We start from the raw sequence: 57,467 nt of genomic DNA on the forward strand, positions 1-57,467 counted from the left end.
AGCCCTAGCCCTAGCTGAGATCTGCTTCTGCTGCTCATACTGTGATCAGCCGCCCTTCCCCCACAACACTCTCTGATCGCGCGCGCGCCCTTCCCCCACAGCACTCTCTGATCGCGCGCGCGCCCTTCCCCCACAGCACTGTCTCTGACTGACTCGCTGCAGATGAGATGAATGAATGAACTAACAAAAGTCTTGTGAGCTCTAGTTTACAGCAGACCTGCACGTTTTGAATATTCTTATTTGTAATTCTCTTAAAAACTTTATGATGTGGTGTTATTTTATAAAAATAAGTGCACACCGGGTACTTTTTGCTCTTTTAAACCAGTGCTTGTACGGACATGCGCACTGGTTCGTAGTTTGAGGTGGGTGCTCGGTTAAAAAGTGATCATGTGCTCTGTCCACTAGAAAGACTAACTTCATCACATTTTTTTTTAAGTTTGAAGAAACAGTACTGTGGTTAAAACAAATATCATTGCCACCAGATAATTTTCTATTAGGCCAAATAAATGTAGTCACAATTTCAACGTGAAATCCAAATACGTAACTACGTAATTTACGCAAGTCAGCGACGGTGGTGTTTTCCCGGGAAATGCAGACACGTGACGATGGAACGCGCGAAACAGACGACAAACAACCCACCAGGAGGAAAGGTGAGATCAAGACTTGTCCTGAAAATGCATGATAACTAAATACATTGTGTAATATGAAATATAGTACGATGTATGTTTATTTTAGTGGTTTAATTATTTTTTTTGTAATAGGGTTTTATTTACTTCTCGATTGTATTTGAGTTTGCTTCTAAGCCTGTGTCATTTGATGATTTGTTGCAATAATGAAAACAAATTGTATATATAAAATTGACTATTAAATATAATTTTGTTATTTTTCATATAATAGTACTTTAGGTTCTACAAAGTAATCAAGACAACCGAGTCAGTGGTAGTTTACTAAATCATTGTTTTTCTCAAAAGTGTTGTAAAATATCAACAGTAATTTGAAATAATTCATTCTCATTTTTTAATATCATTATTTTATATATTATATTTTATGTAATACATTATTACATTATTTGCGCCCGAATTGGTTTTTTAGTGGAATGTTTTATTTTAATAATTTATCTTCACTGAGATTTTTTTGCACAATGACCATGAATTGATACTTTATAATATTTGTATTTTGTTTCAAGCTCCAAAGCAGACAAAAAGCACATTAAAAATAGTCCATATAAATCTAGCTGGTTATTGACTGAAAATCTCCCATATACTTTAGCTCTTAAATCAAATATAGATTGACATCAATTGTGGTTACAAGACACACAAGAACCAATGGTTTTTGGCATTAATGACATTTCCATTTAAAAAAAAAATATATATAATATAAAGATTTGTTCCACAGAAAAACACAACACCGGTTTGGATATGAGGGTTAGTATGTTAATTATGTGTGTTTTTGGTGAACAATTCCAGTAAGATCAACAGGATTTTTTGAAATATGCTTGTTTATTTCATTCACCTTATATTTATTTGTATTTATTTTTTCCAGTCATTTCAAGAAAGAAAGTCGCCATGCTGGGAAATAAAAGACGTAGGAAACCTCTGCAGGACGCTGAGCATCATCACATTACCTGTAAAACTGACAAGCCTGGGCTTCGAGAGCAGTTCATCAGCAAATATAAAGGCAAGTATAAATGACTAAGCAGTTTAGTAACTAATAACTAGGGCTGGGGGATATGGCAAAAAAGTTAGCACGATAATTGTTTTATATTAGTCGATATCGATAATTATCACAATAAATGTCAAATCTTTATTTCTTTCAAGTTTAAAGGCAGATATTTGCTCCTAAGTGAAAGTTGTAGAAACCAGAGCATTAATTGTGGTTTTAAACTACTCTTTATTGTCAGAACATATCATGACAAACACTTGCCAAACAGGTGAACATTTCACAAATCTGAGGTAGAACATTCAAACATTTGTTATTTTTCCTTAACAAAATAAATATATTTATTGGAAAATGTATTTCTTAGTTCCTGGATGTGCTAATGGGGGATATTGTTTCAAGTCTTGAAACAGGTTTGTGTTGCCTGACTTTGATGGCACGGATCTTCAGCACAGTTTACAGTGCAGGCAGCAATATTAATATTAGATATATTTTGTCTCAAAATGCATATTTGACAATGATTTGCAGCAGTATTAGATTCAGTTAGGAGCAGATTTACTATCTAAAATTTATGTTCATTAACAAAAACAGTAACATCTTTTAAAACGACCTCAATTTTATTTGGTAAAATGTAATATTCTGACTGTTTGAGTTTTATTAAAATTAACCATTGGTCATCCAGTATCATGCATTTAGATCATGATAACCACAAAACCAAATACTGTAACTATTTTATTAATCCTTTAATACATTGTCTACATTACAGTTTTTTTCAATCGCTAACAAGGGCTTAACCATACTTCAGATACTTTTTCTAAACTCTTATCACAGACTAACACCTACAAAACACAATTAGCCAAATGGATAATTTTTTTCTCAAAAACACATTTTGTTAAATTTATACTAAATCTTCATTTCAAAATAGAACACATCTTTCTCTGCACACACCAACTTTACCAAAACACTGGAAATCTGACTCAAAATTAAATTATTCTGTCAAAGAATAACACTTGTTTTCACCTCAAAAGGTACATGCAGTCAATCAAAGTACACCAGGTTTCAGAATATTGGCTATTGTTGACATTACAAAAACTGCATAGACTTTTCAGTCTCAGTTTTACAGGTATTTGCATGCAAAACATGCAATTCACTGTTTTACACTAAATTTCTTGGTTAGGAACTGTATGTCCAAATGTACAGTAATGTTCACATTCAAAAGCATTCCAGTAAAAAGCTATTTTTCCTTTACAGTTTACTGCAGGAGGTACAGTAGAAACACGGTATGATAGAACAGAAAAGGTTTGACAGTATTGCTTACAGTGAACAAAATATCCATGAAACACATAAGAGCATTCTGAACAAAAAAACAACAACAGAAAAAAGCCCAGAATAAAAAAAGGGGGGGGGGGGTTTAAAATAAAAACAATCTCTCAATGCATCTCTCACTGCATCTCTCACTGCATCTCTCACTGCATCTCTCACTGCTCCTCTCACTGCATCTCTCACTGCATCTCTCACTGCTCCTCTCACTGCTCCTCTCACTGTTCACTGCTCCCGCTCCTCTCACTGCTCCTCTCACTGCATCTCTCACTGCTCCTCTCACTGCATCTATGACTGCTCCTGCTCCTCTCACTGCATCTCTCACTGCTCCTCTCACTGCTCCTCTCACTGTTCACTGCTCCCGCTCCTCTCACTGCTCCTCTCACTGCATCTCTCACTGCTCCTCTCACTGCATCTCTCACTGCTCCTCTCACTGCATCTCTGACTGCTCCTGCTCCTCTCACTGCATCTCTCACTGCTCCTCTCACTGCATCTCTCACTGCTCCTGCTTCTCTCACTGCTCCTCTCACTGCATCTCTCACTGCATCTCTCACTGCTCCTGCTCCCCTCACTGCATCTCTCACTGCTCCTGCTTCTCTCACTGCATCTCTCACTGCTCCTGCTTCTCTCACTGCTCCTCTCACTGCATCTCTCACTGCATCTCTCACTGCTCCTGCTCCCCTCACTGCATCTCTCACTGCTCCTGCTTCTCTCACTGCTCCTCTCACTGCATCTCTCACTGCATCTCTCACTGCTCCTCTCACTGCTCCTCTCACTGCTCCTGCTCCCGCTCCTCTCACTGCTCCTGCTCCCCTCACTGCATCTCTCACTGCTCCTGCTTCTCTCACTGCTTCTCTCACTGCTTCTCTCACTGCTTCTCTCACTGCTCCTCTCACTGCATCTCTCACTGCTCCTGCTCTTCTCACTGTTCACTGCTCCTGCTCCTCTCACTGGGCCCTTGCTCTTACTCTTCCTCGTCCATACATTAGTGTTTGTCTTTTTCTGTTTCTGTTTCCAAAAATATTACTCTTCAAAGTCCTCCTTTTACTGTATTGTATAAGTGTCAGTGTAATAAAAAAAATAACCCCTGCAATTGAGTCTAAGCCAGATTGGAATCAGCTGTGGTTGGCCCAATTTACACAACATAAATCAGCTAAGATAAATTGTTTTTGAACTGATATCATTGCAGAAGCAGATTTTTTTGTACTGTATCTAAGGTTTGGAACATTGTTTTTGCTATTGTGGGATGTTGTGTGTTAACATTTGTAAATACTACAAAAACGATCCATAATTTTGTTGGGAGGTATAGCTTGTCTGTTCAGAAAATGTAAGCATTGTGGAAATGTGTTCAATGACTCCATATTGTGTAAAAACGACATGAAATGTGTGAATGGTATGGCCACAATAGACAGATGCTGTGCTAATTGTGTTTAGAGTTTTGAAAATATGACAACTGCTTGGACAAATGCTTGTTTGCGACTGAAAACAACTGTAATAAAATAAAACAATCCAATATGTACAGTATTGTTCAAAATAATAGCAGTACAATGTGACTAACCAGAATAATCAAGGTTTTTAGTATATTTTTTATTGCTACGTGGCAAACAAGTTACCAGTAGGTTCAGTAGATTGTCAGAAAACAAACAAGACCCAGCATTCATGATATGCACGCTCTTAAGGCTGTGCAATTGGGCAATTAGTTGAAAGGGGTGTGTTCAAAAAAATAGCAGTGTCTACCTTTGACTGTACAAACTCAAAACTATTTTGTACAAACATTTTTTTTTTCTGGGATTTAGCAATCCTGTGAATCACTAAACTAATATTTAGTTGTATGACCACAGTTTTTTAAAACTGCTTGACATCTGTGTGGCAAGGAGTCAACCAACTTGTGGCACCTCTCAGCTGTTATTCCACTCCATGATTCTTTAACAACATTCCACAATTCATTCACATTTCTTGGTTTTGCTTCAGAAACAGCATTTTTGATATCACCCCACAAGTTCTCAATTGGATTAAGGTCTGGAGATTGGGCTGGCCACTCCATAACATTAATTTTGTTGGTTTGGAACCAAGACTTTGCCCGTTTACTAGTGTGTTTTGGGTCATTGTCTTGTTGAAACAACCATTTCAAGGGCATGTCCTCTTCAGCATAGGGCAACATGACCTCTTCAAGTATTTTAACATATGCAAACTGATCCATGATCCCTGGTATGCGATAAATAGGCCCAACACCATAGTAGGAGAAACATGCCCATATCATGATGCTGGCACCTCCATGCTTCACTGTCTTCACTGTGTACTGTGGCTTGAATTCAGAGTTTGGGGGTCGTCTCACAAACTGCCTGTGGCCCTTGGACCCAAAAAGAACAATTTTACTCTCATCAGTCCACAAAATGTTCCTCCATTTCTCTTTAGGCCAGTTGATGTGTTCTTTGGCAAATTGTAACCTCTTCTGCACATGCCTTTTTTTTAACAGAGGGACTTTGCGGGGGATTCTTGAAAATAGATTAGCTTCACACAGACGTCTTCTAACTGTCACAGTACTTACAGGTAACTCCAGACTGTCTTTGATCTTCCTGGAGGTGATCATTGGCTGAGCCTTTGCCATTCTGGTTATTCTTCTATCCATTTTGATGGTTGTCTTCCGTTTTCTTCCACGTCTCTCTGGTTTTGCTCTCCATTTTAAGGCATTGGAGATCATTTTAGCTGAACAGCCTATCATTTTTTGCACTTCTTTATAGGTTTTCCCCTCTCTAATCAACTTTTTAATCAAAGTACGCTGTTCTTCTGAACAATGTCTTGAACGACCCATTTTCCTCAGCTTTCAAATGCATGTTCAACAAGTGTTGGCTTCATCCTTAAATAGGGGCCACCTGATTCACACCTGTTTCTTCACAAAATTGATGACCTCAGTGATTGAATGCCACACTGCTATTTTTTTGAACACACCCCTTTCAACTAATTCAACTAATTGCCCAATTGCACAGCCTTAAGAGCGTGCATATCATGAATGCTGGGTCTCATTTGTTTTCTGAGAATCTACTGAACCTACTGGTAACTTGTTTGCCACGTAGCAATAAAAAAATATACAAAAAACCTTGATTATTCTGGTTAGTCACATTGTACTGCTATTATTTTGAACAATACTGTATATCCCACATTTCATGGTGCAGTTAATATTATTAGGCTAACGTTACAGTAAATCCGTAGTAAATGGTGGGAATTTGTAGACAAAGAAGCCTTCTGACTGACCACAGTGTTTCTCCTGTTTGTCAGCGCGGTTTAATCGGCCTTTAAACTGGTTTAAATCACTGAAACGTGTGTTCTTGGCTGAAGTCAAGCGCTTCTCACTGGATCTGATGACAGAGACCGATCAGAGTAAACTCATCTGCTCTAGTGAGCTCGCGAGTCATGCTGCGCTGCCGTTTGGACTTTGAGCCGAGCGGATAAACGGTCCGTGTGGCGCGCGGGTCAAATGAGTTCGGTTCCGCTTTTGGCGCATAAACATTATCGAACATTTATTGAACTCTGGATATCGTTTTATCGAGAAATTATATCGTGATAATTATCATTATCATTTTATCGCCCAGCCCTAGTAATAATGTTAATCTACAAAACTGAGAATTTAATGTAAGGCAAGTCATATGGTTGTTAGGCCACAAGTTAAACAGTACTTTATAAATATATATATTTTTTATTGTGCAGTCCAGATACCTGAATAGAGTTATGCTGGCATGAGCCCTTACTGTACGTACACACCGCCGCCGACTTGAACTGCAAAGAAGCTCTGGCCGCCCTGTCAAGGACGCTTGTCAAAAAGTACGGGGAAGCTTGTTGACGCTTTGGCCGCTCTGACATAGCATGGAGAAGAGAAGTGTCACAACATAAAATGTAATAAACAGAAAAAACAAGCAATACACTGAAGAAACCATTTATAATGACAGAATTATTATAACCGTTTTGGTCACATTTGTTTGGGAAGAAAAGAATAGCTATTATTGTTATATTAATATTATATTTACTTTAATGTAATTGGTCAAATTGGTGTTACCGTGAGCAAATTAATTGCATTCCCGCTTAAAACAAGCGCTCGTAAATATTTCAAATAAGTTGAGCTCATTCTCAAATGTGTATCACTGTCGGATAATCGTGAAGTTGTTGTGTTTGGTGCTGCTTGAGAAAACATCGGACTCGGAGATTTTGGGTTCATGAAACCCTCCAGGGCCGTTATCAATTCAGAGAGTATCACCGGCTGGTGCAGCAGCTGCAGCTCGATGACGAGAGGTACGTCCAGCGGAACTTCAGGCTGGACACAGTTTGATAGCGTGTTGATAGAACTAATGTTTTGGTAGGAACGAAAGTTTACATCGTATGTTTCTCCGGAATCAGCCAGCGCGAAGGACGTCTATATTCCGATTGGTTGCTGGTGTTTTGCTGCTGCTTGCCGCTGAACATAGCTCATTACCATAAAGTTGAGCTACTTCAACTTTCAGATTGATGCTCTAGTCGCTCAAAACGCCATGCCAAGGAATTTGATGCTCCTTGCAGCTGAGAGAAGCCAGCTTCCATTGAAAATGAATGACTTCCGGTAACTTTGGAAGCTCAAGTCGGCGGAGGTGTGTACGTCGTACAGTAAAACAAAGCAGTTGCATTTTTGCACTTCTGGTTCCATCAACCCAAAGTCAATGTTTATTTGCACATACATAACCCAATTATGCATAATAAGCCAACAGTTCTGGTGGTCATGTAAACGCAGACTAAGGTAATCATAAATGGCATAAGCATAAACCAATCGACACAGCTAGATTTTGTCTATGTTGTTCCAAACCCGTAAGACCTTCGTTCATCTTCGGAACACAAATTAAGATATTTTTGATGAAATCTGAGAGCTGGATCACTCCTCCATAGGCTTCCAAGGGCCTGAAACTTGTTGGCCCAGAAAAGTTATAAAAGAGATCGTTAATATAGTTCAAGTGACTACAGTGGCTCAGTCTTAAGTTTATCAAGCGACGAGAATACTTTTTGTGTGCAAAAAACAACAAAAATAATGACTTTATTCCACTATTCATTTCCTTCTATCTGGGCCACGAGTGAGTTCACGTAGTAAAACTGCGCAGTGGGTCTGTGTTGCACGTCACCACGTAGGCTCACTATTGGTCGACGCTGGTCATGTGTGTGATGCATGTGACGTGCAACACAGACGCACTGCACAGTTTTACTACGTGAAAAAACTCGTGGCCCAAAGAGAAGGAAATGAATAGTGGAATAAAGTCATTATTTTTATTTATTTTTTGCGCACAAAAAGTATTCTCGTCGCTTGATAAACTTAAGACTGAGCCACTGTAGTCACTTGGACTATATTAATGATCTCTTTAATAACTTTTCTGGGCCAACAAGTTTCAGTCCCTTGGAAGTCTATGGAGGAGTGATCCAGCTCTCAGATTTCATCAAAAATATCTTAATTTGTGTTCCGAAGATGAACGAAGGTTTTACGGGTTTGGAACAACATGAGGGTGAGTAATTACTGACAGAAATTTCATTTTTGGGTAAACTATCCCTTTAACCTGTGTTCTGTGGCTTATTGAAGTGAGCATGTGTGATGTGTGACAGGAAAGTGTCCTTATTGTGGATTTAAGCACATCCAGAGAGAGCAAGCGTTTTCTCTACCCAAGAAACTCTTAAAATGTGTTCTCATCTCATGCAGAGGTGGTACAGTCAAAATCCTGCATCCGATACTGGATGAGAGGAGAATATGAGTCTGTAAGATTCCCACTGGTATTCTGGAATACTCTTGGGCTTTATTTAACATCACAAGTGACATGACATATGAAATACACAAAGTCAGATACACATATGGTTTGCTTTTGACGTCATTAACCTGATTTACTTATAAAGGCACACAATCAGTCAAACATACATTACAAGAATGTAGAAACATTATATATATTACACAAGGATATGGATTTTCTATAGGGTTCTAAAATCCTATAAGGTTTTTGTGGAGGGAACTAGGTGAGGTGAACTACCGGGTTGGCCTGTAAAAATACATCATCACTGCGGCACTCTGTTCTAAACAATATATAGCCATGATCATATTGTTTGTGTAAGAAAATGTATGTAATTTTAAAAGCAAAGCATGCTTTGAGATTAGCCTGGCTGACTATTTTCCTTCAGTAATTTCCCTTCTACATCATATAATGTACATCATATGGTAGAGAACTTTTAGTAAGAATCAAAATAATATTTGACATTAAAGAAACTGAAGCTAATGTATTTCTCCTCTTCAGGGCGTGGAGTTTTCACCACTGGAGCTTTTTTCAGAGGTGATTTTGTTCTTTAATACAGAGGTGAACTTCTGAGTTCACAGGAGAGTCTGGACCGAACTGGACACTACACTGAAGCTGAGAACACGTTCCTGTTTGATTTTCAGTGGCATGGCAAAAATTGGTGGCGAGTACAGAACTGTTGGATTGATGTAGTAGGTATGCTAAAATATCTGGAACTGTAAGATACTTAGTTCATGCCTGTAGTTCTGTTCACACGTTTCTTTTGGTCCGGATACGCTTAGTGTTCAGATTGGCATTTCTATCGTTGAACCTAAGTTATGATTGACCAGTCTGTCCTTTTTAGGGTCACATATTCCTGTTTTTGTTTTATTTACATGTCTCTGGTCCATGTTATGTTCATATTTCATTTGAACTGCACCAGAGTTCATTTGGAAGCCAACTGAGACCCTTCTCTTCAGCGTCTCGGTCCGCTTGTTTGGTCGCACCAGGTTTCAAATAGCAGCTTTCACATTTATTCAGATGAACCACATTAACAGTCTAAAAAAACATGCCAGATGTGAACACACCCTAATACTTCAAATTCACCATGAACTGACATAGAGTACGGAGTGTAGTTTCTTTGAGTCATCAAAAAAAATTCCCCCTGTATTCCCTAAAGAGAACAACATGGTAACTTTTAGATGCTTTTATCTGAGAGCTGTACATTACCATACATTGCAGTACACTATCATATAGATCAGTGGTTCTGGTCCCTCCTCTGCAGATTCTGTAGGTCTCCTTCACCTGATGCACTCAGATGAGTTCATAGAGCCATGTTCTGATGATGAACTCCTCATCTCAATCAGGTGGATTAAAACACCAGACATACAGCATATGCAGAGCGGTGGGTTCCCAGGACTGGGGTTCAGAACCACTTGTAAAAATAACTGTACATGTCTAGCATATATACTAAGATTATAAGTATTGAGTGTTCATTTTATGTTTTTATAGCATGGATGCATCTAAAGAAGACTCGTCTTTGGGAAGACTTGCAAACGATGAGACCAGAAATCCTACTTGCAAAATGAGAACCGTTGAAGTGAGCAGAAAACCTCACCTGTGTCTGTTTGCTGTACGAGACATTCTACCAGGAGAGGAAATCACTTACAATTATGGAGACTCAGATTGGCCATGGCGAGTCAAGGTACTATCAATAAAATGCTAAAGAGATTGATCAGTAATTCATGATAATTTTTTACTCTAATTCTGATTAGTTACCATGTGATTGTGGTCTCATATTTCTCAAGCCTTTGAATAAAGCATCAGCAGAATCCACTGATAAAAAGCCAGCCAGCAGTTTGCGCCTGCATAAATCCGTAAGTCCACTTTAAAACATCTGTATCATTATTCTATATTATTGACTCTCTCAGCATAGAGTTGTGTGTGGAATGATATATAAAGTATAGGACAGCTAGAGGAATGAACATTAACAAGTTTTTTTGTCCTTTACAAATATTCTGATATTTTGATATTCACTGGTTTCTTTTCTGACATCTAGCCCCATTGTGCAGCTTCTGTTTCCTCTCCTGAACTGGACAAGGTAAACAGCAATGGTCCTCATAAGCAGTCAGGCAAATCAAGAACATCAAGGAATAAAACGGTAACCTTCTTAAACATGCAACAACTATCTACTGATGTTTACTGCCAGCTAGTTAAAAATGCAATAAGTGATTTCTGAGAAACACTTAATATTTGAAATCGACACCCAAACAAACAGACCCCTCCCTTCATTGCTCCGCCCCCAAAATAATGAACACGCAGCACAGTCAACCACTATTAGCTGGTGCTCAGGTGTTCAAATAGAAAATATCTTTATTGCTGGCAAACCATAGAATGGTTTGGTTTAAGTTGATTTGTAGGTGCATATCGACTTCATCAAGCACCCGTGTCATTTGAAATGTATTTATGTACTCACAATTAAAAAAAAACAAACAAGAAATTATTTAACGCTGCAGTCCTAGTTTTTCGTCTTTGTCGCCATTTCTGTTCGAAATCTGCAATTGCAGTCATTCGTGGAACTATCAACTTTACATGGGTTGTGCTTTGACACGGCACAGCGCGAATGAATCCAATGTTTTGAGGAGAACGTGCTGCTGTCAATCACATCGCGTCGGTGTGGATACTGTCATTTGCAATGACCGATTATACTTTTTGGAAGTATGAGTCATGACCAACAGAAGAATGTTCACTGGAAAATGACACCTGAACAAGTAACATCCACTTTTGTTCTGACCAACTAAGGGGAAAAAAAGCATTGCAGTGAATCGCGCTGATGAAAGGTGGGGGTATGTGATTTGCAAAACGGCCGGCAGATTTTGAAAATACACAACTCCTATGGTCTTACCTTCTTTCCTTTGACTCCACCCATTCGAAGAACATGGACATGATGGGGGAGGGGGTATGGTACGACCGTTTGATTGATGCAGTTACTGTCTAATGATTCTAGGTAGTTTTGGAAATGATTGGCTGGAGTTTTTTCGAGTCCTGCCTGTTCCACAGATGATTAAATTGCTTACTTTTCATTTCAGTGCTTCTAACTCAGTGGCTGTAAGTGGGTTAGGAATAGGATTTCAAGTGATTTTGAAAAAATGGACAAAAAAGAGAATTACATACCCCACCTTTAAATTTAACAATCGCTTATCAATTATCATATCACATCAAACCGTGCAAACTATACTTTGTTCTCAAATTGTTAATGTTAACAACATCAGCATTGTGTGACTACATTTAAGGCCCTTCAGATATTTATCCTTGTTTTCGTGTGGGCCAGGCGGCCAGTCTCTTTTTTTCTGTAGCCACTCCAAAGTCCAAGTCACCCACATCACCTTCAACCTCGCCTGTGCAGCCCTCATCATCCTCACCTGCCTACAGAGGAGGAGAGTGCATCAACAAAGCTGCTTGCGAATGTGGCATAAAGAACCCTGAAGCACTGTCATCAACTAGGCTTAGGAAACACATAGCAACCATGTCTAAAATTCTTAACCTTAATGAGAATGAAGCAGACCAACTGGCTGATTTCCTTGGTCACGATATCAGAATCCACAGACAGTATTATCGGTTACCAGAGGGAACACTGCAGCTGGCAAAAATGAGTAAAGTCCTAATGGCCATGGAGAAAGGAACACTGTCTGACTACAAAGGAAAGAAACTTGATGACATTGAAATCGACCCAAATGGTATGAGTATACATGCTCTGTGTGTATCTGTGCTGTACATATTTGCAAAACAATGTATATATTCATGTCACAGATACTAGGTATAAGCAATAAAGTGTTCATTTTTCGTTAATTAATTATTAAGAGCAACTTGAGGCCCAAGGTGATTCCATGTCAAGTGATGAGGAGGATTCCAGTGACCTCTCTCAGACATCAGCACCAGCACCAGTACAGACTGATCAACCTGTTCAATCTGAACAAGCTGTTTCACAGGAGGATCAAGGTAAGAAAAATCTCTACATTGCACAAACAACAATAATCAAATAAACATGAATTGGCTCCATGCAGCAATATCCAGACAAATTAAAAAAAAAAATGATGCATTGGGAACACAGTCTTGATTTGCTCTTTACTCACCGATTTAGTTGTAATGAGAATGTGTAATGAGAATTTACTTTTTAATTATTTCATAGGTTCTTCAAATGCTCCAAAAAAGAAATGGGAGGACAGTGAGGTAAAAGCAGTAGAGAGACACATGATGAGTTTCATCAAGACATGCAAAGTTCCTGGTAAGCAAGACTGTGAAAGATGCATTCACGCAGAGCCAGAAGCTTTACGCAGCGAACATGGACTGGTGTGAAAAATTATGTGCGGAACAGGATCACGACTCTTAAAAGAAAGGGTGGTTTGTAGGGAGGGACAAACACTTCAACACTTTGCACATTATGCTCTTTTTGTAGGAAATGGAGCTAAATTAAAAGAAATGAGGATAAAGGTGTAGAAATATTTTGTGGATGGAATAAAACAGAATATATAGTGAAAAGTTAGAGTATAAGAAGGTTAATGAAGAAGTAGAGGATAAGTAAGGGTCAATTTTCTTTGTTCAGTTACAATATAGTTGGATGAAATGTCATGTTAAACTTTTTGATATTTCTGTCATAGAGGGAGGGGAGAATGTAAAGATGATAAAAAAGGGAAGAGTGAATAGCTGTGCTGGACATGGGCTATGGCTGGATGTAACCGATTGGTGAGAGTTGCTGTGTGCAGACTAGAGAAGCTGAAAACTGAGATGTGATGTCAGACACTTTCTGCTTCCCGTAGTGATGCAGAGCCAGAAGCTTTGAAGCAGCGAACATGGACTGGTGTGAAAAATTATGTGCGGAACAGGATCATGACTCCTAAAAGAAAGGGTGGTTTGTAGGGAGGCACAAACACTTCAACACTTTGCACATTATGCTCTTTTCGTAAGAAATGGAGCTAAATTAAAAGAAATTAAGATAAAGGTGTAGACATTAAAATTAAGAGACGCTCGCGCTGTTTGCATACTTTACCACAGCTGAAGTAGAAAAAATGCATTATTTTCCAAATACACAGATATTTCGGAGACATTTTCATTCAATACATGCACTGCTTGATACAGTGTCTGTTTGTACAAGAATAAAGTTCAACATAAGCCTAAATACAAACGTAAAGCGGGAAGAGAGAATGTAAAGGGGGACGTTAAAGGACGTAAAGTAGAAGAGCATGTAAAGGGGACGTAAAGAGGGAGGAGAGAATGTAAAGGGGACGTAAAGAGGGAGGAGAGAATGTAAAGGGGATGTAAAGAGGGAGGAGAGAATGTAACTGGGACGTAAAGAGGGAGGAGAGAATGTAAAGGGGACGTAAAGAGGGAGGAGAGCATGTAAAGGGGACGTAAAGAGGGAGGAGAGAATGTAAAGGGGACGTAAAGAGGGAGGAGAGAATGTAAAGGGGACGTAAAGAGGGAGGAGAGAATGTAACTGGGACGTAAAGAGGGAGGAGAGAATGTAAAGGGGACGTAAAGAGGGAGGAGAGAATGTAAAGAGGGCGTAAAGAGGGAGGAGATAATGTAAAGAGGGAGGAGAGAATGTAACGGGGACGTAAAGAGGGAGGAGAGAATGTAAAGGGGACGTAAAGAGGGAGGAGAGAATGTAACTGGGACGTAAAGAGGGAGGAGAGAATGTAAAGGGGACGTAAAGAGGGAGGAGAGAATGTAAAGAGGGACAGAATGTAAAGGGGACGTAAAGAGGGAGGAGAGAATGTAAAGGGGACGTAAAGAGGGAGGAGAGAATGTAAAGAGGGAGGAGAGAATGTTAAGGGGACGTAAAGAGGGAGGAGAGAATGTAACTGGGACGTAAAGAGGGAGGAGAGAATGTAACGGGGATGTAAAGAGGGAGGAGAGAATGTAAAGAGGACGTTAAGAGGGAGGAGAGAATGTAAAGAGGGAGGAGAGAATGTAAAGGGGACGTAAAGAGGGAGGAGAGAATGTAAAGAGGGAGGAGAGATTGTAACGGACATAAAGAGGGAGGAGATAATGTAAAGGGGACGTAAAGAGGGAGGAGAGTATGTAAAGAGGGAGGAGAGATTGTAACGGACATAAAGAGGGAGGAGATAATGTAAAGGGGACGTAAAGATGGAGGAGAGAATGTAACGGGTATGTAAAGAGGGAGGAGAGAATGTAACAGGGACGTAAAGAGGGAGGAGAGAATGTAAAGGGGACGTTAAGAGGGAGGAGAGAATGTAAAGAGGGAGGAGAGAATGTAAAGGGGACGTAAAGAGGGAGGAGATAATGTAAAGAGGGAGGAGAGAATGTAACGGGGACGTAAAGAGGGAGGAGAGAATGTAAAGGGGACGTAAAGAGGGAGGAGAGAATGTAAAGAGGGAGGAGAGAATGTAACGGGGACGTAAAGAGGGAGGAGAGAATGTAAAGAGGGAGGAGAGAATGTAAAGGGGACGTAAAGAGGGAGGAGAGAATGTAAAGAGGGAGGAGAGAATGTAAAGGGGACGTAAAGAGGGAGGAGAGAATGTAAAGGGAGGAGAGAATGTAAAGAGGGAGGAGAGAATGTAAAGAGGGAGGAGAGAATGTAAAGGGGACGTAAAGAGGGAGGAGAGAATGTAAAGAGGGAGGAGAGAATGTAACATGGACGTAAAGAGGGAGGAGAGACTGTAAAGAGGGAGGAGAGAATGTAAAGGGGACGTAAAGAGGGAGGAGAGAATGTAACGGGGACGTAAAGAGGGAGGAGAGAATGTAAAGAGGGAGGAGAGAATGTAAAGGGGACGTAAAGAGGGAGGGGAGGAGAGCATTAGGCTTGTTGGACTTCATGCAGTGCTGCACAGAACGATCAGCTGCTAACTTGAGCAGTTCTTGACGGTTAGTACTTGTGTCTGACTTCAGACAGCGACGCCCGTGACTGTGCCATAAGGCAACAGAGTACAACTAGAGTGATTGGAGAGCAGGAGGACTCAGCCAGAGCAGATTCTCTAGAGCGACTCACGAGCTCTGATGATGACACAGCTAATCCACGATTGGCAGAGTACACTGCTTGACAATTATCAAGTGTGTTTCATGTTTCTTCTCACACCTTCAGTTCCACTAAGGATCACATCTGTTCTTTATAACAGTAAAAGCTCTTTTCATGTAGTTGCGATAGACCCCACTTCACTGGTATTTAGGCTTATTTTGAACTTTATTCTTGTACAAACATTAGTGCATGTATTGAATGAAAATGTCTCTGAATTATCTGTATTTGAGAGAGAGAGAGAGCAGTTATAGTCATACAAAAGAACAAAAGTGTTTAAAAGAATCATGAATTAAGCTGGCACGTTTAAATGTTTGTTTACAGATTTATTAGTTCTTACTTTGATTTTCAACTATAGCCCTAGCCCTAGCCCTAGCTGAGATCTGCTTCTGCTGCTCATACTGTGATCAGCCGCCCTTCCCCCACAACACTCTCTGATCGCGCGCGCGCCCTTCCCCCACAGCACTCTCTGATCGCGCGCGCGCCCTTCCCCCACAGCACTGTCTCTGACTGACTCGCTGCAGATGAGATGAATGAATGAACTAACAAAAGTCTTGTGAGCTCTAGTTTACAGCAGACCTGCACGTTTTGAATATTCTTATTTGTAATTCTCTTAAAAACTTTATGATGTGGTGTTATTTTATAAAAATAAGTGCACACCGGGTACTTTTTGCTCTTTTAAACCAGTGCTTGTACGGACATGCGCACTGGTTCGTAGTTTGAGGTGGGTGCTCGGTTAAAAAGTGATCATGTGCTCTGTCCACTAGAAAGACTAACTTCATCACATTTTTTTTTAAGTTTGAAGAAACAGTACTGTGGTTAAAACAAATATCATTGCCACCAGATAATTTTCTATTAGGCCAAATAAATGTAGTCACAATTTCAACGTGAAATCCAAATACGTAACTACGTAATTTACGCAAGTCAGCGACGGTGGTGTTTTCCCGGGAAATGCAGACACGTGACGATGGAACGCGCGAAACAGACGACAAACAACCCACCAGGAGGAAAGGTGAGATCAAGACTTGTCCTGAAAATGCATGATAACTAAATACATTGTGTAATATGAAATATAGTACGATGTATGTTTATTTTAGTGGTTTAATTATTTTTTTTGTAATAGGGTTTTATTTACTTCTCGATTGTATTTGAGTTTGCTTCTAAGCCTGTGTCATTTGATGATTTGTTGCAATAATGAAAACAAATTGTATATATAAAATTGACTATTAAATATAATTTTGTTATTTTTCATATAATAGTACTTTAGGTTCTACAAAGTAATCAAGACAACCGAGTCAGTGGTAGTTTACTAAATCATTGTTTTTCTCAAAAGTGTTGTAAAATATCAACAGTAATTTGAAATAATTCATTCTCATTTTTTAATATCATTATTTTATATATTATATTTTATGTAATACATTATTACATTATTTGCGCCCGAATTGGTTTTTTAGTGGAATGTTTTATTTTAATAATTTATCTTCACTGAGATTTTTTTGCACAATGACCATGAATTGATACTTTATAATATTTGTATTTTGTTTCAAGCTCCAAAGCAGACAAAAAGCACATTAAAAATAGTCCATATAAATCTAGCTGGTTATTGACTGAAAATCTCCCATATACTTTAGCTCTTAAATCAAATATAGATTGACATCAATTGTGGTTACAAGACACACAAGAACCAATGGTTTTTGGCATTAATGACATTTCCATTTAAAAAAAAAATATATATAATATAAAGATTTGTTCCACAGAAAAACACAACACCGGTTTGGATATGAGGGTTAGTATGTTAATTATGTGTGTTTTTGGTGAACAATTCCAGTAAGATCAACAGGATTTTTTGAAATATGCTTGTTTATTTCATTCACCTTATATTTATTTGTATTTATTTTTTCCAGTCATTTCAAGAAAGAAAGTCGCCATGCTGGGAAATAAAAGACGTAGGAAACCTCTGCAGGACGCTGAGCATCATCACATTACCTGTAAAACTGACAAGCCTGGGCTTCGAGAGCAGTTCATCAGCAAATATAAAGGCAAGTATAAATGACTAAGCAGTTTAGTAACTAATAACTAGGGCTGGGGGATATGGCAAAAAAGTTAGCACGATAATTGTTTTATATTAGTCGATATCGATAATTATCACAATAAATGTCAAATCTTTATTTCTTTCAAGTTTAAAGGCAGATATTTGCTCCTAAGTGAAAGTTGTAGAAACCAGAGCATTAATTGTGGTTTTAAACTACTCTTTATTGTCAGAACATATCATGACAAACACTTGCCAAACAGGTGAACATTTCACAAATCTGAGGTAGAACATTCAAACATTTGTTATTTTTCCTTAACAAAATAAATATATTTATTGGAAAATGTATTTCTTAGTTCCTGGATGTGCTAATGGGGGATATTGTTTCAAGTCTTGAAACAGGTTTGTGTTGCCTGACTTTGATGGCACGGATCTTCAGCACAGTTTACAGTGCAGGCAGCAATATTAATATTAGATATATTTTGTCTCAAAATGCATATTTGACAATGATTTGCAGCAGTATTAGATTCAGTTAGGAGCAGATTTACTATCTAAAATTTATGTTCATTAACAAAAACAGTAACATCTTTTAAAACGACCTCAATTTTATTTGGTAAAATGTAATATTCTGACTGTTTGAGTTTTATTAAAATTAACCATTGGTCATCCAGTATCATGCATTTAGATCATGATAACCACAAAACCAAATACTGTAACTATTTTATTAATCCTTTAATACATTGTCTACATTACAGTTTTTTTCAATCGCTAACAAGGGCTTAACCATACTTCAGATACTTTTTCTAAACTCTTATCACAGACTAACACCTACAAAACACAATTAGCCAAATGGATAATTTTTTTCTCAAAAACACATTTTGTTAAATTTATACTAAATCTTCATTTCAAAATAGAACACATCTTTCTCTGCACACACCAACTTTACCAAAACACTGGAAATCTGACTCAAAATTAAATTATTCTGTCAAAGAATAACACTTGTTTTCACCTCAAAAGGTACATGCAGTCAATCAAAGTACACCAGGTTTCAGAATATTGGCTATTGTTGACATTACAAAAACTGCATAGACTTTTCAGTCTCAGTTTTACAGGTATTTGCATGCAAAACATGCAATTCACTGTTTTACACTAAATTTCTTGGTTAGGAACTGTATGTCCAAATGTACAGTAATGTTCACATTCAAAAGCATTCCAGTAAAAAGCTATTTTTCCTTTACAGTTTACTGCAGGAGGTACAGTAGAAACACGGTATGATAGAACAGAAAAGGTTTGACAGTATTGCTTACAGTGAACAAAATATCCATGAAACACATAAGAGCATTCTGAACAAAAAAACAACAACAGAAAAAAGCCCAGAATAAAAAAAGGGGGGGGGGGGTTTAAAATAAAAACAATCTCTCAATGCATCTCTCACTGCATCTCTCACTGCATCTCTCACTGCATCTCTCACTGCTCCTCTCACTGCATCTCTCACTGCATCTCTCACTGCTCCTCTCACTGCTCCTCTCACTGTTCACTGCTCCCGCTCCTCTCACTGCTCCTCTCACTGCATCTCTCACTGCTCCTCTCACTGCATCTATGACTGCTCCTGCTCCTCTCACTGCATCTCTCACTGCTCCTCTCACTGCTCCTCTCACTGTTCACTGCTCCCGCTCCTCTCACTGCTCCTCTCACTGCATCTCTCACTGCTCCTCTCACTGCATCTCTCACTGCTCCTCTCACTGCATCTCTGACTGCTCCTGCTCCTCTCACTGCATCTCTCACTGCTCCTCTCACTGCATCTCTCACTGCTCCTGCTTCTCTCACTGCTCCTCTCACTGCATCTCTCACTGCATCTCTCACTGCTCCTGCTCCCCTCACTGCATCTCTCACTGCTCCTGCTTCTCTCACTGCATCTCTCACTGCTCCTGCTTCTCTCACTGCTCCTCTCACTGCATCTCTCACTGCATCTCTCACTGCTCCTGCTCCCCTCACTGCATCTCTCACTGCTCCTGCTTCTCTCACTGCTCCTCTCACTGCATCTCTCACTGCATCTCTCACTGCTCCTCTCACTGCTCCTCTCACTGCTCCTGCTCCCGCTCCTCTCACTGCTCCTGCTCCCCTCACTGCATCTCTCACTGCTCCTGCTTCTCTCACTGCTTCTCTCACTGCTTCTCTCACTGCTTCTCTCACTGCTCCTCTCACTGCATCTCTCACTGCTCCTGCTCTTCTCACTGTTCACTGCTCCTGCTCCTCTCACTGGGCCCTTGCTCTTACTCTTCCTCGTCCATACATTAGTGTTTGTCTTTTTCTGTTTCTGTTTCCAAAAATATTACTCTTCAAAGTCCTCCTTTTACTGTATTGTATAAGTGTCAGTGTAATAAAAAAAATAACCCCTGCAATTGAGTCTAAGCCAGATTGGAATCAGCTGTGGTTGGCCCAATTTACACAACATAAATCAGCTAAGATAAATTGTTTTTGAACTGATATCATTGCAGAAGCAGATTTTTTTGTACTGTATCTAAGGTTTGGAACATTGTTTTTGCTATTGTGGGATGTTGTGTGTTAACATTTGTAAATACTACAAAAACGATCCATAATTTTGTTGGGAGGTATAGCTTGTCTGTTCAGAAAATGTAAGCATTGTGGAAATGTGTTCAATGACTCCATATTGTGTAAAAACGACATGAAATGTGTGAATGGTATGGCCACAATAGACAGATGCTGTGCTAATTGTGTTTAGAGTTTTGAAAATATGACAACTGCTTGGACAAATGCTTGTTTGCGACTGAAAACAACTGTAATAAAATAAAACAATCCAATATGTACAGTATTGTTCAAAATAATAGCAGTACAATGTGACTAACCAGAATAATCAAGGTTTTTAGTATATTTTTTATTGCTACGTGGCAAACAAGTTACCAGTAGGTTCAGTAGATTGTCAGAAAACAAACAAGACCCAGCATTCATGATATGCACGCTCTTAAGGCTGTGCAATTGGGCAATTAGTTGAAAGGGGTGTGTTCAAAAAAATAGCAGTGTCTACCTTTGACTGTACAAACTCAAAACTATTTTGTACAAACATTTTTTTTTTCTGGGATTTAGCAATCCTGTGAATCACTAAACTAATATTTAGTTGTATGACCACAGTTTTTTAAAACTGCTTGACATCTGTGTGGCAAGGAGTCAACCAACTTGTGGCACCTCTCAGCTGTTATTCCACTCCATGATTCTTTAACAACATTCCACAATTCATTCACATTTCTTGGTTTTGCTTCAGAAACAGCATTTTTGATATCACCCCACAAGTTCTCAATTGGATTAAGGTCTGGAGATTGGGCTGGCCACTCCATAACATTAATTTTGTTGGTTTGGAACCAAGACTTTGCCCGTTTACTAGTGTGTTTTGGGTCATTGTCTTGTTGAAACAACCATTTCAAGGGCATGTCCTCTTCAGCATAGGGCAACATGACCTCTTCAAGTATTTTAACATATGCAAACTGATCCATGATCCCTGGTATGCGATAAATAGGCCCAACACCATAGTAGGAGAAACATGCCCATATCATGATGCTGGCACCTCCATGCTTCACTGTCTTCACTGTGTACTGTGGCTTGAATTCAGAGTTTGGGGGTCGTCTCACAAACTGCCTGTGGCCCTTGGACCCAAAAAGAACAATTTTACTCTCATCAGTCCACAAAATGTTCCTCCATTTCTCTTTAGGCCAGTTGATGTGTTCTTTGGCAAATTGTAACCTCTTCTGCACATGCCTTTTTTTTAACAGAGGGACTTTGCGGGGGATTCTTGAAAATAGATTAGCTTCACACAGACGTCTTCTAACTGTCACAGTACTTACAGGTAACTCCAGACTGTCTTTGATCTTCCTGGAGGTGATCATTGGCTGAGCCTTTGCCATTCTGGTTATTCTTCTATCCATTTTGATGGTTGTCTTCCGTTTTCTTCCACGTCTCTCTGGTTTTGCTCTCCATTTTAAGGCATTGGAGATCATTTTAGCTGAACAGCCTATCATTTTTTGCACTTCTTTATAGGTTTTCCCCTCTCTAATCAACTTTTTAATCAAAGTACGCTGTTCTTCTGAACAATGTCTTGAACGACCCATTTTCCTCAGCTTTCAAATGCATGTTCAACAAGTGTTGGCTTCATCCTTAAATAGGGGCCACCTGATTCACACCTGTTTCTTCACAAAATTGATGACCTCAGTGATTGAATGCCACACTGCTATTTTTTTGAACACACCCCTTTCAACTAATTCAACTAATTGCCCAATTGCACAGCCTTAAGAGCGTGCATATCATGAATGCTGGGTCTCATTTGTTTTCTGAGAATCTACTGAACCTACTGGTAACTTGTTTGCCACGTAGCAATAAAAAAATATACAAAAAACCTTGATTATTCTGGTTAGTCACATTGTACTGCTATTATTTTGAACAATACTGTATATCCCACATTTCATGGTGCAGTTAATATTATTAGGCTAACGTTACAGTAAATCCGTAGTAAATGGTGGGAATTTGTAGACAAAGAAGCCTTCTGACTGACCACAGTGTTTCTCCTGTTTGTCAGCGCGGTTTAATCGGCCTTTAAACTGGTTTAAATCACTGAAACGTGTGTTCTTGGCTGAAGTCAAGCGCTTCTCACTGGATCTGATGACAGAGACCGATCAGAGTAAACTCATCTGCTCTAGTGAGCTCGCGAGTCATGCTGCGCTGCCGTTTGGACTTTGAGCCGAGCGGATAAACGGTCCGTGTGGCGCGCGGGTCAAATGAGTTCGGTTCCGCTTTTGGCGCATAAACATTATCGAACATTTATTGAACTCTGGATATCGTTTTATCGAGAAATTATATCGTGATAATTATCATTATCATTTTATCGCCCAGCCCTAGTAATAATGTTAATCTACAAAACTGAGAATTTAATGTAAGGCAAGTCATATGGTTGTTAGGCCACAAGTTAAACAGTACTTTATAAATATATATATTTTTTATTGTGCAGTCCAGATACCTGAATAGAGTTATGCTGGCATGAGCCCTTACTGTACGTACACACCGCCGCCGACTTGAACTGCAAAGAAGCTCTGGCCGCCCTGTCAAGGACGCTTGTCAAAAAGTACGGGGAAGCTTGTTGACGCTTTGGCCGCTCTGACATAGCATGGAGAAGAGAAGTGTCACAACATAAAATGTAATAAACAGAAAAAACAAGCAATACACTGAAGAAACCATTTATAATGACAGAATTATTATAACCGTTTTGGTCACATTTGTTTGGGAAGAAAAGAATAGCTATTATTGTTATATTAATATTATATTTACTTTAATGTAATTGGTCAAATTGGTGTTACCGTGAGCAAATTAATTGCATTCCCGCTTAAAACAAGCGCTCGTAAATATTTCAAATAAGTTGAGCTCATTCTCAAATGTGTATCACTGTCGGATAATCGTGAAGTTGTTGTGTTTGGTGCTGCTTGAGAAAACATCGGACTCGGAGATTTTGGGTTCATGAAACCCTCCAGGGCCGTTATCAATTCAGAGAGTATCACCGGCTGGTGCAGCAGCTGCAGCTCGATGACGAGAGGTACGTCCAGCGGAACTTCAGGCTGGACACAGTTTGATAGCGTGTTGATAGAACTAATGTTTTGGTAGGAACGAAAGTTTACATCGTATGTTTCTCCGGAATCAGCCAGCGCGAAGGACGTCTATATTCCGATTGGTTGCTGGTGTTTTGCTGCTGCTTGCCGCTGAACATAGCTCATTACCATAAAGTTGAGCTACTTCAACTTTCAGATTGATGCTCTAGTCGCTCAAAACGCCATGCCAAGGAATTTGATGCTCCTTGCAGCTGAGAGAAGCCAGCTTCCATTGAAAATGAATGACTTCCGGTAACTTTGGAAGCTCAAGTCGGCGGAGGTGTGTACGTCGTACAGTAAAACAAAGCAGTTGCATTTTTGCACTTCTGGTTCCATCAACCCAAAGTCAATGTTTATTTGCACATACATAACCCAATTATGCATAATAAGCCAACAGTTCTGGTGGTCATGTAAACGCAGACTAAGGTAATCATAAATGGCATAAGCATAAACCAATCGACACAGCTAGATTTTGTCTATGTTGTTCCAAACCCGTAAGACCTTCGTTCATCTTCGGAACACAAATTAAGATATTTTTGATGAAATCTGAGAGCTGGATCACTCCTCCATAGGCTTCCAAGGGCCTGAAACTTGTTGGCCCAGAAAAGTTATAAAAGAGATCGTTAATATAGTTCAAGTGACTACAGTGGCTCAGTCTTAAGTTTATCAAGCGACGAGAATACTTTTTGTGTGCAAAAAACAACAAAAATAATGACTTTATTCCACTATTCATTTCCTTCTATCTGGGCCACGAGTGAGTTCACGTAGTAAAACTGCGCAGTGGGTCTGTGTTGCACGTCACCACGTAGGCTCACTATTGGTCGACGCTGGTCATGTGTGTGATGCATGTGACGTGCAACACAGACGCACTGCACAGTTTTACTACGTGAAAAAACTCGTGGCCCAAAGAGAAGGAAATGAATAGTGGAATAAAGTCATTATTTTTATTTATTTTTTGCGCACAAAAAGTATTCTCGTCGCTTGATAAACTTAAGACTGAGCCACTGTAGTCACTTGGACTATATTAATGATCTCTTTAATAACTTTTCTGGGCCAACAAGTTTCAGTCCCTTGGAAGTCTATGGAGGAGTGATCCAGCTCTCAGATTTCATCAAAAATATCTTAATTTGTGTTCCGAAGATGAACGAAGGTTTTACGGGTTTGGAACAACATGAGGGTGAGTAATTACTGACAGAAATTTCATTTTTGGGTAAACTATCCCTTTAACCTGTGTTCTGTGGCTTATTGAAGTGAGCATGTGTGATGTGTGACAGGAAAGTGTCCTTATTGTGGATTTAAGCACATCCAGAGAGAGCAAGCGTTTTCTCTACCCAAGAAACTCTTAAAATGTGTTCTCATCTCATGCAGAGGTGGTACAGTCAAAATCCTGCATCCGATACTGGATGAGAGGAGAATATGAGTCTGTAAGATTCCCACTGGTATTCTGGAATACTCTTGGGCTTTATTTAACATCACAAGTGACATGACATATGAAATACACAAAGTCAGATACACATATGGTTTGCTTTTGACGTCATTAACCTGATTTACTTATAAAGGCACACAATCAGTCAAACATACATTACAAGAATGTAGAAACATTATATATATTACACAAGGATATGGATTTTCTATAGGGTTCTAAAATCCTATAAGGTTTTTGTGGAGGGAACTAGGTGAGGTGAACTACCGGGTTGGCCTGTAAAAATACATCATCACTGCGGCACTCTGTTCTAAACAATATATAGCCATGATCATATTGTTTGTGTAAGAAAATGTATGTAATTTTAAAAGCAAAGCATGCTTTGAGATTAGCCTGGCTGACTATTTTCCTTCAGTAATTTCCCTTCTACATCATATAATGTACATCATATGGTAGAGAACTTTTAGTAAGAATCAAAATAATATTTGACATTAAAGAAACTGAAGCTAATGTATTTCTCCTCTTCAGGGCGTGGAGTTTTCACCACTGGAGCTTTTTTCAGAGGTGATTTTGTTCTTTAATACAGAGGTGAACTTCTGAGTTCACAGGAGAGTCTGGACCGAACTGGACACTACACTGAAGCTGAGAACACGTTCCTGTTTGATTTTCAGTGGCATGGCAAAAATTGGTGGCGAGTACAGAACTGTTGGATTGATGTAGTAGGTATGCTAAAATATCTGGAACTGTAAGATACTTAGTTCATGCCTGTAGTTCTGTTCACACGTTTCTTTTGGTCCGGATACGCTTAGTGTTCAGATTGGCATTTCTATCGTTGAACCTAAGTTATGATTGACCAGTCTGTCCTTTTTAGGGTCACATATTCCTGTTTTTGTTTTATTTACATGTCTCTGGTCCATGTTATGTTCATATTTCATTTGAACTGCACCAGAGTTCATTTGGAAGCCAACTGAGACCCTTCTCTTCAGCGTCTCGGTCCGCTTGTTTGGTCGCACCAGGTTTCAAATAGCAGCTTTCACATTTATTCAGATGAACCACATTAACAGTCTAAAAAAACATGCCAGATGTGAACACACCCTAATACTTCAAATTCACCATGAACTGACATAGAGTACGGAGTGTAGTTTCTTTGAGTCATCAAAAAAAATTCCCCCTGTATTCCCTAAAGAGAACAACATGGTAACTTTTAGATGCTTTTATCTGAGAGCTGTACATTACCATACATTGCAGTACACTATCATATAGATCAGTGGTTCTGGTCCCTCCTCTGCAGATTCTGTAGGTCTCCTTCACCTGATGCACTCAGATGAGTTCATAGAGCCATGTTCTGATGATGAACTCCTCATCTCAATCAGGTGGATTAAAACACCAGACATACAGCATATGCAGAGCGGTGGGTTCCCAGGACTGGGGTTCAGAACCACTTGTAAAAATAACTGTACATGTCTAGCATATATACTAAGATTATAAGTATTGAGTGTTCATTTTATGTTTTTATAGCATGGATGCATCTAAAGAAGACTCGTCTTTGGGAAGACTTGCAAACGATGAGACCAGAAATCCTACTTGCAAAATGAGAACCGTTGAAGTGAGCAGAAAACCTCACCTGTGTCTGTTTGCTGTACGAGACATTCTACCAGGAGAGGAAATCACTTACAATTATGGAGACTCAGATTGGCCATGGCGAGTCAAGGTACTATCAATAAAATGCTAAAGAGATTGATCAGTAATTCATGATAATTTTTTACTCTAATTCTGATTAGTTACCATGTGATTGTGGTCTCATATTTCTCAAGCCTTTGAATAAAGCATCAGCAGAATCCACTGATAAAAAGCCAGCCAGCAGTTTGCGCCTGCATAAATCCGTAAGTCCACTTTAAAACATCTGTATCATTATTCTATATTATTGACTCTCTCAGCATAGAGTTGTGTGTGGAATGATATATAAAGTATAGGACAGCTAGAGGAATGAACATTAACAAGTTTTTTTGTCCTTTACAAATATTCTGATATTTTGATATTCACTGGTTTCTTTTCTGACATCTAGCCCCATTGTGCAGCTTCTGTTTCCTCTCCTGAACTGGACAAGGTAAACAGCAATGGTCCTCATAAGCAGTCAGGCAAATCAAGAACATCAAGGAATAAAACGGTAACCTTCTTAAACATGCAACAACTATCTACTGATGTTTACTGCCAGCTAGTTAAAAATGCAATAAGTGATTTCTGAGAAACACTTAATATTTGAAATCGACACCCAAACAAACAGACCCCTCCCTTCATTGCTCCGCCCCCAAAATAATGAACACGCAGCACAGTCAACCACTATTAGCTGGTGCTCAGGTGTTCAAATAGAAAATATCTTTATTGCTGGCAAACCATAGAATGGTTTGGTTTAAGTTGATTTGTAGGTGCATATCGACTTCATCAAGCACCCGTGTCATTTGAAATGTATTTATGTACTCACAATTAAAAAAAAACAAACAAGAAATTATTTAACGCTGCAGTCCTAGTTTTTCGTCTTTGTCGCCATTTCTGTTCGAAATCTGCAATTGCAGTCATTCGTGGAACTATCAACTTTACATGGGTTGTGCTTTGACACGGCACAGCGCGAATGAATCCAATGTTTTGAGGAGAACGTGCTGCTGTCAATCACATCGCGTCGGTGTGGATACTGTCATTTGCAATGACCGATTATACTTTTTGGAAGTATGAGTCATGACCAACAGAAGAATGTTCACTGGAAAATGACACCTGAACAAGTAACATCCACTTTTGTTCTGACCAACTAAGGGGAAAAAAAGCATTGCAGTGAATCGCGCTGATGAAAGGTGGGGGTATGTGATTTGCAAAACGGCCGGCAGATTTTGAAAATACACAACTCCTATGGTCTTACCTTCTTTCCTTTGACTCCACCCATTCGAAGAACATGGACATGATGGGGGAGGGGGTATGGTACGACCGTTTGATTGATGCAGTTACTGTCTAATGATTCTAGGTAGTTTTGGAAATGATTGGCTGGAGTTTTTTCGAGTCCTGCCTGTTCCACAGATGATTAAATTGCTTACTTTTCATTTCAGTGCTTCTAACTCAGTGGCTGTAAGTGGGTTAGGAATAGGATTTCAAGTGATTTTGAAAAAATGGACAAAAAAGAGAATTACATACCCCACCTTTAAATTTAACAATCGCTTATCAATTATCATATCACATCAAACCGTGCAAACTATACTTTGTTCTCAAATTGTTAATGTTAACAACATCAGCATTGTGTGACTACATTTAAGGCCCTTCAGATATTTATCCTTGTTTTCGTGTGGGCCAGGCGGCCAGTCTCTTTTTTTCTGTAGCCACTCCAAAGTCCAAGTCACCCACATCACCTTCAACCTCGCCTGTGCAGCCCTCATCATCCTCACCTGCCTACAGAGGAGGAGAGTGCATCAACAAAGCTGCTTGCGAATGTGGCATAAAGAACCCTGAAGCACTGTCATCAACTAGGCTTAGGAAACACATAGCAACCATGTCTAAAATTCTTAACCTTAATGAGAATGAAGCAGACCAACTGGCTGATTTCCTTGGTCACGATATCAGAATCCACAGACAGTATTATCGGTTACCAGAGGGAACACTGCAGCTGGCAAAAATGAGTAAAGTCCTAATGGCCATGGAGAAAGGAACACTGTCTGACTACAAAGGAAAGAAACTTGATGACATTGAAATCGACCCAAATGGTATGAGTATACATGCTCTGTGTGTATCTGTGCTGTACATATTTGCAAAACAATGTATATATTCATGTCACAGATACTAGGTATAAGCAATAAAGTGTTCATTTTTCGTTAATTAATTATTAAGAGCAACTTGAGGCCCAAGGTGATTCCATGTCAAGTGATGAGGAGGATTCCAGTGACCTCTCTCAGACATCAGCACCAGCACCAGTACAGACTGATCAACCTGTTCAATCTGAACAAGCTGTTTCACAGGAGGATCAAGGTAAGAAAAATCTCTACATTGCACAAACAACAATAATCAAATAAACATGAATTGGCTCCATGCAGCAATATCCAGACAAATTAAAAAAAAAAATGATGCATTGGGAACACAGTCTTGATTTGCTCTTTACTCACCGATTTAGTTGTAATGAGAATGTGTAATGAGAATTTACTTTTTAATTATTTCATAGGTTCTTCAAATGCTCCAAAAAAGAAATGGGAGGACAGTGAGGTAAAAGCAGTAGAGAGACACATGATGAGTTTCATCAAGACATGCAAAGTTCCTGGTAAGCAAGACTGTGAAAGATGCATTCACGCAGAGCCAGAAGCTTTACGCAGCGAACATGGACTGGTGTGAAAAATTATGTGCGGAACAGGATCACGACTCTTAAAAGAAAGGGTGGTTTGTAGGGAGGGACAAACACTTCAACACTTTGCACATTATGCTCTTTTTGTAGGAAATGGAGCTAAATTAAAAGAAATGAGGATAAAGGTGTAGAAATATTTTGTGGATGGAATAAAACAGAATATATAGTGAAAAGTTAGAGTATAAGAAGGTTAATGAAGAAGTAGAGGATAAGTAAGGGTCAATTTTCTTTGTTCAGTTACAATATAGTTGGATGAAATGTCATGTTAAACTTTTTGATATTTCTGTCATAGAGGGAGGGGAGAATGTAAAGATGATAAAAAAGGGAAGAGTGAATAGCTGTGCTGGACATGGGCTATGGCTGGATGTAACCGATTGGTGAGAGTTGCTGTGTGCAGACTAGAGAAGCTGAAAACTGAGATGTGATGTCAGACACTTTCTGCTTCCCGTAGTGATGCAGAGCCAGAAGCTTTGAAGCAGCGAACATGGACTGGTGTGAAAAATTATGTGCGGAACAGGATCATGACTCCTAAAAGAAAGGGTGGTTTGTAGGGAGGCACAAACACTTCAACACTTTGCACATTATGCTCTTTTCGTAAGAAATGGAGCTAAATTAAAAGAAATTAAGATAAAGGTGTAGACATTAAAATTAAGAGACGCTCGCGCTGTTTGCATACTTTACCACAGCTGAAGTAGAAAAAATGCATTATTTTCCAAATACACAGATATTTCGGAGACATTTTCATTCAATACATGCACTGCTTGATACAGTGTCTGTTTGTACAAGAATAAAGTTCAACATAAGCCTAAATACAAACGTAAAGCGGGAAGAGAGAATGTAAAGGGGGACGTTAAAGGACGTAAAGTAGAAGAGCATGTAAAGGGGACGTAAAGAGGGAGGAGAGAATGTAAAGGGGACGTAAAGAGGGAGGAGAGAATGTAAAGGGGATGTAAAGAGGGAGGAGAGAATGTAACTGGGACGTAAAGAGGGAGGAGAGAATGTAAAGGGGACGTAAAGAGGGAGGAGAGCATGTAAAGGGGACGTAAAGAGGGAGGAGAGAATGTAAAGGGGACGTAAAGAGGGAGGAGAGAATGTAAAGGGGACGTAAAGAGGGAGGAGAGAATGTAACTGGGACGTAAAGAGGGAGGAGAGAATGTAAAGGGGACGTAAAGAGGGAGGAGAGAATGTAAAGAGGGCGTAAAGAGGGAGGAGATAATGTAAAGAGGGAGGAGAGAATGTAACGGGGACGTAAAGAGGGAGGAGAGAATGTAAAGGGGACGTAAAGAGGGAGGAGAGAATGTAACTGGGACGTAAAGAGGGAGGAGAGAATGTAAAGGGGACGTAAAGAGGGAGGAGAGAATGTAAAGAGGGACAGAATGTAAAGGGGACGTAAAGAGGGAGGAGAGAATGTAAAGGGGACGTAAAGAGGGAGGAGAGAATGTAAAGAGGGAGGAGAGAATGTTAAGGGGACGTAAAGAGGGAGGAGAGAATGTAACTGGGACGTAAAGAGGGAGGAGAGAATGTAACGGGGACGTAAAGAGGGAGGAGAGAATGTAACGGGGACGTAAAGAGGGAGGAGAGAATGTAAAGAGGGAGGAGAGAATGTAAAGGGGACGTAAAGAGGGAGGGGAGGAGAGCATTAGGCTTGTTGGACTTCATGCAGTGCTGCACAGAACGATCAGCTGCTAACTTGAGCAGTTCTTGACGGTTAGTACTTGTGTCTGACTTCAGACAGCGACGCCCGTGACTGTGCCATAAGGCAACAGAGTACAACTAGAGTGATTGGAGAGCAGGAGGACTCAGCCAGAGCAGATTCTCTAGAGCGACTCACGAGCTCTGATGATGACACAGCTAATCCACGATTGGCAGAGTACACTGCTTGACAATTATCAAGTGTGTTTCATGTTTCTTCTCACACCTTCAGTTCCACTAAGGATCACATCTGTTCTTTATAACAGTAAAAGCTCTTTTCATGTAGTTGCGATAGACCCCACTTCACTGGTATTTAGGCTTATTTTGAACTTTATTCTTGTACAAACATTAGTGCATGTATTGAATGAAAATGTCTCTGAATTATCTGTATTTGGAAAATAATGCGTTTATTCCACTTCAGCTGTAGTAAAGTATGCAAGCTTAGCCTGAGCATCACTACAGGAAGCAGAAAGTGTCTGACATCACATCTCAGTTTTCAGCTTCTCTCATCTGCACACGGCAACTCTCACCAATCGGTTACATCCAGCCACAGCCCATGTCCAGCACAGCTAATATAAGGGATGAATAGAGGCAGTAAATGTAAAGAGGATGAAAAGAGGGAGGAGTAAAGAGTGAGGAGTAGAGTTAAAGAGGATAAAGAGAGGGAGGAGTGAAGAGGGAGGAGTAGAGTTAAAGAGGGAGGAGAGAATGTAAAGGAGGAAGTAGAGAGATTTTGAAGAAGGGTGGATGGAGGAAGTACAGAGGATAGTTGGGGACTGAGAATCATTCCCACCTCCAAGTTAATTGATTTTTCATTGTTGTTCTTTAAAAACATTTTTTTTGAAGTTCTGTCATTAACTGCAATGTGCACTTTCAACACAATGTGTCCAAGACTGTTAATATTAAAGAGTCATTTAATCAGAGTCCCCAAAGAGTCATTTAATCGGAGTGTGTGTGTCACTTGAGTCCCCAAAGAGTCATTTAATCGGAGTGTGTGTGTCACTTGAGTCCCCAAAGAGTCATTTAATCGGAGTGTGTGTGTCACTCGAGTCCCCAAAGAGTCATTTAATCGGAGTGTGTGTGTCACTCGAGTCCCCAAAGAGTCATTTAATCGGAGTGTGTGTGTCACTCGAGTCCCCAAAGAGTCATTTAATCGGAGTGTGTGTGTGTGTCGCTAGAGTCCCCAAAGAGTCATTTAATCGGAGTGTGTGTGTCACTCGAGTCCCCAAAGAGTCATTTAATCGGAGTGTGTGTGTGTGTCGCTAGAGTCCCCAAAGAGTCATTTAATCGGAGTGTGTGTGTGTCGCTAGAGTCCCCAAAGAGTCATTTAATCGGAGTGTGTGTGTCGCTAGAGTCCCCAAAGAGTCATTTAATCGGAGTGTGTGTGTGTCGCAAGAGTCCCCAAAGAGTCATTTAATCGGAGTGTGTGTGTGTCGCTAGAGTCCCCAAAGAGTCATTTAATCGGAGTGTGTGTGTCACTTGAGTCCCCAAAGAGTCATTTAATCGGAGTGTGTGTGTCACTTGAGTCCCCAAAGAGTCATTTAATCGGAGTGTGTGTGTCACTCGAGTCCCCAAAGAGTCATTTAATCGGAGTGTGTGTGTCACTCGAGTCCCCAAAGAGTCATTTAATCGGAGTGTGTGTGTCACTCGAGTCCCCAAAGAGTCATTTAATCGGAGTGTGTGTGTGTGTCGCTAGAGTCCCCAAACGGTCATTTAATCGGAGTGTGTGTGTGTCGCTAGAGTCCCCAAAGAGTCATTTAATCGGAGTGTGTGTGTGTCGCTAGAGTCCCCAAAGAGTCATTTAATCGGAGTGTGTGTGTGTCGCTAGAGTCCCCAAAGAGTCATTTAATCGGAGTGTGTGTGTGTCGCTAGAGTCCCCAAAGGGTCATTTAATCGGAGTGTGTGTGTGTCGCTAGAGTCCCCAAAGGGTCATTTAATCGGAGTGTGTGTGTGTCGCTAGAGTCCTCAAAGGGTCATTTAATCGGAGAGTGTGTATCACTATTTTTATTTGTATAGAGTTTTTTTGACAATTACTACACTTTACAGAGGAACATGCCTAATGTCTTAAAACCCCAGTGTGTAGCCAAAGATGACTCTGGTGAGGAAAACTCCTTAAGATGTTTTTGTGATAATGATTAGTTTACAGTCGATGCTAAATTAACTAGAGGGATGCAGATTCGGTCAGTGAAAGGTTCTCTGCCATGAAGTGAAGTCAGTTTTATTTCTATAGCGCATGATACAATACAGATGTTTCAAAGGAGCTTCACACACATAATATAACTTGCAAATGTCAACAATCATGAAATGACTTATGTAGAGCTGTTTTGCAGTTGAAATTAAAGAAAATAGTGTTATTATTCAGCTCAATTCTGTTCATCTTTTGCTTCTGATAGTCAATCAGTCAAGTCAATAACATTTCTGAATGTTAATTGTCATTCCCCAACTGAGCAGCCAAAGGCACTTGATCTCAAGCTACAAATCAGACAAAACATGTAGGCTACCCATTTACAGTGATCTTGCTGAAAAGAAGAATCCCAGTTTACTCTCTCACACCTGTATCTTTGCACTAGCTTGATTTCACTGTCCAGTATTGGAACTTTGAATTGTAATATTCTACTTCTGTCTTCTTAGGATAAATAATATATACCATCTCAACAATGTCCTGAAAGTATACCTTAACCAGAGTTTGTGTATCACCATGGTCCTCAAAGTATGACTTGATCAGAGTTTGTGTTTAATGTCCCCAAAAGCGACATATAAAATAATGTCCCTAAAGTGAAGGTAAAATGTCAGGTCTTTAAGGAAGGCTTTTATTGATCAAATCAAGTGATATTTGTGATGACAGCTTCTCCAGAAGTACAGTCATGTCTTTCTTTAGTCTCTAGACCCTTCAGAAAGGGGTGTCCCTAAAGGTAGGGTTTCCAGTCATACGTCCTCACATTGTGGTTAAGTAGGTAAGTGTGTGTGTGTGTGTGTGTGTGTGTGTCAGTGTGTCTATGTGTGTGAACAGCCTTTGGAATATTAATCACACTGCTTCGCATGACTCAATAAAATTAAGCTTAACTCCTAATTATCCCCACTGTTATTAAGAGAGGTTGGTTAAGAGTCTTTTTTGTCCCACTGCTGGCAAGATGAACTTGTTAAAAGTAATTTTTGACTGCCAGCAGAGAAGCGGAAACAGCTGTTTTGGTTTGTTTCGCTAATGTAGAATGGATAGCAAATGTAGAATGGAAATGAAAACAAAAAAAACACATCCTGTTAACTTTCTTAAAGGAATAGTTCACCCGAAAAGGAAAATCTGATGAAAATGTACTCACACTCAGGCCATCCTTGATGTGGATGAGTTTATTTGTTCATCAGAACAGATTTAGAGAAATTTAACATCATTTGTTTACCAATGAATCCTCTACAGTGAATGGGTGCCGTCGGACTGAGAGCCAAACAGCTGATAAAAGCATCATAATAAACCACACGAAATCCATGCAACTGCAGTTCATCAGTTAATTTATGTGGAGTCTGTGTTTTTATGAATGTTGGTTAAGAAAAATTAATAATAGTTTCCTCAATTGAAAAAGTACATCCCCTGTTGTCCTCTTACATCAAAATCAAAGGTTTTTGCTTGTAAATGGTGCTTGATATTTGTCTCCTGATTCAGACAAGACAACTTTTTCACTGGAGAAAGCAACGTTATGCAAATAAGATTAGTACTTTAGCTGGAAATTGCAGTCTGAAGCTAAAAACATCTTGATGGATTTCTTTCTTGCGGCTTTTTACTTCACAAGACATTAACTGATGGACTGGAGCCATGTGGATTACTTGTTGACTATTGGGATGTTTTTATCAGCTTTTTGGACTCTCATTCTGACGGCACCCATTCACTGCAGAGGATCCATTGGTGAGTAAGTAATGTAATGACAAGTTTAAAAAATAAAGTTAAGATTGTAAATAACATTTCATGCTGACTTTACATTATCACATATTCATTAGCATAAATGTGTTATTGATCTTCGACCCACTGCATTCTTTTGTGTGTCTGTGTGTGCGTTTCAGTTTCCATGTGCCATTCTTGTATGAGGATTTATATTCAAGCTGTTAATGTTTATATATTTTTGTTGATTTTAAGGTGGAGAATGAGACTCTGTTGACACTAACTTGAATGGGGACATTCAAAAACCTCATAACAGATGAAGCCTGATTCTGGTTAATCCAGCATTAATCAAGATAAATCCCCCCACCCTCCTATTATATCACATTGTATGGATGAAAGGCAGATTGCAGATGTTTAACATCCATCACGTTATCTCACCTTCACTTGAAATCAGCTGTAATCGAGAGCCATATGCAACAAAGTGCCTCAAACTTTGGTAGCTATGCAGTCTCCCAATATAGAAACACAGTTAAACCCTGAGGAGTTTCACCACCTTTGAAATTTACTGCGAGGCATATTTTTTTCTGTTTCCACCATATGTGTTTTGTTCTCTTGCATACAGAAATAGAATGCTGCATGTGCAAAGGAGAGTAGGAAACAGAGACATCAGGTCTGAGATTGACATTCTACAAACAGATTTTGTTCTTTTCCCCAGGGCACCATACATGACTCTGTGACTTCCTAAAGCCTTCTCAGAGAGAACTAGCAAAATATCCTGCCAGCATAGCAGTCTGATAGAGCCAAACATAGCACAGTTTGTTCTTGAATCAATTGGACGGGTTTCTTTTCTTTTTCTATTCATATTTTTATGAAAATTTGTGTTTTATGTGGCCACCTGATACCACAAATAAAGCACCTGTTTTCATTATTATAGTTAATGGAAGCATCCCTATTTTAAATGGTACAGATCAATGTCTTCAAAGTCATCTCCACTTTTTGTGGTTCAAGGTCATAAAGTATTAATCAACATTTTATAACATTCTTTTTTTTTATTATTACATATTTAATCCCCACCTTAGGCTTTAAAGGCCAAATGGGATCAACATGAGGCTTTGTACGTCTATTAATTTTCATGTCATCAGTATTCAAGTTTCCCTAAATGCTGACTAAAATTTCAGTTATGATTTGTCTGTGAAAAGGTGTTTTCAAACATCAAGACAATAAATGTTTAAAACAGCTTTTAATTTTTTATTTGGTTTTTCTGTAAACTACATAAGAATGTGTCCTGTTTAATTTTATTTCCTGTTCTGAGTAAAATAATACTAATAATACTAATAATAATAAAACGAAATGAAGACTATCATACATTTCCTCTTCAGGATTTACAGCTGTGTCGAGAACGAATGGGCAACGAGTCCAGTGTGACGTCTCTGAATAATGTGTATAATCAGTCCAATGGAAGGGCGAGACGTCATAGGCGGGTGACGTCAGAGACCAGGAAGCATAAAAGCATGAGCGGCGAAGCCGGTAATCAGCCTTCTGTTTTCAGCAAGCACTCTGTGTGTGTGTGTCAGTCAATCTGTTTGTGAGTCTTATTTAGTGTCGTTTGTCCACTGATAAACTCCATTGTCAAAGCTTCAATCAAGAGTAATTTGGGCCTGAGCAGGTAGCGTTCAGGCTGTGTGTTTTCCCTGCCAAAAAAAAAAAAAAAAAAAAAAAAAGGTAGGGACACACGCAAGCTCGTGTGTCGTCTGCTTGAGAGTGAAGCATGCATTGTCAGACTCGCGAGACTGGTTCCCTTAGGAGGTCACATGGCGGTGTGGGAGCCCCTGCCAAGTGTACTTCACGGGGTCCTGCCCCGATCAGGCTCTGGTCTAGTCTTCCTAGCAGATGACGTGGGTCTGAGGACCGTCGTTTTTGGGAGACTTCAGCTACGAGAGTCCTGATTCTGCTGCTCAGGACCACGGAGGGCAGGCCCCTCTGGGAAAGAGCATTACACTGGCCCATCTCTCCTCAGTGCCCTCAGGAGATCGATCTGTCAACCCTGCCGGTGTTCCAGGGCGCGGCGGTCTCCAGCGAGCGCTTTTTCAGTTATCGCCCGGAAACGTAGCGATGCTAAGCGGCTCGCTACCTCCTGGGAGGTTTCCAGAAAAGCTAGTTTTCACACCGACAACACAGCGGTGGTCTCTTAAATCAACCACCAAGGAGGTCTGCACTCATGCCATTTATACAACTAGCATACTAGATCCTTGTGTGGGCCCAGGACGAATTCCTCTAGCTCAGAGCAGTTCACATTCCTGGGCATCTAAATATAGAAGCATACATCCTGTTGAGGCAGGGGCTGAGACCCGGGGAATGGCGGCTTCACGCCGAGGTGATGAAGCAGAGTTGGAGTGGTTGGCCAGACTCGGGTGGATCTGTTTGAGAATCGAGACACATCGCACTGTCCCCTCTGGCTTCCTCTGACTCATCCAGCTCCACTGGCACTGGACGCCATGGTACAGACGTGGCAGAGGCTTCATCTGTAAATTTTTCCCCCAATTGCTCTGCTCCCGGGAGTTCTGGAGAAAGTGCGCCGTTCTGGCCGGACCAGGTATGGTTCCTGGGCCTGATTTCTCTTTTTGACGGCACTCCATGGGAGGTTCCCGTCAGGAGAAATCTCCTCTCGCAGGCGGAGGGTGCACCCCCGCATGGAGCTTAGAGGCTGTAAGTGTGTTCTCTGAAGAGGCACAACTCTTAGCTTCTGGTCTCTCAACCGAGGTTGTTAAGACTATTCTCCAATCCAATGCTCCCCCAATCAGGAAACTGTATGCCTTGAATTGGAAGCTTTTCACTTCTTGGTGTGGAGACCGCCAGCTCGACCCAGTTAACTGCCCGGCTGGCACAGTGCTGGAGTTCCTGCTGGCTCTCCACAGGGTTGACCCGCTCCACCCTGAAGGGCAGAAACCCTCTGGTTAAATGTTTCCTCCATGGTGCGCTGAGGCTGAGGTTGAGGCCTCTGGCCAGAAGAAGCTTATGCTAAGCGGTGATCAGGATGCTATCCTAAGCCTCGAGTCCTCTGATCTCCCCGATTCTGGGGGTCTTCTTTGCATTCAGTTGAGCTAAAGTTTCCTTCATTGAAAACTCTGCTCCTGCTTGCACTGGCCTCCATCAAGAGAATGGGGGACCTGCATGCATTTTGATGATTCGTGCCTAGAGTTCGGGCCGGCTGACCCCCAGGTAATCCTGAGGCCCTGGCCTGGCTACGTGCCCAAGGTTCCCACTACACCCTTCAAAGACCAAGTGGTGAACCTGCAAGCGCTGCCCCTGGAGGAGGCAGACCCAGCCCTGGCTTTGCTTTATCACGTCCGAGCATTAAGGTGCTACGTAGACCAGACACAAAGCTTCAGGACCTCAGACCAGCTCTTTGTCTGTTACAGAGGCCGGCAGAAGGGGAGTGCCGTCTCTAAGCAGAGGATGGCCCACTGGATTGTGGATGCCATAACCCTGGCTTATCTGGCTCAGGATGTGCCCTGTCCGTTCAGGTTGCGAGCTCACTCAACTAGAAGTGTTGCATCCTCCTGGGCACTGGCTCGTGGTGCCTCACTGACAGATATTTGTAGAGCTGCTGGCTGGGCGACCCCTAACACGTTCGCTAGGTTCCATCGCCTTCGTGTAAAGCCGATATCCTCCTGTGTTCCCACCTCAAACGGGTAGTGGCACTGAGAGGCCCCGGTTAGTGTCGGCTTGCTTAAACTGCTCCAAAGTGTCCGTACTGTAGACCCTGTTGAGATCCTCCATCACCCTAAGCAGCTGGACGCGGCAGAACGTCCGACACCAGGCCTTCATGATGTATCCGTGAGAACCATGGACGGGTGGGTTTCAATTTTGTAACCTAAGTGGTACTCGTATGTGTATAGTCCATGGTATAGCCTTAGAGCCCGTGTTTCCCCGGCAGACTTCTGCTTTCCCAAGAGGGTTTTTAATCACCTCAAATTTCTCTGTATACTCCAAAATGGATGCTATATGTGTATTTGCTTTCGAGACCTCCTTCCGGAAGGATGGGGCTTCCGCAGCGTCCCGGTTCTAAGCGGACCGGGTACGTTTTCCCAGTGTTATCCAATCTCACCCAGTGAGGCAGTGCTTTGACAATGGTGAGTGGAGTTGCTTGTTCTGAGCCCCGTCCTACACCTAATAGGGGCGCAGGCGGCTCGCACAGGGCACTGGAATGGGCAGCACCCATGGCGCTTTGATAGGGATCCCATATTCGTCGGTCACCGACGTGGTGTCGAGAGTGACCGACTGAAAGGGAAGTCTCAGTTACATAAGGAAACCCTTATTCCCTGAAGGAGGGAACGGAGACACCATGTCCCTTCGCCATGGTTGCTGTACCGCCGCTGAGATGCCGGGTCCCCCGCTCGGCTCCTCAGCGAAAAACTTGAATGCATTGCACCTGCTGCCTTCTTCTACTCACGCAGTAATCAGCAGCAGCTGGATGCAATAATTGTGCATTGGCTCATTTAGTTTACACTCAAAGTAGATTGGTCTATCGAAGCGATATCCCATATTTGTCGGTCACCGACATGGCGTCTCCGTTCCCTCCTTCAGGGAACGAGGGTTACCATACGTAACCGAGACGTTACATACGTAACCTTAGACATTTTTTTATGAAAAAAAAAGTAATTCAATGTAACAGTTCTAAGAGAGTGTTCTTAGAAATATATCTGTTACAAAGAATGATGATGGATCATTATTTCACCCATATTTTGTCATTTTTATTTACACAAGAAGCATTCAGTAGACACTTTTAAATTGATAAATTTGATTTGATTTATTTTATATAAAGTATTTTTTATATTATTATTATTATTATTATAAATAATATATATATATATATATATATATATATATATATATATATATATATATATATATATATATATATATATATATATATATATCACACATATGTATACACATATACAAACCTGATTCCAAAAAAGTTGGGACACTGTACAAATTGTGAGTCAAAAAGGAAGTAAATAATTTACAAATCTCATAAAATTATATTTTATTCACAATAGACTATAGATAATATATCAGATGTTTAAAGTGAGACATTTTGAAATGTCATGCAAAATATTGGCTTATTTTGGATTTCATGAGAGCTACACATTCCAAAAAAGTTGGGACAGGTAGTAATAAGAGGCCGGAAAAGTTAAATGTACATATAAGGAACAGCTGGAGGACCAATTTGCAACTTATTAGGTTGATCGGCAACATTATTGGGTATAAAAAGAGCCTCTCAGAGTGGCAGTGTCTCTCACCAATTCCCCCAATGCTGTGGCAAAAAACAGTGAAGCAATATCAGAAAGGAGTTTCTCAGAGAAAAATTGCAAAGAGTTTGAAGTTATCATCATCTACAGTGCATAATATCATCCAAAGATTCAGAGAATCTGAAACAATCTCTGTCAAAAGGGTAAAGGCCGGAAAACTATACTGGATGCCTGTGATCTTCGGGCCCTTAGACGGCACTGCATCACATACAGAAATGCTACTGTAATGGAAATCACAACATGGGCTCAGGAATACTTCCAGAAAAAATTGTCGGTGAAAACAATCCACCATGCCATTCGGCATTGCTGGCTTAAACTCTAAAGGTCAAAATAAAAGCCATATCTAAACATGATCCAGAAGCGCAGGCATTTTCTCTGGGCCAAGGCTCATTTAAAATGGACTGTGGCAAAGTGGAAAACTGTTCTTTGGTCAGACGAATCAAAATTTGAAGTTCTTTTTGGCAAACTGGAATGCCATGTCATCCGGACTAAAGAGGACAAGGACACCCCGAGTTGTTATCAGCGCTCAGTTTAGAAGCCTGCATCTCTGATGGTATGGGGTTGCGTGAGTGCGTGTGGCATGGGCAGCTTACACATCTGGAAAGGCACCATCAATGCTGAAAGATATATCCAAGTTCTAGAACAACGTATGCTCCCATCCAGACATCGTCTCTTTCAGGGAAGAACTTTCATTTTCCAACATTCCTTAAAATGGTAAATTTTCTCAGTTTAAACATTTGATATGTCATCTATGTTGTATTCTGAATAAAATATAAAAATGTGAAACTTCCACATCATTGCATTCTGTTTTTATTCACAATTTGTACAGTGTCCCAACTTTTTTGGAATCGGGTTTGTATTATTCTTATATAGTATTTATATATATATATATATATATATATATATATATATATATATATATATATATATATATATATATATATATATATATATATGTGGGTGTGTGTGTGTGTGTGTGTGTGTATGTATATACTGTATACACACATGCATACGTGTATATAAGGCTCCGTTAAAACGGTTAGATTATTTCATTTTAAAATCTTCATATTTTGGTGTGAATTGGTTTGAATTTTTCCCACTCAAACTTCTTGTTGAAGTAGTACACTGAAATAGCAAGGAAACCTGCAGAGAACATACAGTGACAAAAAAAAATCAAAAGGTTTAGTTAGTGGTTTTGTTTTAGGTTTAACCTTTTTGTCAATAGGTAGTATGTGTAATTTACATTCGCCCCTAAGCAAATCCATAACATTGCCCATCAGTTTAGATGTGGCTATGTACTGTAGATTGTAAGACGTGCAACATGATATGTCACATGGTTATGGTCAGAGGACTTATTCTTCCCGGGGCAAAAGATGAAGATGGACAGCCATCTCCTCTTCCTCTCTCTCGGCAGATCTGAGAAACAGTAGCAGCAGAGACACAGGAAGACTTACCTGGTTATGTAACTGTAGACCTTGTATTTGTCCTCTCTGGGTTCACATTTACAGCCCTGACGGAGGGAGCAGAGCTTGAAGACACCCTGCGTATCTCTTCCTAGGCTCTGCCACTTTGCATTAGTGTTTGATTTCATAGTCACTGATAATTGGCCCAGTTTGTGTTTTTATGTTTGTCCTTTTTCACACTGACATTAGGCTTTATGGCAACAGAGATATGAACAGCAACACAATGCCACACTAGGAAGAGACATCAGGCATCCAACCCAACAATTCAGAAGATATGTTATTTCTATTTATAATAAAGAACAGAGGTCCGAGTTAAACTGATGCTTGAGGGTAAATAATTTTATGCATCAGGATGTTTTCCATCCAACCCTATCTATCTATCTATCTATCTATCTATCTATTTTTGTACATAAATTCATTTTTTACTTTAGATGTTCAATTATCATAGTACAATATTTCTGCCTCTGTTTAAAGCTGAAACTGTTATATTGTTTCATTTTAAAATCTGAAAATTTGGTTTTGAATAAGCTTGAAACCTCAGATCTATATGCAAACATTTACATAATAATACTCAGATAAAAAGGGAACGCTTTTATTTCTGGCTGTTTCACTCCCTTCCTTGCTGGCAAAAGGCGCTCTTTCTTATTCATTTCTTTCAAAATAAATCAGTTCAGACAAAATGAGATGTCAGCCAAGGGACAGGATAGCCTTTCAAGCAAACATGCAAACTAGCAGGGCTCTGCATTGAAAGCTTCCTATCTGACAACAATTCACTCTATTAGCTAAGAACACTAATGAATAAGACAGAATTGAGTGTTTTCTTCTCAAAAAAATAAAATAAAAATAATAATAATAATATTTTTGTTTAATGCTTAACTTGTTAAATCATGTGATGAGGCTCAATTCTCACTTGAACACTAGTGATGCTACAGTATGTGTGATGTGATCCTGAGAACAATTTTTAAGCACTTTTGATGAACTTTTCCTCATCCTCGGGCCATCTGAGATGTAAATGAGTTTATATATATATATATATATATATATATATATATATATATGAAAATTACTCATTCAGTCAGTCAGTCATTCATTCATATTTATTTGTTTTGGAGTGAACTATTTTTAAGTTTTTAACATTACACAATCAAATTTCCCCCCTAAACCACGGATAGATTTGGTTCAAATGTTACAGATATTGTGTTCAAATACACACAGTACTGTTTAGCCCTGTACACTGTGGCATGTGTGAAATTCAATTATGGTCATGCTGTCCAGTCTCTCTGAGTAACACTTTGTAACTGGAGAAAGCACCGGCCAGGTGGTGACCCTGCAGGCAGTACCCAGCACTGAGCACACTGCCCTGGGCCAAGGCCATAAGATGGACCACTGCCATTTTCCTACATGACAACACAAAACACAGTCTCATGATCCAGACACACTGGGAGTAGGGCACAGTCCACACTCACAACCACCGCCAATTCCACAGACGCCTGGGCTCTCAGGGTCGCTGCCACAGAGATGCACATTGCATAGCACTTTGCTCCATAATTCATACTAAGTTCTTAAAATAGCGCCCTTCTGACAGTACTCAGTGTTCCACAAGCTCACTGGAATAGAATCAATGCATTCGCTTAGATCCTGAACACAGGCTGAATAGAAAACACCATACGGCTTTGCCTGAGAGGAAAACCTTAATAATTGTTGACTTTGTTATCATACTTTTTTATAATTTTGTATATATATATATATATATATATATAATCATCTTATCATATAATAATACTTAAGAAATTACTATTTTTAAATTGTTGTTTGTAAATAAATAATAATAATAATATGCAGTTAATAATAATAACAATTAGAAATAAAACAAATAATTTTCTTGAATGTTTATTATTACCATTTTAGTTTATTCATAATTAGAATAAAAATAAATGTAATTGATTTTGATGTTGATGATTTTGATATTATATTAATAATAATAACTTAACCAATTAATAATAATATGCATGATAGCTATTTAATTTTTGTCAAAAATCTTTTACTTTTGTGTATATAAAGGTCTACTGAATTTAAAGTGCAAAATTATTTTCTATGCAAAGTTCACCTAGCATTCATACCCATCATGAAATCACATAGCCTCTGTATTTCGTCTTTGGTTGGCCCATTCATGCTGAGGTGTAATGTTCATGGGCAAAAATGCATAGTCTCTACCTGTATGCAAGCTTTCATCTGGCATCAAAGCTCTGTTCTGCGACCTGCCTTATTGTTTCGAACCTTTCACTCACAGAAAATCATTGTATGTTATGCTATCTTTGAAAAACGTAAAGCTTGATATCACAAGCTGACATGACACAGAATGTGATCATCTGTTGGACATGACTGGTGCGTCAGTCAACCTGTCCTGGAAAAGCTGCTAATGATGTTGACAGTGTGGGGGAAATACAGAAGTTACTGCAGAGCCCCTTTATTATCCATGCCTAATGATAGCAGGCATGTGTAGGAGAAACTTCAGGGCAGCCTCTCTGGGGTCCGTGCAAACTCCCCCCTCCGAACCCCCTTGACTGGCAGGCCAACTAATGGGTTCTGACTGAGGAGAATCAGCCTCTATTAAGAGGAAGCAGCAAGTCCTGCCATAGGCCAAAAGAAAGAGATGCCAAGCTGTATTCAAGGAAGAATTCACGAGCATCCTCCACCCATTCAGTAGACCATCTCTAACTATACGAGGTCGAATACTTCCTGCAGGCTGGTCACTCACCACCCGTCACAAATAATCTATAAATGCAGTCCGAATAGGATGAGCTTCATTAGTAGCGGCATTGGTATGTTAAAATGATTGTCAATTCAAGCTGTATTCCACTGGCCTTCACCACCTTGATGAATAAATAATGTGTATTTTCTCCTCAGTATTTCTATTTTTAACCAGCTAAAGCTCATAGCAAAAACCTCAAACCATTTTATCAAGCATTAATGACAAGCATTAATGACAGGACACTATTGAGATTAAATATCTCCTTTTCAGGTTACACTTTCATTAACCTGAAAAGACTCCATTTTCAGTCAATAAACCCACTCAAAGCTGGAGTTCTGAAGCTGGATGATGTAACAATGGCAAAAAAATAAGCGTCTTTACATAATTTGACTGTGTCCTCGGTGTCTATGGTGGTTATGACCCTTCTTGGTGACTTTCACTCATTGTTATTGTAGCACATAATAAAATTATGCACATCTGCATGTGCCATATCACTAATGTTCGTCTTTGATAATAAATAGACACGTTCCAGTCTTTCATGTAAAACCTAATATTGGCCACATGTTTTTATTCATGCAATAAATATTTGACATGTGCCAAACAGCCATCAAAGGCATTTTCACCCGTAAATTAGGCACCAATTGTTCATTAAGGGTCAGGTGTGAACCACACACTTATGAAGTTCTGTATGCATATAAAGCCTTATGTTTAGTGGTCTGAACACATTTGAGATTTAATTATCGTTCAAAACCTGTATGACTTTCTTCTGTGGAATATTTTGAAGAATGTTGGTAACCAAACAGTTTGGGTGGCCGCTGACTCAAAATATATACATTTTGTGTTCAACAGAAGAACCAGAGTCTGTGGAATGACATTGAGTGCGAGTAAATGATGACAGAATCAGTTTTAATTAATTTAATTTGCTTCTTGTTGCAAAAAAATCACAAAGAACCAAATTGTGATTTTTAAAGACACCAACTGTACATGTCTAGCATATATACTAAGATTATAAGTATTGAGTGTTCATTTTATGTTTTTATAGCATGGATGCATCTAAAGAAGACTCGTCTTTGGGAAGACTTGCAAACGATGAGACCAGAAATCCTACTTGCAAAATGAGAACTGTTGAAGTGAGCAGAAAACCTCACCTGTGTCTGTTTGCTGTACGAGACATTCTACCAGGAGAGGAAATCACTTACAATTATGGAGACTCAGATTGGCCATGGCGAGTCAAGGTACTATCAATAAAATGCTAAAGAGATTGATCAGTAATTCATGATAATTTTTTACTCTAATTCTGATTAGTTACCATGTGATTGTGGTCTCATATTTCTCAAGCCTTTGAATAAAGCATCAGCAGAATCCACTGATAAAACGAGAGCCAGCAGTTTGCGCCTGCATAAATCTGTAAGTCCACTTTAAAACATCTGTATCATTATTCTATATTATTGACTCTCTCAGCATAGAGTTGTGTGTGGAATGATATATAAAGTATAGGACAGCTAGAGGAATGAACATTAACAAGTTTTTTTTGTCCTTTACAAATATTCTGATATTTTGATATTCACTGGTTTCTTTTCTGACATCTAGCCCCATTGTGTAGCTTCTGTTTCCTCTCCTGAACTGGACAAGGTAAACAGCAATGGTCCTCATAAGCAGTCAGGCAAATCAAGAACATCAAGGAATAAAACGGTAACCATCTTAAACATGCAGCAACTATCTACTGATGTTTACTGCCAGCTAGTTAAAAATGCAATAAGTGATTTCTGAGAAACACTTAATATTTGAAATCGACACCCAAACAAACAGACCCCTCCCTTCATTGCTCCGCCCCCAAAATAATGAACACGCAACACAGTCAACCACTATTAGCTGGTGCTCAGGTGTTCAAATAGAAAATATCTTTATTGCTGGCAAACCATAGAATGGTTTGGTTTAAGTTGATTTGTAGGTGCATATCGACTTCATCAAGCACCCGTGTCATTTGAAATGTATTTATGTACTCACAATTAAAAAAAACAAACAAGAAATTATTTAACGCTGCAGTCCTAGTTTTTCGTCTTTGTCGCCATTTCTGTTCGAAATCTGCAATTGCAGTCATTCGTGGAACTATCAACTTTACATGGGTTGTGCTTTGACACGGCACAGCGCGAATGAATCCAATGTTTTGAGGAGAACGTGCTGCTGTCAATCACATCGCGTCGGTGTGGATACTGTCATTTGCAATGACAGATTATACTTTTTGGAAGTATGAGTCATGACCAACAGAAGAATGTTCACCGGAAAATGACACTGGAACAAGTAACATCCACTTTTGTTCTGACCAACTAAGGGGAAAAAAAGCATTGCAGTAAATCGCGCTGATGAAAGGTGGGGTATGTGATTTGCAAAACGGCCGGGAGATTTTGAAAATACACAACTCCTATGGTCTTACCTTCTTTCCTTTGACTCCACCCATTCGAAGAACATGGACACGATGGGGAGGGGCTATGGTACGACAGTTTGATTGACACAGTTACTGTCTAATGATTCTAGGTAGTTTTGGAAATGATTGGCTGGAGTTCTTCGAGTCCTGCCTGTTCCACAGATGATTAAATTGCTTACTTTTCATTTCAGTGCTTCTAACTCAGTGGCTGTAAGTGGGTTAGGAATAGGATTTCAAGTGATTTTGAAAAAATGGACAAAAAAGACAATTACATACCCCACCTTTAAATCTAACAATCGCTTATCAATTATCATATCACATCAAACCGTGCAAACTATACTTTGTTCTCAAATTGTTAATGTTAACAACATCAGCATTGTGTGACTACATTTAAGGCCCTTCAGATATTTATCCTTGTTTTCGTGTGGGCCAGGCGGCCAGTCTCTTTTTTTCTGTAGCCACTCCAAAGTCCAAGTCACCCACGTCACCTTCAACCTCGCCTGTGCAGCCCTCATCATCCTCGCCTGCCTACAGAGGAGGAGAGTGCATCAACAAAGCTGCTTGCGAATGTGGCATAAAGAACCCTAAAGCACTGTCATCAACTAGGCTCAGGAAACACATAGCAACCATGTCTAAAATTCTTAACCTTAATGAGAATGAAGCAGACCAACTGGCTGATTTCCTTGGTCACGATATCCGAATCCACAGACAGTATTATCGGTTACCAGAGGGAACACTGCAGCTGGCAAAAATGAGTAAAGTCCTAATGGCCATGGAGAAAGGAACACTGTCTGACTACAAAGGAAAGAAACTTGATGACATTGAAATCGACCCAAATGGTATGAGTATACATGCTCTGTGTGTATCTGTGCTGTACATATTTGCAAAACAATGTATATATTCATTTCACAGATACTAGGTATAAGCAATAAAGTGTTCATTTTTCGTTAATTAATTATTAAGAGCAACTTGAGGCCCAAGGTGATTCCATGTCAAGTGATGAGGAGGATTCCAGTGACCTATCTCAGACACCAGCACCAGCACCAATACAGACTGATCAACCTGTTCAATCTGAACAAGCTGTTTCACAGGAGGATCAAGGTAAGAAAAATCTCTACATTGCACAAACAACAATAATCAAATAAACATGAATTGGCTCCATGCAGCAATATCCAGACAAATTCAAAAAAAAAAATTATGCATTGGGAACACAGTCTTGATTTGCTCTTTACTCACCGATTTAGTTGTAATGAGAATGTGTAATGAGAATTTACTTTTTAATTATTTCATAGGTTCTTCAAATGCTCCAAAAAAGAAATGGGAGGACAGTGAGGTAAAAGCAGTAGAGAGACACATGATGAGTTTCATCAAGACATGCAAAGTTCCTGGTAAGCAAGACTGTGAAAGATGCATTCACGCAGAGCCAGAAGCTTTACGCAGCGAACATGGACTGGTGTGAAAAATTATGTGCGGAACAGGATCACGACTCTTAAAAGAAAGGGTGGTTTGTAGGGAGGGACAAACACTTCAACACTTTGCACATTATGCTCTTTTTGTAGGAAATGGAGCTAAATTAAAAGAAATGAGGATAAAGGTGTAGAAATATTTTGTGGATGGAATGAAACAGAATATAAAGTGAAACGTTAGAGTATAAGAAGGCTAATGAAGAAGTAGAGGATAGTAAGAGTCAATTTTCTTTGTTCAGTTACAATATAGTTGGATGAAATGTCATGTTAAACTTTTTGATATTTCTGTCATAGAGGGAGGGGAGAATGTAAAGATGATAAAAAAGGGAAGAGTGAATAGCTGTGCTGGACATGGGCTGTGGCTGGATCTAACCGATTGGTGAGAGTTGCTGTGTGCAGACTAGAGAAGCTGAAAACTGAGATGTGATGTCAGACACTTTCTGCTTCCCGTAGTGATGCAGAGCCAGAAGCTTTGAAGCAGGGAACATGGACTGGTGTGAAAAATTATGTGCGGAACAGGATCACGACTTCTAAAAGAAAGGGTGGTTTGTAGGGAGGCACAAACACTTCAACACTTTGCACATTATGCTCTTTTCGTAAGAAATGGAGCTAAATTAAAAGAAATTAAGATAAAGGTGTAGACATTAAAATTAAGAGACGCTCGCGCTGTTTGCATACTTTACCACAGCTGAAGTAGAAAAAATGCATTATTTTCCAAATACACAGATATTTCGGAGACATTTTCATTCAATACATGCACTGCTTGATACAGTGTCTGTTTGTACAAGAATAAAGTTCAACATAAGCCTAAATACAAACGTAAAGCGGGAAGAGAGAATGTAAAGGGGGACGTTAAAGGACGTAAAGTAGAAGAGCATGTAAAGGGGACGTAAAGAGGGAGGAGAGAATGTAAAGGGGACGTAAAGAGGGAGGAGAGAATGTAACTGGGACGTAAAGAGGGAGGAGAGAATGTAAAGGGGACGTAAAGAGGGAGGAGAGAATGTAAAGAGGGAGGAGAGATTGTAACGGGGACGTAAAGAGGGAGGAGAGAATGTAAAGAGGGAGGAGAGATTGTAACGGGGACGTAAAGAGGGAGGAGAGAATGTAACGGGGACGTAAAGAGGGAGGAGAGAATGTAACGGGACGTAAAGAGGGAGGAGAGAATGTAAAGGGGACGTAAAGAGGGAGGAGAGAATGTAAAGGGGACGTAAAGAGGGAGGAGAGAATGTAAAGGGGACGTAAAGAGGGAGGAGAGAATGTAACTGGGACGTAAAGAGGGAGGAGAGAATGTAAAGGGGACGTAAAGAGGGAGGAGAGAATGTAAAGAGGGAGGAGAGAATGTAAAGGGGACGTAAAGAGGGAGGAGAGAATGTAAAGAGGGAGGAGAGATTGTAACGGGGACGTAAAGAGGGAGGAGAGAATGTAAAGAGGGAGGAGAGAATGTAACTGGGACGTAAAGAGGGAGGAGAGAATGTAACGGGGACGTAAAGAGGGAGGAGAGAATGTAAAGGGGACGTAAAGAGGGAGGAGAGAATGTAAAGGGGACGTAAAGAGGGAGGAGAGAATGTAACTGGGACGTAAAGAGGGAGGAGAGAATGTAACTGGGACGTAAAGAGGGAGGAGAGAATGTAACTGGGACGTAAAGAGGGAGGAGAGAATGTAAAGGGGACGTAAAGAGGGAGGAGAGTATGTAAAGAGGGAGGAGAGAATGTAACTGGGACGTAAAGAGGGAGGAGAGAATGTAACTGGGACGTAAAGAGGGAGGAGAGAATGTAAAGGGGACGTAAAGAGGGAGGAGAGAATGTAAAGAGGGAGGAGAGAATGTAAAGGGGACGTAAAGAGGGAGGAGAGAATGTAAAGGGGACGTAAAGAGGGAGGAGAGAATGTAAAGGGGACGTAAAGAGGGAGGAGAGAATGTAACTGGGACGTAAAGAGGGAGGAGAGAATGTAAAGAGGGAGGAGAGAATGTAAAGGGGACGTAAAGAGGGAGGAGAGAATGTAAAGAGGGAGGAGAGAATGTAACGGGGACGTAAAGAGGGAGGAGAGAATGTAAAGAGGGAGGAGAGAATGTAACGGGGACGTAAAGAGGGAGGAGAGAATGTAAAGAGGGAGGAGAGAATGTAACTGGGACGTAAAGAGGGAGGAGAGAATGTAAAGAGGGAGGAGAGAATGTAAAGGGGACGTAAAGAGGGAGGAGAGAATGTAAAGAGGGAGGAGAGATTGTAACGGGACATAAAGAGGGAGGAGAGAATGTAAAGGAGACGTAAAGAGGGAGGAGAGAATGTAACGGGGACGTAAAGAGGGAGGAGAGAATGTAACGGGGACGTAAAGAGGGAGGAGAGAATGTAACGGGGATGTAAAGAGGGAGGAGAGAATGTAAAGGGGATGTAAAGAGGGAGGAGATAATGTAAAGAGGGAGGAGAGAATGTAAGAGGGACGTAAAGAGGGAGGAGAGAATGTAAAGGGGACGTAAAGAGGGAGGAGTGAATGTAAGAGGGAGGAGAGAATGTAAGAGGGACGTAAAGAGGGAGGAGAGAATGTAAAGGGGACGTAAAGAGGGAGGAGAGAATGTAAAGGGGACGTAAAGAGGGAGGAGAGAATGTAAAGGGGACGCAAAGAGGGAGGAGAGAATGTAAAGAGGGAGGAGAGAATGTAAGGGGGACGTAAAGAGGGAGGAGAGAATGTAAAGAGGGAGGAGAGAATGTAAAGGGGACGTAAAGAGGGAGGAGAGAATGTAAAGAGGGAGGAGAGAATGTAAGGGGGACGTAAAGAGGGAGGAGAGAATGTAAAGAGGGAGGAGAGAATGTAAAGGGGACGTAAAGAGGGAGGAGAGAATGTAAAGAGGGAGGAGAGAATGTAAGGGGGACGTAAAGAGGGAGGAGAGAATGTAAAGAGGGAGGAGAGAATGTAAAGGGGACGTAAAGAGGGAGGAGAGAATGTAAAGAGGGAGGAGAGAATGTAAGGGGGACGTAAAGAGGGAGGAGAGAATGTAAAGGGGACGTAAAGAGGGAGGAGAGAATGTAAAGAGGGAGGAGAGAATGTAAAGGGGACGTAAAGAGGGAGGAGAGAATGTAAAGAGGGAGGGGAGGAGAGCATTAGGCTTGTTGGACTTCATGCAGCGCTGCACAGAACGATCAGAACGAACTTGAGCAGTTCTTGACGGTTAGAACTTGTGTCTGACTTCAGACAGCGACGCCCATGCTGTGCCATAAGGCAACAGAGTACAACTAGAGTGATTGGAGAGCAGGAGGACTCAGATAGAGCAGATTCTCTAGAGCGACTCACGAGCTCTGATGATGACACAGCTAATCCACGATTGGCAGAGTACACTGCTTGACAACGATCACGTGTGTTTCATTTTTCTTCTCACACCTTCAGTTCCACTAAGGATCACATCTGTTCTTTATAACAGTAAAAGCTCTTTTCATGTAGTTGCGATAGACCCCACTTCACTGGTATTTTGGCTTATTTTGAACTTTATTCTTGTACAAACATTAGTGCATGTATTGAATGAAAATGTCTCTGAATTATCTGTATTTGGAAAATAATGCGTTTATTCCACTTCAGCTGTAGTAAAGTATGCAAACTTAGCCTGAGCATCACTACAGGAAGCAGAAAGTGTCTGACATCACATCTCAGTTTTCAGCTTCTCTCATCTGCACACGGCAACTCTCACCAATCGATTACATCCAGCCACAGCCCATGTCCAGCACAGCTAATATAAGGGAGGAATAGAGGCAGTAAATGTAAAGAGGATGAAAAGAGGGAGGAGTAAAGCGGGTAAAAAGAGTGAGGAGTAGAGTTAAAGAGGATAAAGAGAGGGAGGAGTGAAGAGGGAGGAGTAGAGTTAAAGAGGGAGGAGAGAATGTAAAGGAGGAAGTAGAGAGATTTTGAAGAAGGGTGGATGGAGGAAGTACAGAGGATAGTTGGGCACTGAGAATCATTCCCACCTCAAGTTAATTGATTTTTCATTGTTGTTCTGTCATTAACTGCAATGTGCACTTTCAACACAATGTGTCCAAGACTGTTAATATTAAAGAGTCATTTAATCAGAGTCCCCAAAGAGTCATTTAATCGGAGTGTGTGTGTCACTCGAGTCCCCAAAGAGTCATTTAATCGGAGTGTGTGTGTCACTCGAGTCCCCAAAGAGTCATTTAATCGGAGTGTGTGTGTCACTCGAGTCCCCAAAGAGTCATTTAATCGGAGTGTGTGTGTCACTCGAGTCCCCAAAGAGTCATTTAATCGGAGTGTGTGTGTGTCACTAGAGTCCCCAAAGGGTCATTTAATCGGAGTGTGTGTGTGTCGCTAGAGTCCCCAAAGAGTCATTTAATCGGAGTGTGTGTGTGTCACTAGAGTCCCCAAAGGGTCATTTAATCGGAGTGTGTGTGTGTCACTAGAGTCCCCAAAGGGTCATTTAATCGGAGTGTGTGTGTGTCGCTAGAGTCCCCAAAGGGTCATTTAATCGGAGTGTGTGTGTGTCGCTAGAGTCCCCAAAGGGTCATTTAATCGGAGAGTGTGTATCACTATTTTTATTTGTATAGAGTTTTTTTGACAATTACTACACTTTACAGAGGAACATGCCTAATGTCTTAAAACCCCAGTGTGTAGCCAAAGATGACTCTGGTGAGGAAAACTCCTTAAGATGTTTTTGTGATAATGATTAGTTTACAGTCTATGCTAAATTAACTAGAGGGATGCAGATTCGGTCAGTGAAAGGTTCTCTGCAATGAAGTGAAGTCCGTTTTATTTCTATAGCGCATGATACAATACAGATGGTTTCAAAGGAGCTTCACACAAATAAAATAACTTGCAAATGTCAACAATTATGAAATGACTAATGTAGAGCTGTTTTGCAGTTGAAATTAAAGACAATAGTGTTATTATTCAGCTCAATTCTGTTCATCTTTTGCTTCTGATAGTCAATCAGTCAAGTCAATAATATTTCTGAATGTTAATTGTCATTCCCAAACTGAGCAGCCAAAGGCACTTGATCTCAAGCTACAAATCAGACAAAACATGTAGGCTACCCATTTACAGTGATCTTGCTGAAAAGAAGAAACCCAGTTTACTCTCTCACACCTGTATCTTGATTTCACTGACCAGTATTGGAACTTTGAATTGTAATATTCTACTTCTGTCTTCTTAGGATAAATAATATATACCATCTAAACAATGTCCTGAAAGTATACCTTAACCAGAGTTTGTGTATCACCATGGTCCTCAAAGTATGACTTGATCAGAGTTTGTGTTTAATGTCCCCAAAAGCGACATATAAAATAATGTCCCTAAAGTGAAGGTAAAATGTCAGGTCTTTAAGGAAGGCTTTTATTGATAAAATCAAGTGATATTTGTGATGACAGATTCTCCAGAAGTGCAGTCATATCTTTCTTTAGTCTCTAGACCCTTCAGAAAGGGGTGTCCCTAAAGGTAGGGTTTCCAGTCATACGTCCTCACATTGTGGTTAAGTAGGTATGTGTGTGTGTGTGTGTGTGTGTGTGTGTGTGTGTGTGTGTGTGTGTGTGTGTGTGTGTGTAGCGGGTAGGTGATTGAGACTGGAAGTGTACCTTTAAGGCCTAATCATTGGCGCTGATCATTTGGATCAGGTGGGGTAAGTGAGGCGTCCTTTTAAATGCGTCGCAAGACATGAATAGAAAAACATTAATGCGGTGTGAGTTGAAGAGTGAGCCTTATAATGTGTCGTTTGTGCAAACAGGAGAATGTGAGTTTTTTTTGGAAGGTTATGTCGATTTAATATCGAACTTAATAAGAACCGCTTAACATGGCTCGTTTGTTTGTTTGTTTGCTTGTGGTTCGGCTTGGCGTCTGCGTGTATGGTAACCAGTAAATGGTGCCAGTAGTCACGAGTCTACAGACACTTGTTCGCATAATAGCGAGTAGTGATTCTACATGGGTTTGAAATAACGAGTAACATCGAGGAGAGTGTCCAGCTATTAATTAATCATTCATGCCGTTTAACTTTACTGTTAAAGGGTATATAGCTCTTACTTATTTGGGCTGGTGTCAAAAGAAAAAAATGTAAGTTTTATTTTTTTTTATTTTTTTTATCCTTTCTTAGACTTGATGTTTTAAAATGTTACAATGTGATCATAAAATATTTGTTTGTGATTTATAGGAGGATTGCCTTCATCGGTCACTAGCTACTGTTTTTCCTGGGTTTAATAATCTTGTTTCATTTTTTGTATTTCTTCATGTGTGTGTCTTGGGGATCTGCTACCACTGTTCTTTGACGTGGACCCAGGTGGGCCTAGGAGGGAGTCCGGCTAGTGGTAGTTCGTTAATTTAGATGGTGTGTGTGTGGGGTGTTTTTATTTTTATTTTTATTTTTTTTTCTGTCGTCATTCATCCTTTTGGCCTATGGGCATTGTGCAATATTTCCTTTAGGGACAGTGTCTATCTTACAATGTTTACGGTGTGAAGTGTGAAATGCTATGTTAATGTACGCAAGGCCAATTTTGTTTGAAGTGTTTCTTGCAGTGTTGGAATCATTTTTTACATGTTTAATTTAAAAGTTTTAGTAATGTTTTTGTTTTTACAGTTTGTCTTCTGTTCTAAATGAAGTTATTGTGGTACATTTTAAAATAAATTATTTATGTAAAGTAACTTTTTATGGTTTTAGTTTTATTTAACTCTAATAATTAGTGCTGGGCAACGATTACTTTAAAAAAAAAAATTTTTTTATTGTGATTAATTGCACAATGGTCCGCTAGTAATCCCAATTAATTGCATTATGCACAAACCTAATAATGCATTCAAAAGTAGTGTTATATGAACAAAAGAAAATCGCTGGGGCATATTTTTAGCAATAGCCAAAAAAACATTGTTTGGGTCAAAATTATACTTTTTATTTTTATTTTTTTTATGCCAAAAATCATTAGGATATTAAGTAAAGATCATGTTCCATGAAGATATTTTGTAAATGTCCTACTGTAAATATATCCATTTTTTGATCAGTAATATGCATTGCTAAGAATTCATTTGGACAACTTCAAAGGGTATTTTCTCAGTTTTTAGATTTTTTTTTTTTTTTTTTTTTTTTTTTTCTTCACCCTCAGATTCCAGACTTTCAAATAGTTGGATCTCGGCCAAATATTGTCTGATCCTAATAAACCATACATCAATGGGAAGCTTATTTGTTAATCTAAATTTCTAAAAATTGACAATTAAGACTGGTTTTGTGACATTTGGTTTGCAAACACTTTAAACAAATGAGGTGGTTTTTATTTTTATACAGTATTTCTCTTACATGGTTAAAATATCAGTTAAAATATTTATAAAAAATCTTAACTTATAACAACATTAATCTAATTAAATATAAAACAAGCAATTTGTCACTAAACGGACATTAATATTTTTATAAAAAATGTTTCATAGTTTGTTACAGAAAAACAAGTTATGCTCAGACTCCATATTTCTGAGCAGCAAAAGTGATAGATGTGTACAGCAATATATTGTGAGAGGGCTATGTGTTACCGCGTCCCATACAACTCAAAATAACAAACCACAAAGTTAACAAAACGAATCGCTCCTCTGTGTTGAGTGAGAGTGTGTCTTCACCTGCTTTTGGAAACTTCCTATTTCCCATTTATGAAATCATGATTACGAGCTTGTTGCATTTTTTTCTGTTAAAAATAACAGTGGACAGTGGTTTGCAAATTCTGATGCTTAGCCTAAACAATTTGATCGGAAGCATCCACTCCTGTGACCCATGATTTGTCTGTATGTGTTTTCAGAGTCAGTGAGAAACGGACGTTCATAATATTTAAAAAAACTGCATTAACACGCAATAAAATAATTATCGACATTAATCAATTCATGCGTTAACGTGATAACGCGTTAATTAGCCAAGCCCTAATAATAACCTTTGCAAGAACATGAATTAGGAGAGAATTTGTTTCATTACACTCCTTGCTGACTTTAAGGGCCATGTAAGAAGGGGTCTCTATTATTAAAAGCTGTATAGTAACTGCAGCAGTACTAAAACATGAGCATCCACGAAGAAACATAAATACAGAAGAGATTCATATTTCCCCTTCATACTACAACATGCTATAATTTCAGAGAGACAGAAATGCTGTTGCATATTTTTCACTCAGGGATCTTCTAATCTACATGTTCTGATTTGCTGAAGGAAGCATTTAAGATGGACAAACTGAGCAACAGTTATGATTCAGCATCTGTGGAATCATATGTTAACATTTACATGCATTCGGCTTACACTTTTGCATCCAAGGTTTATGCATTCCCTGGAAGATTTCAGTCAAAGAACATAAGAAATCATAAAACAATCATCACCTGAAAATATAATCTAATCTAATTACAAGTACTTCATTTTTTGGGGGGATTGCAAAACCCAGATACATATTACCAGTTACTGTTTATAATGTATTATTTTTACTTTGTTGTTCTTAAAGAGTAAAATTAATTTGGAATTTGCAGCTTACCATAAATTAGTATCAACTTTCAAACCTTCATGTAACACACCCTGAGTTTTGATTTATTTATGCCATAAGCTCTATGTCGATGTTTGCTTGTATTTACCTGCTGGTATTTCTCAATACTGATTTTACCTTCAGATCCTGTTTTTGGAAAAACATTGTGCTGAAAGTTTTCTGTCACCACTTGCCTTAAAACAAGCAGTGCTTGTGTTCATGACATGACAATACTGCAAAAAAACAAAACAAAAAACACACACACACACAAAAAATAACACTGAATGGGCTAGTTGTATATCTCCGCCATCTTGGATTTTCAGTCTTGCGAGTGTGTGCAGAGATACTTCCGGTTGTGCTAAACGCCAGTGCAGAGAACCGGAGAAATCCAAATATTACCTTCTATATGCTTACAGGATTTATAATATCTCTTCAAATGCAAATAAGATATACACTGCTACTATTACTATACTATAAATGTTAACTGAGCCAGTGCATTTGAAACATATGTTTGGGTCCGGTGAGTGGATTAAATAAACTAATGTTCCATACTGTTCACGAAATTAAAGGTGAATTCATGGTGTGTACACACAGCTACATAAGGTATTTTTACCTTACCAATTATGTAAATGTACAAATTACTTATTTATCAAAAATGTTTGTATTATATAATTTTTTTTAAATGAAATATTTACCTTGTGAGGTGTGGGCTGCGATTTATTATATAAATATCCATTTTCAGAAATATCAATTTCTCAATCGCTCACATCAGTTTGTTTCATCACTATTTTCA

The 57,467-nt window shown here is 39.7% G+C and overlaps 3 protein-coding genes across 3 annotated transcripts; all 3 read left to right on the forward strand.

Moving 5' to 3' along the window:
* Nucleotides 1-9,628: 9,628 nt before the first annotated feature.
* LOC127934550 (uncharacterized) lies at nt 9,629-13,272 on the forward strand. Its single transcript, XM_052532010.1, has 6 exons — nt 9,629-10,446; nt 10,550-10,618; nt 10,801-10,902; nt 12,073-12,478; nt 12,603-12,740; nt 12,931-13,272. Exons 1-6 carry the CDS (start codon nt 10,255-10,257, stop codon nt 13,095-13,097), a joined length of 1,074 nt encoding a protein of 357 aa, XP_052387970.1. The 5' UTR covers nt 9,629-10,254; the 3' UTR covers nt 13,098-13,272.
* A 12,505-nt stretch (nt 13,273-25,777) lies between these two features.
* On the forward strand, nt 25,778-29,408 carry LOC127934551 (uncharacterized). Its single transcript, XM_052532011.1, has 6 exons — nt 25,778-26,582; nt 26,686-26,754; nt 26,937-27,038; nt 28,209-28,614; nt 28,739-28,876; nt 29,067-29,408. Exons 1-6 carry the CDS (start codon nt 26,391-26,393, stop codon nt 29,231-29,233), a joined length of 1,074 nt encoding a protein of 357 aa, XP_052387971.1. The 5' UTR covers nt 25,778-26,390; the 3' UTR covers nt 29,234-29,408.
* A 15,945-nt stretch (nt 29,409-45,353) lies between these two features.
* On the forward strand, nt 45,354-51,767 carry LOC127934549 (uncharacterized). Its single transcript, XM_052532009.1, has 6 exons — nt 45,354-45,568; nt 45,672-45,740; nt 45,924-46,025; nt 47,192-47,597; nt 47,722-47,859; nt 48,051-51,767. The coding sequence occupies exons 1-6, from the start codon at nt 45,377-45,379 to the stop codon at nt 48,215-48,217; spliced, it is 1,074 nt and encodes a 357-aa protein (XP_052387969.1). The 5' UTR covers nt 45,354-45,376; the 3' UTR covers nt 48,218-51,767.
* The last annotated feature ends 5,700 nt before the right edge of the window (nt 51,768-57,467 follow it).

Source organism: Carassius gibelio, chromosome A18 (assembly GCF_023724105.1).
Source record: "Carassius gibelio isolate Cgi1373 ecotype wild population from Czech Republic chromosome A18, carGib1.2-hapl.c, whole genome shotgun sequence".
Classification (NCBI taxonomy): Eukaryota; Metazoa; Chordata; class Actinopteri; order Cypriniformes; family Cyprinidae; genus Carassius; species Carassius gibelio.

What these genes read in the sequence shown, in the direction of transcription:
- LOC127934550 (XM_052532010.1), top strand. Translation starts at nt 10,255, where the DNA reads ATGGATGCATCTAAAGAAGACTCGTCTTTGGGAAGACTTGCAAACGAT. An exon ending in GTTTGCGCCTGCATAAATCC is followed by an intron (nt 10,619 to 10,800) that starts GTAAGTCCACTT and finishes TCTGACATCTAG; the next exon opens with CCCCATTGTGCAGCTTCTGT. An exon ending in CATTGAAATCGACCCAAATG is followed by an intron (nt 12,479 to 12,602) that starts GTATGAGTATAC and finishes TTAATTATTAAG; the next exon opens with AGCAACTTGAGGCCCAAGGT.
- LOC127934549 (XM_052532009.1), top strand. Translation starts at nt 45,377, where the DNA reads ATGGATGCATCTAAAGAAGACTCGTCTTTGGGAAGACTTGCAAACGAT. An exon ending in GTTTGCGCCTGCATAAATCT is followed by an intron (nt 45,741 to 45,923) that starts GTAAGTCCACTT and finishes TCTGACATCTAG; the next exon opens with CCCCATTGTGTAGCTTCTGT. An exon ending in TGTTTCACAGGAGGATCAAG is followed by an intron (nt 47,860 to 48,050) that starts GTAAGAAAAATC and finishes ATTATTTCATAG; the next exon opens with GTTCTTCAAATGCTCCAAAA.
- LOC127934551 (XM_052532011.1), top strand. Translation starts at nt 26,391, where the DNA reads ATGGATGCATCTAAAGAAGACTCGTCTTTGGGAAGACTTGCAAACGAT. An exon ending in GTTTGCGCCTGCATAAATCC is followed by an intron (nt 26,755 to 26,936) that starts GTAAGTCCACTT and finishes TCTGACATCTAG; the next exon opens with CCCCATTGTGCAGCTTCTGT. An exon ending in TGTTTCACAGGAGGATCAAG is followed by an intron (nt 28,877 to 29,066) that starts GTAAGAAAAATC and finishes ATTATTTCATAG; the next exon opens with GTTCTTCAAATGCTCCAAAA.